Raw genomic sequence first — 72,089 nt, 5'->3', positions numbered from 1 at the left:
GAATGTGGTGGTTCGAGGTTATGTTGAAAGGATGGTCTATAGGCACGGGGTGGGGCTTGTTGGTAGTTACAAGGTTGTCCACCATATCTTTCAGCTGGGTATGCATGGTAGAATGGTCCTTGTCCATGATATCTCGGAGGGTGTTGTTGCCTAAAGGGTTGATTAGATCCTCTTGGCTCCATCCATCCTTGATTGGTCTGACCTTGATGCATATTCCTGCTATAACTTCTATTTCCTTCAACAAAGTTAGAACCAAACTCAAAGCGAGAGGGGTGAGAATTCATGGTAGCAAATGAAAAATAAAAAGGAAAAACAGAAATAAGTAAAAGAAAAATATTAACAATAACCAATAATAAGGCACACGTTAGCAGTTCCCCGGCAACGGCGCCATTTTGACGTTAAGGATTTTTGCCAGTAAAGAAGTTCATAAAAACAGTCGCGTTGTAGATATAGTCTCTAAACCGACAGAAATCCCTTCGTACAAACGTTTTGGGTGTCACAAGTAACAAACCCCTTTAAAAATTGTTAACCGAGTATTTAAACCTCGGGTCGTCTTCTCAAGGAATTGCGAGGAAGTATGTTCTTATTATTGGCTATAAAGGTTATAATCGGGGTTTAGAAGGTGAGAAGCTAGTGATTTAAATGACAAGTAAAGTAAACGGCAATTAAAATAAAACTGTAAAGCAAACTTTTGGCAAGGCAAGAGAAATTGGAAGTCCAACTTAATTATCTCTCTTAACAATAATGAAAGTTGAATCTAAATTCCACTTAGTTAACCTTTAAAGTGAAGGTAAATCAAGGGACTAATTAATTTGACCTTTGAATCCTATTTATTTCCTAAGAAAAAGTTGGGATTACTGAAGTTCAGTTCAATTAGCAAGATAACGATTATCAATTATGTTGAGTTTGATAACTGTTGAGTTACTAATTTCTTAACCAGGACCAAAAGGGGAAAAAGTAAATTGCTGGAATAAAAATATCCTTAGATGGAAGCCAATAGTAACATGAATTAAAAAGAACAATCATAAAATGAAAATACCTCAAATATCATTAATTCAAATAATAATCTGTAACATGGAATAATTCATAAATTCAATTATAAAAGTAAATAATCAACTCAAGTGCTGGAATAAATAAAAGTGAAAGGGAAGCTAAAACAAAGAAACATAAAACCTGGATTGAGAGTCACTCTTACAAACTAAGAGAACTCCTAAATCCTAAGAGAGAGAGGAGAGAACCTCTCTCAAGACTAAATCTAAATCATGGGAAGTAACAAAAATGCAAGCTCTCCCTTGAATGGATGCATTCCTACACTTTATAGCCTCTAATCTGTGTGTTCTGTACTTGGATCTGGGCCAAAAGGGCTTCAAAAATCGCTGGGGGCATATTCTGTGAATTCTAATACGTGGCCTCTGTCACACGTCAACGTGGGTCACGCGGTCGCGTCATTCGGAGCATTTCCTTGCCACGCGGTCGCGTCAGTCACGCGTCCGCGTCGTATGCGTTCTACTTAAGGCGCGCGGTCGCGTCAGTCATGCGGCCACGTCGCTGCTTCTTCGCTTCTGGCACGCGATCGCGTCGTCCATACGATCGCGTGGATACCAGTTTTTGCAAAACTCCATTTCGCACTTTCCTTCCATTTTTGTACGTTTCCTTTTCCATCCTTTAAGTCATTCTGCCTTAGAAAATCTGAAACTACTCAACACACTAATCACGGCATCGAATAGAAATAAAGGTAATTAAAATAATTAATTTTAAAGCTTAGGAAACATGTTTTTCACATACATCACATAATAAGGAAGGGAAAGTAAAACCATGCAATTAATATGAATAAGTGGGTGAAGGATTGAATAAATCACTCAAACTAAGCACAAAATAACTCATGAAATATGGGTTTATCAGGTGTTTTTGTGTCGAGAAAAACCTGAGACAAAACATTTAGAGTCACGGCTAGGTGGTGCGCGGAATTACACTTCGCACAACTGAACTAGCAAGTGCACTGGGTCGTCCAAGTAATACCTGAGTGAGTCAGGACCGATCCCATCAGGATTGTTAGCTTGAATCAAGCTGTAGTTATTTTGTGGATCTTCGTCAGGAGGATAGAAAAGTTGTTTGTTTGTTTAAAGCGCATAAAAGTAAAATAAAGATAACGTTACTCAATTGAAGGTGAATGTAATGATTAGAAGATAGTTAAAGCTTTAGAGATGCTTTATTCTTCTGGATTAATTCGGTCCCACTGTCTACGCCAACTGTGAATAATTTCTTCTATGGCAGGCTGTATGTGATCAATGCCATTCTTGAGAGGTCACTGATTCTCCTCTAGGCTGAACACCAGGGTTAGTGTGCATCCAATCTGAAACAGGGTGAAGCTCCTACATTCTATTCCCCTTGATAATCCTATTCAAAACGCCACAGACAAGGTCAAATCTTCCAGATCAAAGAATGTTGTGCCTTTGGTTCTAGCCTTTACTACAAAGACCCTAATCTCCCCATACCTCGGCTGAACTGGTGTCGCGACAAGTCCCCAACGAAGTCGTGGATTAGCCGTCTAAGAGATGTATAATCAAGCTAGTGGTTCATTGATATCTGATGAAAGACGCTCGCTGAACCCATGTAGAATAGAGATAACCTTGTGCTGGTTCAACTCGTTCATAAGTTTTAAGAACGAAGATACATCTTAGAATAGAGAATCAAACACGAATTGAGATAGAACAATAATACTTTTATTAATCCATGAAACTCATTAGAGCTCCTCCCCTTAACCTAGGAGGTTTAGTGGCTCATACTGTACATAGAACAATGTAAAAATATGTAAAGTCGTGGAAGAAGATCCTAAACAAGGGTGATCTTCTCTTATATATACTAACCTAATGACTAAGGATTATAGAAATATGATAAACTAGTCTATTGGTGCAAAAATCTACTTCTAAGGCTCACTTGGTGAGTGTTTGGGCTGAGCAAGAGAATAAGCCACTTGCTAGGACTTCCTAGAGGCGTTGAACGCTGGCTAGGGCCCCTCTTTTGAGCATTGGACGCTGGTCACCTCCTTGTGGGCGTTGGACGCCAGGACTGAGGTAGATGGCTGGCGTTGAATGCCAGTTTTGGACCTTCCATTCTGAAGTAAAGTATGTACTATTATATATTTCTGGAAAGCCCTAGATGTTATATTTCAATACCATTAAGAGCGTGCCATTTGGACTTGTGTAGCTCCGGAAAAGCTCTTTCAAGTGCACAGAGGTCAGATCCTAACAGCATCTGCAGTGCTTTCTCTACCTTTGAATCAGACTTTTGCTCCAGCTCCTCAATTTCAGCCAGAAAATACCTAAAATTTCATAAAAACACAAAAACTCAAATTAGAATCCAAAATTATGAATTTTGCACTAAAACCTATGAAAACTTGATAAAACTTAAATAAAACATAATAAAAACTATATGAAAATGATGTCAAAAAGCGTATAAAATATCCGCTCATCACAACATCAAACTTTAACTGTTACTTGTCCCCCAAGCAACTAAAAATAAAGTTGGATAAAAAGAAGAGTAGGAAACAATAAATCTCAGAGTTTTCAATGAAGCTCAGTTTCAATTAGATGAGCGGGATTTAGTAGCTTTTTGCTTCTGAATAGTTTTGGCATCTCGCTATCCATTGAAGTTCAGAAATGTTGGCATCCTTAGGAACTTAAAATCTAGATGATATTATTGACTCTCCTAGTTTAGTTCTTTTTTTATTCTTGAACACAGCTTTTAGAGTCTTGGCCGTAGCCTTAAGCACTTTGTTTTCCAGTATTACCACCGGATACATAAATGCCACAGACACTTAACTGGGTGAACCCTTTCGGATTGTGATTCAGCTTTGCTAGAATCCCCAGATAGAGGTGTCCAGAGTTCTTAAGCACACTTTTTTTGCTTTGGATCACGACTTTAACTGCTCAGTCTCAAGCTTTTTACTTGACACCTTCACACCACAAGCATATAGTTAGGGACACTGTTCCTTTGGAGTGCTCAGGCCATGATTTTGTTTTTTTTTAAGCCATCTTAACCATTAATGCTCAAAGCCTTGGACCCATGCTCTTGCCTTTTGGTTTAAAGAGCTATTGGCTTTTTGCTCTTGCCTTTTGGTTTAAAGAGCTATTGGCTTTTTCTATTGCTTCTTTCTTTTTCTATATATTTTTTTCGCATGCAATTGATTTTTTTCTTTTTATTGCATCTTGATTTTTTTCTGCTTTTTCTTACTTCAAGAATTAATTTCTTTTGATTTTTCAGATTACCAATAATACTTCTCCTTTTTCATCATTCTTTCAAGAGCCAACATTCTTAATTCCAATTTCAAATATGCACTGTTCAGTCATACATTCAAAGAATAAAATCAATGCCACCACATCAAGATAATTGAACTATTCCTAATATAAAACTCAAAATCCATACATCTTACTTTTCTTTTTCAATTAAAATTTTTCTTTTAAGTAAGGTGAGAGATGCATGGGATAATTCATAGCTTTAAGACATAAAGATGATCATGCACTAGAAACAGACAATAAAACAAAATACATGGAAAAAAATAACGTAGGCAACAAAGGATTAAAGGAACGAATTCACCTTAATAATGGCGGCTACTACTCATTCTGGAAGATCCAATGGAGTGCTTGATTTCTTCTATATCACGCCCCTGCCTCTGTTGTTCTTCCCTCATGGCTCTTTGATCTTCTCTTATGTCATGGAGGATGGTGGAGTGCTTTTGATGTCCCATCCTCAGTTGGTCCATGTTGGAGCTTAACCCTCCTAGAGAGGTATGCCATTGGTCCCAAAAAAATTTTGGGGAGGAAAATACATCCTTGAAGCATCTCAGGGATTTTTTTTTGTTGAGGTGGCTCCACATGCTCTTGCTGTGGTCCATGTGCCAGCTCTCTAACATGCTCCATCCTTCTTTTAGTGATGGACTTTTCCTCCTTAATGGAGATGTCTCTTTCTATGACAATTCCGGCTAAATTGCATAGGTTACATATGAGGTAAGGGAAGCGGAGGCAAGTGTCTTTCCCTTCCTCTTTCTTAAGGTTCAACAAGTCTTTGGTGCCATACTTAGGAGTGGTAGAAGTCAAAAAGCAAAGCTTTTACAACACCAAACTTAAGAGTTTTGCTTGTCGTCGAGCAAATATGAACAATTGGGAATGAGAGAGTTAGGTGGGATATGTGGAGTTTCTGTGGGACCCACTGGTCTTGGGAGGCTAAGGAATTCAAATTCCTTGCCCCTTGTGGGCGTTAAACGCCCAGCTCTTGCTTCTGGCTGGCATTCAATGCCAGCTTGATGTTCTTTATAGGGCATTGAATGCCCATTGGGGTGCTCCTTCCTGGCGTTCAACACCAGGTCTCTGCCCCATGGCTAGCGTTCAACGCCAGCTTTGCTGCTGCTCATGGGCGTTGAATGCCCACTCTGGCCCCCTTGTCTGGTGTTCAACGCTAGCAAGGTCTTTGCTCCAGGGTGTTCTATTTCCAGCTCTGACTATTTCTATTTCTGTTCTAACTACTGCACATAATCACAAACATTAAAAAACAAGGAAAAACTATAAAAATAAAGTAAAAAAAACTCAAATGAAAATAAACAAAAGAAATAAGAACAGAAATACTCTATTCATGGTTGGGTTTTCTCCCAATAAGCGCTTCTTTAATGTCATTAGCTTGACACTTGATTGTTGACTTTCTTTCTCTTCTTCCAGTTGGTTAACAGAAATGACTCCATGGGAGAAGAGGAGGAGATTAGTGCCCACAGATTTGAATTTCTCCTAACAAGCTTTCTTTTAGTGTGATGAGCTTGATTCTCCTTACTTGTTAGGGTAGGGGTGGTATTGTTTCTCCATCCCCTATGCATCTTCCTCTTGGGACCTTCCTCCTTGGTGGGTGATGACTGCCCAACACCAAACTTAAGTTTGATGTCTAGGGAAACTGTATGAGTTTTCACCAAGGGAGAATGCTTTAATATTGTACTCTGCATGGCAGTACCTTCTTTGTCAGGGGGTAGTGGAGGTTGAAGGACCTTGATAATCATGTAATCCTTCTATAACCTCATCACTAATTCACCTCTCTCAGCATCAGAGAGGTTTCTTCCAATAGATAGAGACCATTACTCCAAAACCTTAGCAAAAGGAATATTGAGCTGCAGCTTTTCATAGCCTTCCAACGATTGTGAGCAGTGCTCATCCTTGGTCTCCTTTTGGGGCATCTAAGGGTGTGGTACTTCAGGCTTTCTTCCCATAAGAAGGGCGTGCAACAATGTGCTTCCAGCCTCTTCTTGAGTCTCTTCTTTATTTAGTTCCTCAATAGTGTGTACCATTTTAGGCTCAGCCTCCTTGGTACTAATGAGGGCCAGACACTCTTCTCTTATCTGTTCAGATAAGTGCTGTCTAGTTTGACTTAACTGTGCCTCTATAGTTTTGTTAGAGGCTCGGGCTTCTTGCAGCATCTCTTGAAATTTCAACATTTGTTGTGCAAGGGAGTGTAGTTTCTGGGTTAATGACTCACTTTGCTCAGGAGGGTCTGACTTAGTGGACACTGTCTTAATCTCTCCTTTCATTGGAGTCTCATTAGATGAGTACAGATGCTGATTGCTGGCAACTGTCTCAATGATCTCGTGAGCTTCCTCAATTGTCTTTTTCATGTGGATTGAACCACCAGCAGAATGGTCTAAGGACATCTTAGTCATATCTGTGAGTCCATCATAGAAGATGTCTAACTTTATCCATTCTGAAAATATTTCAGTAGGGCATTTTCACAGCATCATCTTGTATCTCACCCAAGCATCATAAAGGGATTCATTATCTTCTTGTTTGAAGCCTTGAATGTCCAGTCTTAACTGGGTTAGTTTCTTTGGTGGAAAGTATTGATTCAAAAACTTATCTACCAGCTGACTCCATGTTTTCAAGCTTGATTTAGGTTGATTATCCAACCATCTCTTTGCTTGACCTTTCACAGCAAATGGAAAGAGCAATAACCTGTAGACATCTTGGTCTACTCCATCAGTGTACACTGTGTCAGCATATTGCAAGAATTCAGCAAAGAATTTTGTGGGCTCTTCTTGGGGAAGTCCCTAAAATTGGTAGTTTTGCTGCACTAGAGTGATTAACTGTGGGGTTGAGGTCAAAATGAGCTACTCCAATAGGAGGAATACTAATGCTACTTCCGTAGAAGTCAGGAGTGGGGGCTGTATAAGACCCCAAAGTTCTTCTGAACTGTTCATCCCCATTCGGGTTTATGGTGAACTCTTCCTGTTCCTGTACACTCAGTCAAGAAACAAGGAAATGGGAAGGTGTGTGTCTCTATATCAGAGTATAGAGCACTTCCAGTAAGATATCTTGAGAAGACAAGAAAAATGAAGGTAGAGGGAGAGAGATGGAATTCAAATTTTTTGAAATTTAAAAGAAAAGGAAATTAAATTGTTAATTTTGAAAAGAAGAAAGAAAAATAAAAGAAAATTTAAGACAGCTAATGGTGCACGAAATTGTGATCTCTGGTAATGGCTCCAAAGGCTTGGTGCTCTAATCTCAATTCATAATTTGTCACAACTTCGATACAACTAACCAGCAAGTGCACTGGGTCGTCCAAGTAATAAACCTTACGTGAGTAAGGGTCGATCCCACGGAGATTGTTGGTATGAAGCAAGCTATGGTCACCTTGTAAATCTCAGTCAAGCGGATATAAAATAGTTATGAAGTTTTCGAAAATAGATAATATAATAAGGATAGAAATACTTATGTAAATCATTGGTGAGAATTTCAGATAAGTGCATAGAGATGCTTTCGTTCCTCTGAACCTCTGCTTTCCTGCTGTCTACATCCAATCAGTCTTACTCCTTTCTATGGCTGGCTTTTTATAAGGATGTCACCGGCGCCAATGGCTACTTTCAATCCTCTCGGAGAAATGGTCCAAATGCTCTGTCACAGCACGGCTAATCGTCTGGAGGCATCACCCTTGTCGATGGCTGCATCCTATTCCTCTCTGTGAAAATGGTCCGATGCGCTGTCACTACATGGCTAATCATCTTGGAGGTTCTCGATCATACTGGAATAGAATTTACTATCCTTTTGTGTCTGTCACTACGCCCAGCACGTGCGAGTTTGAAGTTCGTCACAGTCATTCAATCCCAGAGTCCTACTCGGAATACCACGGACAAGGTTTAGACTTTCCGGACTCTCATGAATGCCGCCATCAATCTAGCTTATACCACGAAGATTCTGATTAAGAGATCTAAGAGATACTCATTCAGTCGAAGGTAGAACGGAAGTGGTTGTCAGGCACGCATTCATAGGGAATGATGATGATTGTCACGTTCATCACATTCAGGTTGAAGAGCAAATGAATATCTTAGAAGCGGAATAAGTTGAATTGAATAGAAAAACAGTAGTACTTTGCATTAATCTTTGAGGAACAGCAGAGCTCCACACCTTAATCTATGGGGTGTAGAAACTCTACCGTTGAAAATACATAAGTGATAATGGAGTTCATTGGTCTCGGCCACAGAGGGGAACCGGAGTAACCAAGACTACGAATACAATGATAAAAAGTTCTATTTATAATAAACTAGTCACTAGGGTTTACAGAAGTAAGTAATTGATGCATAAATCCACTTCCGGGGCCCACTTGGTGTGTGCTTGGGCTGAGCTTGAAGTCTACACGTGGAGAGGTCATTCTTGGAGTTGAACGCCAGCTTTTGTGCCATTTTGAGCGTTGAACTCCACTTTGCAACTTGTCTCTGGCGCTGGACGCTAGAATTGGGCAGAGAGCTGGTGTTGAACGCCAGTTTGCATCATCTAAACTCGGACAAAGTATGGACTATTATATATTTCTGGAAAGCCCTGGATGTCTACTTTCCAACGCAATTGGAAGCGCGCCATTTTGAGTTCTGTAGCTCCAGAAAATCCATTTTGAGTGCAGGGAGGTCAGAATCCAACAACATCAGCAGTCCTTCTTCAACCTCTGAATCTGATTTTTGCTCAAGTCCCTCAATTTCAGCCAGAAATACCTGATATCACAGAAAAACACACAAAGTCATAGTAAAGTCCAGAAATGTGAATTTAACATAAAAACTAATGAAAACATCCCTAAAAGTAACTAGATTCTACTAAAAACATACTAAAAACAATGCCAAAAAGCGTATAAATTATCCGCTCATCACAACACCAAACTTAAATTGTTGCTTGTCCCCAAGCAACTGAAAATCAAATAGGATAAAAAGAAGAGAATATACTGTAAATTCCAAAATATCAATGAAACATAGCTCCAATTAGATGAGCGGGACTTGTAGCTTTTTGCCTCTTGAATAGTTTTGGCATCTCACTTTATCCATTGAAGTTCAGAATGATTGGCTTCTATAGGAACTCAGTGTTCAGATAGTGTTATTGATTCTCCTAGTTCAGTATGATGATTCTTGAACACAGCTTCTGTATGAGTCTTAGCCGTGGCCCTAAGCACTTTGTTTTCCAGTATTACCACTGGATACATAAATGCCACAGACACATAATTGGGTGAACCTTTTCAGATTGTGACTCAGCTTTGCTAAAGTCCCCAATTAGAGGTGTCCAGGGTTCTTAAGCACACTCTTTTTTTTTTTGCTTTGGACCTTGACTTTAACCGCTCAGTCTCAAGTTTTCACCTGACACCTACACGCCACAAGCACATGGTTAGGGACAGCTTGGTTTAGCCGCTTAGGCCAGGATTGTATTCCTTTAGGCCCTCCTATCCACTGATGCTCAAACCCTTGGGATCCTTTTTATTTACCCTTGCCTTTTGGTTTTAAGGGTTACTGGCTTTTTGCTCTTGCCTCTTGGTTTTAAGAGCTTTTGGCTTTTTCTGCTTGCTTTTTCTTTCTATTTTTTTCTCCTATTTTTTTCTTTTTTTTTCTGCAAGTTTTGTTCTTTGCTGCTTTTTCTTGCTTCAAGAATCATTTTTATGATTTTTCAGATCATCAAATAACATGTCTCCTTGTCATCATTCTTTCAAGAGCCAACATATTTAACATTCTTAAACAACAACTTCAAAAGACATATGCACTGTTCAAGCATTCATTCAGAAAACAAGAAGCATTGTCACCACATCAATATAATTAAAATAAGCTCAAGGATAAATTCGAAACTCATGTACTTCTTGTTCTTTTGAATTAAAACATTTTTCATTTATGAGAGGTGATGGATTCATAGGACATTCATAACTTTAAGACAAAGTTACTAACTACTAATGATCATGTAATGAAGACACAAACATGGATAAGCACTTAACATAGAAAACGAAAAACAGAGAAAGTAAGAACAAGGAATGAATCCACCTTAGTGATGGTGGCGTTTCCTTCTTGAGGAACCAATGATGTCCTTGAGCTCTTCTATGTCTCTTCCTTGTCTTTGTTGCTCCTCCCTCATTGCTTTTTGATCTTCTCTGATTTCATGAAGGATGATGGAGTGCTCTTGATGTTCCACCCTTAGTTGTCCCATGTTGGAACTTAATTCTCCTAGGGAGGTGTTGATTTGCTCCCAATAGTTTTGTGGAGGAAAATGCATTTGAGGCATCTCTGGGATCTCATAGTGATGAGCTTCCTGCGCCTCTTGAGCTCCATGAATGGGCTCTCTTGATTGCTCCATCTTTTTCTTAGTGATGGGCTTCTCTTCCTCAATGGGAATGTCTCCTTCTATGAAAGCTCCAGCTGAGTAATATAGATGGCAAATAAGATGAGGAAAAGCTAGCCTTGCCCCAGGGGAAGGCTTTTCGGCTATTTTGTAGAGTTCAAGGGAGATGACTTCATGAACTTCTACTTCCTCTCCAATCATGATGCTATGGATCATGATGGCCCGATCCACAGTAACTTCAGATCGGTTGCTAGTGGGGATGATGGAGCGTTGGATGAACTCCAACCATCCTCTAGCCACAGGCTTGAGGTCCAATCTTCTTAGTTGAACCGGCTTGCCTTTGGAGTCAATCTTCCATTGAGCTCCTTCCACACATATGTCCATAAGGACTTGGTCCAACCTTTGATTAAAGTTGACCCTTCTAGTGTAGGGGCGTGCATCTCCTTGCATCATAGGCAAGTTAAACGCCAACCTCACATTTTCCGGACTAAAATCTAAGTATTTCCCCTGAACCATTGTAACATAATTCTTTGGATTCGGGTTCTTACTTTGATCATGGTTCCTAGTGATCCATGCATTGGCATAGAACTCTTGAACCATTAGGATGCCGACTTGTTGGATGGGGTTTGTTAGAACTTCCCAACCTCTTCTTTGGATTTCATGTCGGATCTCCGGATACTCATTTCTCTTGAGCTTGAAAGGGACCTCGGGGATCACCTTCTTCTTGGCCACAACATCATAGAAGTGGTCTTGATGGGCTTTGGAGATGAACCTTTCCATCTCCCATGACTCGGAGGTGGAAGCTTTTGTCTTTCCTTTCCCTTTTCTAGAGGATTCTCCGGTCTTAAGTGCCATCAATGGTAATGGAAAAACAAAAAGCTTATGCTTTCACCACACCAAACTTAGAATATTGCTCGCCCTCGAGCAAGAAAAGAAAGAATTAGATGAAGAAGAAGAAGAAAATATGGAGAAGAGGGGGATTAAGGTTCGGCCATATGGGTGGGTTTGGGTGGGAAATTGATTTTGAATTTTGAAGGTAGGTGGAGTTTATTGGGTAGGTTTATGGGGAAGAGTGGGTGGATGTGAGTGGTGAAGGGTTAATAGGGAAGAGGGATGGAGGTGATAGGTGAAGGGTTTTGGGGAAGAGTGTTTATTGGGAATAGAGGATGAGTGAGAAGAGAGAAGAGAGTGAGTGGAGGTAGGTGGGGATCCTGTGGGGCCCACAGATCCTGAGGTGTTCAAGGATTTACAACCTTGCACCAAATTAGGCATGTAAAATGCCCTTGCACACAACTCTGGGCGTTCAGCGCCAAGTTAGTGCCCATTTTGGGCGTTGAACGCCCATTTGTTGCCCATTTCTGGCGTTGAACGCCAGAACCATGCTTGTTCTGGGCGTTCAGCGCCATCTCTTCTCCAGGGTGCATTTCTGGCGTTCAAACGCCAGAACCATGCTCTGTTCTGGCGTTGAACGCCCAAAACATGCTTCTTACTGGCGTTTAAACGCCAGTAAGGTCTTCCTCCAGGGTGTGATTTTTCTTCTGCTATTTTTGATTCCGTTGCAAATATTTATATTTATTTTGTGACTCCACATGATCATGAATCTAATAAAACATGAAAAACAATGAAAATTAGATAAATAAACATTGGGTTGCCTCCCAACAAACGCTTCTTTAATGTCAATAGCTTGACAGTGGGCTCTCATGGAGCCTCACAGATGTGCAGAGCTTTGTCGAAACCTCCCAACACCAAACTTAGAGTTCGGATATGGGGGTTTGACACCAAACTTAGAGTTTGATTATGGGGGCTTTGGTTGACTCTGCTTTGAGAGAAGCTTTTTCTGCTTCCTCTCCATGGATGCAGAGAGAGATCCTTGAGTTGTAAACACAAGGTTGTCCTTATTTAATTGAAGGATCAATTCTCCTCTGTCCACATCAATCACAGCTCTTGCTGTGGCTAGGAAAGGCCTTCCTAGGACGATGGATTCATCCTCTTCCTTTCTAGTGTCTAGGACTATGAAATCAGTAGGGATGTAAAGGCCTTCAACCTTTACTAACACGTCCTCTACTTGTCCATAAGCCTGTTTTCTTGAATTGTCTGCTCTCTCTAATGAGATTTTAGCAGTTTGCACCCCAAAGATTCCTAGTTTCTCTATTACAGAGAGGGGCATGAGGTTTATCCCTGAACCAAGGTCACACAGAGCCTTTTCAAAGAGCATGGTGCCTATGGTACAAGGTATTATGAACTTTCCAGGATCCTGTTTCTTCTGAGGCAATGTCAGTTGATCCAGATCACTTAGTTCATTGGTGAACAAGGGAGGTTCATCTTCCCAAGTCTCAATACCAAATAATTTCGCATCCAGCTTCATGATTGTACCAAGGAACTTGGTAGCTTGCTCTTCAGTGACATCCTCATTCTCTTCAGAAGAGGAATACTCATCAGAGCTCATGAAGGGCATAAGGAGGTTCAATGGAATCTCTATGGTCTCTAGATGAGCCTCAGATTCCTTTGGTTCCTTAGAGGGAAACTCCTTATTGATCATTGGACGTCCCAGGAGGTCTTCCTCACTGGGATTCACGTCCTCCTCTCCCTCTTTGGGTTCGGCCATTTTGGTAATATCAATGGCCTTGCACTCTCTCTTTGGATTTTCTTTTGTATTACTTGGGAGAGTACTGGGAGGGATTTCAGTGATCTTCTTACTCAGCTGGCCCACTTGTGTCTCCAAATTTCTAATGGAGGACCTTGTTTCATTCATGAAACTCACAGTGGCCTTAGATAGATCAGAGACTAAGTTTGCTAAGCTAGATGGATTCTGCTCAGAATTCTCTGTCTGTTGCTGAGTGGATGATGGAAAAGGTTTACTATTGTTAAACCTATTTCTTCCACCATTATTAAAGCCTTGTTAAGGCTTTTGATCCTTCCATGAGAAATTTGGATGATTTCTCCATGATGAGTTATAGGTGTTTCCATAAGGTTCACCTAAGTAATTCACCTCTGCTATTGCAGGGTTCTCAGGATCATAAGCTTCTTCTTCAGAAGATGCCTCTTGAGTACTGTTGGATGCAGCTTGTATTCCATTCAGACTCTGAGAAATCATATTGACTTGCTGAGTCAATATTTTGTTCTGAGCCAATATGGCATTCAGAGTATCAATTTCAAGAACTCCCTTCTTCATAGGCGTCCCATTATTCACAGGATTCCTCTCAGAAGTGTACATGAACTGGTTATTAGCAACCATGTCAATGAGTTCTTGAGCTTCTACAGGCGTTTTCTTTAGGTGAATGGATCCACCTGCAGAAGTATCCAATGACATCTTTGATAGCTCAGCTAAACCATCATAGAATATATCCAGGATGGTCCATTCTGAAAGCATGTCAGAAGGACACTTTTTGGTCAGCTGCTTGTATCTTTCCCAAGCTTCATAGAGGGATTCACCTTCTTTCTGTCTGAAGGTTTGAACATCCACTCTAAGCTTGCTCAGCTTTTGAGGAGGAAAGAACTTGGCTAAGAAAGCCGTGACCAGCTTATCCCAAGAGTTCAGGCTATCTTTAGGTTGAGAGTCCAACCATACTCTAGCTCTGTCTCTTACAGCAAAAGGGAAAAGCATGAGCCTGTAGACTTCAGGATCTACTCCATTAGTCTTAACAGTATCACAGATCTGCAAGAATTCAGTTAAGAACTAAAAAGGATCTTCAGATGGAAGTCCATGAAACTTGCAGTTTTGTTGCATCAGAGAAACTAGCTGAGGTTTCAACTCAAAATTGTTTGCTCCAATGGTAGGGATGGATATGCTTCTTCCATGTAAATTGGAATTTGGTGCAGTAAAGTCACCAAGAATTCTCCTCGCATTATTGTTGTTGGGTTCGGCTGCCATCTCCTTTACTTGTTCGAAATTTTCAATAAGGTTGTCTCTGGATTGTTGTAATTTAGCTTCTCTTAGTTTCCTCTTCAGAGTCCTTTCAGGTTCTGGATCAGCTTCAACAAGAATGCCTTTTTCTTTGTTCCTGCTCATAAGAAAGAGAAGAGAACAAGAAAAGAAGAGGAATCCTCTATGTCACAGTAAAGAGGTTCCTTATTGTTAGTAGAAAAAGAAAAGGAATAGGGGTGAAGAAGAATGAAGAATCCAAACACAAGGGTAAGGATAGGAGCAGTGAATTGAGATGAGGAGATGTTAGTAGATAAATAAATAAATAGAATAAGATGGGAGAGGGAGAGTTTTCGAAAATAATTTTTTGAAAAAGAGTTAGTGATTTTCGAAAATAGTTTTTGAAAAAGGTTAGTAATTTTCGAAAATTAAAATCCAAAATTAAAATAATTAGTTAATTAAAAAGAAATTTTGAAAAAGAGGGAGATATTTTCGAACATTAGAGAGAGAGAGTTAGTTAGGTAGTTTTGAAAAAGGTAAGAAACAAACAAAAAGTTAGTTAGTTAGTTGAAACAAATTTTGAAAATCAATTTTGAAAAGATAAGAAGATAAGAAGTTAGAAAAGATATTTTGAAATCAACTTTTTGAAAAAGATATGATGAGAAGATATTTTTGAAAAGATATGATTGAAATTAGTTTTGAAAAAGATTTGATTTTTAAAATCACAATTAATAACTTGATTCACAAGAAATCACAAGATATGATTCTAGAACTTAAAGTTTGAATCTTTCTTAACAAGTAAGTAACAAACTTGCAATTTTTGAATCAAAACATTAATTGGTGATGTTATTTTCGAAAATTATGTGATAAAGATAAGAAAAAGATTTTTGAAAAACATTTTTATACTTTTCGAAAATAACTAAGAAAAATGAAAAAGATTTTATTTTTGAAAAAGATTTTGAAAAAGATGAGATTTTTAAATTGAAAATTTGATTTGACTCATAAAAACAACTAGATTTTTAAAAATTTTTGAAAAAGTCAAATCTAATTTTCGAAATTTTAAGAGAGAAAAAGGGAAAGATATTTTTTTGATTTTTGAATTTTTAATGATGGGGGAGAGAAACATGAAAATGATGCAATGCATGAGAATTTTAGATCAAAACATGTGATGCATGCAAGAATGCTATGAATGTCAAGATGAACACCAAGAACACTATGAAGATCATGATGAACATCAAGAACATACTTTTGAAATATTTAATGCAAAGAAAATATGCAAGACACCAAACTTAGAAATCTTTAATGCTTAGGCACTAAGAATTCAAGAATGCATATGAAAAACACCATACAACACAAAACAAGAAAGCATCAAGATCAAACAAGAAGACTTACCAAGAACAACTTGAAGATCATGAAGAACACCATGAATGCATGAATTTTCGAAAAATGCAAGATGAATATGCAATTGACACCAAGCTTATAACATGACACATGACTCAAACAAGAAACACAAAATTTTTTTTTTTATTTTTTATGATTTTCTAATTTTTTTGGATTTTTTCAAAAATTATTTTGAAAAAGGAAAATAAGGATTCCAAAATTTTTAATATGAATTCCAGGAATCTTATGCTCTTTAGTCTAAAGCTCCAATCAAAGGGTCAGGCATGGCTTAATAGCCAGCCAAGCTTTAGTATGTAATTACATGCATCAGCTAATTTGCTAAGAAAGACAAAGAAGCTCTTCTCTTGAGTATAAGTGAAACCTCAGTCCAAAAGAATTTAGACATGGCTTTACAGCCAGCCAGGCTTCGACATGCTTTATGAAACACTAGAATTCATTCTTAAAAACTCTGAAGAAAAATATATTTTTGAAAACATTTTTATTTTAAAAAATTTTTCGAAAACAAAGGAGAGATTTTTGAAAGATTTTTGAAAACTTTTTGAAAACAAAATAAGAAGAAAATTACCTAATCTGAGCAACAGGATGAACCGTCAATTGTCCAAACTCGAACAATCCCCAGCAACGGCGCCAAAAACTTGGTGCACGAAATTGTGATCTCTGGTAATGGCTCCAAAGGCTTGGTGCTCTAATCTCAATTCATAATTTGTCATAACTTCGATACAACTAACCAGCAAGTGCACTGGGTCGTCCAAGTAATAAACCTTATGTGAGTAAGGGTCGATCCAACGGAGATTGTTGGTATGAAGCAAGCTATGGTCACCTTGTAAATCTCAGTCAGGCGGATATAAAATAGTTATGAAGTTTTCGAAAATAGATAATATAATAAGGATAGAAATACTTATGTAAATCATTGGTAAGAATTTCAGATAAGTGCAAAGAGATGCTTTCGTTCCTCTGAACCTCTGTTTTCCTGCTGTCTACATCCAATCAGTCTTACTCCTTTCTATGGTTGGCTTTTTGTAAGGATGTCACCGGTGCTAATGGCTACTTTCAATCCTCTCGGGAAAATGGTCCAAATGCTCTGTCACAGCACGGCTAATCGTCTGGAGGCATCACCCTTGTCGATGGCTGCATCCTATTCCTCTCTGTGAAAATGGTCCGATGCGCTGTCACTGCATGGCTAATCATCTTAGAGGTTCTCGATCATACTGGAATAGAATTTACTATCCTTTTGCGTCTGTCACTATGCCCAGCACGTGCGAGTTTGAAGTTCGTCACAGTCATTCAATCCCAGAGTCCTACTCGGAATACCACGGACAAGGTTTAGACTTTCCGGACTCTCATGAATGCCGCCATCAATCTAGCTTATACCACGAAGATTCTGATTAAGAGATCTAAGAGATACTCATTCAGTCGAAGGTAGAACGGAAGTGGTTGTCAGGCACGCGTTCATAGGGAATGATGATGATTGTCACGTTCATCACATTCAGGTTGAAGAGCGAATGAATATCTTAGAAGCGGAATAAGTTGAATTGAATAGAAAAACAGTAGTACTTTGCATTAATCTTTGAGGAACAACAGAGCTCCACACCTTAATCTATGGGGTGTAGAAACTCTACCGTTGAAAATACATAAGTGATAATGGAGTTCATTGGTCTCGGCCCCAGAGGGGAACCGGTGTAACCAAGACTACGAATACAATGATAAAAAGTTCTATTTATAATAAACTAGTCACTAGGGTTTACAGAAGTAAGTAATTCATGCATAAATCCACTTCCGGGGCCCACTTGGTGTGTGCTTGGGATGAGCTTGAAGTCTACACGTGGAGAGGTCATTCTTGGAATTGAACGCCAGCTTTTGTGCCATTTTGGGTGTTGAACTCCACTTTGCAACTTGTTTCTGGCGCTAGACGCCAGAATTGGGCAGAGAGCTGGCATTGAACGCCAGTTTGCATCATCTAAACTCGAGCAAAGTATGGACTATTATATATTGCTGGAAAGCCCTGGATGTCTACTTTCCAACGCAATTGGAAGCGCGCCATTTTGAGTTCTGTAGCTCCAGAAAATCCATTTTGCGTGCAGGGAGGTCAGAATCCAACAGCATCAGCAGTCCTTCTTCAACATCTGAATCTGATTTTTGCTCAAGTTCCTCAATTTCAGCCAGAAAATACCTGAAATCACAGAAAAACACACAAACTCATAGTCAAGTCTAGAAATGTGAATTTAACATAAAAACTAATGAAAATATCCCTAAAAGTAACTAGATTCTACTAAAAACATACTAAAAATAATGCCAAAAAGCGTATAAATTAACCGCTCATCAGCTAATTAATTAAAAAGATTTGACCATTTTAAAGGTGGTTTTCGAAAAAGAGGAGAGAGAAAGAAGTAGATGATTTTCGAAAATAGAAGAGAGAGAGAAAGAGGTAAGAATATTCGAAAAGGAAGAGAGAGGAATTAGTTAGGAGGTTTTGAAAAAAAGGAAAGAGAAAGAAGAGTAGAAAAGAGAATAACATAAGTAAATAACTAATCAACAAGATTTGAAAGTAAAGCAAAAGATTTGATTTTGAAAATTTGAAGATTGAAATTTGAATTTAAAAAGAAAGTCAAACAAAGATTAAGATTTGAAAGAATAAGTCAACAAGATAAGATATGATTTGAAAAGATTTTGAAAAAGATTTTAAAAAGATATGACAAAGATTTGAAAAAGATTTGAAAAGATAAGATTTGAAATTTGAATTTTAAAAAAGATTTGATTTTAAAATTTGAAATTTGAAAATTTTGAAATTTGAAATTTAAAATTTGAATTTTGAATTTTGAAAACTTAAATTTTGAATTTTGAATTTTGAATTTTAAATTTTGAATTTTGAAAATTGAATTTGAATTAAGATAAGATAACAATTTGAAATTTAAATTTTGAAATTGAAGTAAGATAAGATAAAGATTTGATTTTTGAAAAGATTTGAAATTTAAAATTAAGATAAGATAAGATAATGATTTGAAATTAAATGGAAGATAACAAAAGATAAGATAAAGATTTGAAAAAGTTTTGAATTTTAAATTTTAAAAGAAAGATAAGATAAGATAGAATCAAATTAAAAGAAAGATATGATAAGATATATAAAGATAAGATTTGAAATTTGATTTTTGAAATTAAGATAAGATAAGATAATAATTTGAAATTAAAATTTGAAATTTTTGTTAAGATTTTTGAAAATATTTTGACATAAAGATAGAAAAGATATTTTTTTGATTTTTTGAATTAATGAAGAAAGAGAAAAATAACCAAGAGACACCAAATTTAAAAATTTTGAAATTAAAGGCTATAATTTTCGAAAATTTTGGAGAAAAAATACAAAAAGACACTAAACTTAAAAATTTTAAGATCAAACAAAGAAAAATACCAAGAACAATTCAACACAATGAAGAACACTCAAGAACACTTTTCGAAAAATTAAAGGAGAGAAAAATCAAGAAACACCAAAGAGACACCAAACTTAAAATTTTTAGGATCAAGGATTCAAATTTTTCGAAAAAAGCAAGAAAACACAAATAGACACCAAACTTAAATTTTTTGAAATCAAACAAGGAAAATGACCAAGAATAATTTGAATATGAAGAAAGGAAAATAAGAACACCTTCAAAAATTTAAAGAAGAGGATAAAAACAGATGGGACACCAAACTTAAAGATTGACACAAGAGTCAAACAAAAGACAAAGATTACTAAAGAAAAGAAAAGGTTTTGAAAAATTTTTGAAAAAGAAAACAAGAAATAGGTAAGACTCAAAGTAAAAAAAATTAAAAGAAAATACATAGCCAAAAACAGAAAAGGTTTTGAAAAAGTTTTTGAAAAGAAAACAAAAGACACAAACAAAAGAAAAGATAAAGATCAAAAAGAAAAGACAAGGTTTTGAAAATTTTTTGAAAAGAAAACAAAAGGACTAAAAAATCTTTGCTTTTCTGAAAAGTTTTTTTTTATTTTTTCGAAAAAGGGAAATAAAAGACTCAAACAAAATTAAAAAGTACCTAATCTAAGCAACAAAATAATCCATTAGTTTGTTCAAACTCAAACGATCCCCGGCAACAGCGCCAAAAACTTGATGCGCGGAATTACACTTCGCACAACTGAACCAGCAAGTTCACTGGGACGTCCAAGTAATACCTGAGTGAGTCAGGGTCAATCCCACGAGAATTGTTGGCTTGAATCAAGCTGTGGTTATTTTGTAGATCTTAGTCAGGCGGATAGAAAAGTTGTTTGTTTATTTAAAGCGCATAAAAGTAAAATAAAGATAACGTTACTCAATTAAAGGTGAATTCAATGATTAGAAGATGGTTAAAGCTTCAGAGGTGCTTTATTCTTCTGGATTAATTCGGTCCCACTGTCTACGCCAACTGTGAATGATTTCTTCTATGGCAGGCTGTATGTGATCAACTCCTTTCTTGAGAGGTCGTCGATTCTCCTCTAGGTTGAACACCAGGGTTAGTGCGGATCCAGTCTGAATGAGGATGAAGCTCTTGCAGTCCATTTCCCTTGATGATCCTACTCAAAATACCACAGACAAGGTCGAATCTTTTGGATGAGAGAATGTTGCGCCTTTGATTCTAGCCTTTACCACAAAGACCCTAATCTCCCCATACCTCGGTTGAACTGGTGTCTCGAGAAGTCCCCAACGAAGTCGTGGATTAGCCGTCTAAGAGATGTATAATCAAGCTAGTGGTTCATTGATATCCGATGAAAGACGCTCGCTGAACCCATGTAGAATAGAGATAACCTTGTGCCAGTTCAACTCATTCATAAGGTTTAGGAACGAAGATACATCTCAGAATAAAGAATCAAACACGAATTGAGATAGAACAGTAATACTTTTATTAATCCATGAAATTCAGTAGAGCTCCTCCCCTTAACCTAGGAGGTTTAGTGGTTTATACTGTACATAGAACAATGTAAAAACATGTAAAGTGGCGGAAGAAGATCCTAAAAAAGGGTGATCTTCTCCTATATATACTAACCTAATGACTAAGGATTACAGAAATATGATAAACTACTATATTGGTGTGAAAATTCACTTCTAGGGCTCACTTGGTAAGTGTTTGGGCTGAGCAAGAGAGTAAGCCACGTGCTAGGACTCCCTAGGGGCGTTGAACACTGGCTAGGGCCCCCCTTTTGGGCGTTGGACGCTGGTCACCTCCTTGTGGGCGTTGGACGCCAGGACTGGGGTAGATAGCTGGCATTGAACACAAGTTTTGAGTCTCCAATTCTGAAGCAAAAATATGGACTATTATATATTTTTGGAAAGCCCTGGATGTTAACTTTCCATAACCATTGATAGCACACCATTTGGACTTGTGTAGCTCCAGAAAAGCTCTTTTGAGTTCACAGAGGTCAGATCCTTACTACATCTATAGTGCTTTCTCTGCCTTTGAATCAGACTTTTGCTCCAGCTCCTCAATTTCAGCCAGAAAATACCTGAAATTGCATAAAATCACACAAACTCAAAGTAGAATCCAAAAATTTCAATTTTGCACTAAAACCTATGAAAACTTGATAAAACTTAAATAAAACATAACAAAAACTATATGAAAATAATGTCATAAAATGTATAAAATATCCTCTTATCACTAGGCTCAAGGTACAAAGCACCCAAAGAAAATAAGATATGGAAGGAAAGCAAATAAGCTTGCTTCATGGTGATGATTCAAGGAAGGATTCTATAATCTAATTCGGACAGAGGCCTTGAAAGATTATAACCAATGGTGTTGAATTATGCAAAAGTGAAACGACTAACCAAACTCATTTGAATTAAAACCATTCACCCTTCCATTTTAAGATTGAAAAGTTTGATGACTAAGCCATGATTCTTTACTTGCTTGAGGACAAGCAAGAGCTTAAGTTTGGTGTTGTGATGCATGAACATTTTAAGTACTTTTCTTAGGCAATTCTTATAGAAACGTTATGACTTTTGCTTGATAATTATTGGATTTTCAAGGATATTCTATTAGTAATTTAATTTCCTTGGTTTCTTGATTATTGTAGAAAATTTTAGAAAAAGATAAGCAAAAGCACAAGGGGAACCAAGAATTGAGGACAAGTGCAAGGAGAATTCGTGGATGTTGTCAACTCTGACCTCTTCACACTCCAACGAGCATAACTTAAGCTATAGAGTTATAAATGATACAGTTTTAGTGGCATTGGAAAGCCAACCTCTAGAGCTTTCCAACAATATATAATAGTTTATGCTTTCTCTCTAGCATCACAACGCTAAACGCCACGACTCGGAGTTTAACGCCAAGGACCTCGTAATTTGTGGGATGCATTCTGTTTAGTGACGCTGAATGCCATTGCTTGGCATTTAGCGCCAGGCCCTTGTTTTCAAGTGGAGAAGCTTTTTATTTGGTGGCGCTAAACGCCACTGCTTGACGTTTTTGCCAGGCTCGTGTCTAGCAACTCCTCGAATGGCTTATTTTAGTTTTTATTTAATTTTTAAATTTAGAAAATATATTATTAGGTTTTAGAATTTTAATTTTGTATCAATTAGGATTAGATATAAAAGGAGAAAAAATTCAGCCCTTCGGGCTCCATGTCTTCTTTTTCTTCTTCCTGATTCTGCACTTTTACACTTTTTACTCTAGGTTTTTCTGTGAGCCATGAGCAGCTAAACCTCCTTTGTTAAAGTTAGGAGCTCCATTTATTTTAATATCATTCTACTCTTAATTAATGCACTAATTTATATTCAAGGATTGATTTTGTTCTTCATCCTAGGGATTAGAGTATATTGGAAGATAACTCTTTTTCTATTTGAATTCCTTTTAAGTATTGGAAAAGTTATATTACTGGAATTATAGCTTGAAATCAATTCCTCATCATTCTCTAATTATCTGGATTTAACGCGATACGTGACATATAATCGTCTTATTTTTGGGTTCTTAGGATTTGTGTGGCTTAAAAACTAGAACTTGGACTTAAACTTCTAATTTAAATTAAGTGACAAAGGAATTGGCGGTTAATTTGGTTAGAGGAGATTAGATCACTAAGGAATTAGGATTTAATCACTTAAGGTTTTCCATGAGTCACAACTAGAAAATGAATTAATACAGACAGATTTACAGACATATTTAGTCTTTATTACAAACGGATTTTTGGTTACCGACGAATTTTGTCCCTCTATAAAAGCCTCATCGAAAATTATTTACCGACAGATTTTTTTCCGTTGGAAAATTACCGACGGATTTTTACCTGTTACCGAAGAATTTTCTCTCGGTAAACTCTCCATCCATTTTCCTAAAACGTCGAACTTTCCGATGAATTTTTTGTCGGTAATTACAGACGAATTTTCCGACGAATTTTTCGTCTGTAATTATAGACAGATTTTTCAACGGATTTTCCATCGGTAATTGGCAACAGATTTTTCGACAGATTTTTCGTCTGTAATTTGGACCTTGAAAAATCATCTCACACTCTGAATACAGACAGAAAATCCGTCTGTAAATCCCTCAGTAAGGTAAAATAGAATTTTTTTTTAGATTTTTCCAATTACAAAAGAAACTTATTTTCATACAAAATAAATATAAATTTAATACAAATTTGTATCTAATTTGTATTCAAATATTTATAATATTTCAAAAAATAAACAAATTCATCGTATTATCAAACTAAAAGAAAAGTACTATAATTCAAAGTGTATTGATCATCAACTATAATTCCTAGTATATTATTATTCAACCATGCTAAAACTATCAGCTATAGTCTTCAGTGTCATCTTCATCCTCATCATCATCATAGTCCTCATCCGAAGAGATTGAGGGTGGCGGCAGTAGCAGTGGTAGTGGAACTGTAGTAGAACTACTTGACGCTCTAACCTTCTCATAATAGCTAACATAAGCCACATGCAAACTTGTGAATCATTCATCATTTTGGATCATTAAACTGAGAAAAGAAAGAACCTACACAACTGGAAATAACTTTAGCATATAAGCATGTTAAACAAATTAAATGTCAAACTAATCAAACAAACTAACAATAAAGGAAGCGGAGAAAGAGCAGTTAACTCACTTTTCCGATCTGCTGTTGTCACGGTATCTCTAGCAGCTGTAACAGGGCCAGTTATCTGAGAAATTTGGCATCCTCCTTCTAATTTCTGTGGCAGCACTTTACTTGTGGGTAGTATGTTGTTGATACCAGTGCTCGCACTAATATACCAAAATCAATCTCATTTTAACAATGTTCAGTAAGATCTTATCCATGCATCTTCAATTCAAACAAGTACAAAATCAGATGATTTCAGTGAGGAAAAAACCAATTCATTTTGTGTTATAAATGAAACTCTCAGAATCACTGATTTGATATCACAAATTTACAATATGAGAATGCAAAGAAAAGAGTGAGGTGAAGGAGCCGATGAAGCAGCGGAATGAGCAAAGAGAGAAGGATGCTGCGGGAAAGAAGAGAGTCCCGGGAAGAGGGTGGGTTGGGGGGAAGAATCCAAGCCTGGGAGAGTAGGAGTGCCTGTTTACTGATAAGAGTGATGATGCGTGTAAAATAAACATGGAGAAGTTAATAGGATTTCTTGACCTGAGCAGCTTCACCCTGATGATTCTGGTTTAGTTTCTAGTTTCACTGATGAGATGTTAGGTTTAGCATACATGGTGAAGCAATTCATAATTTGTTTGAAACTTCTAAATCGATTTCAACTTCAAGAGTTTCATAGTTTATGTTGTTGGCTTTGGCAACAAGTGCTCGTTAAAGATGTTTATGCTTCCAATAATATTTAAGAAAGAAAAAACAAGAAGCAAGTTTCATCTTCTCAATGAAAACCACAATTTCTTAATACCTTAAGCAAGACGCTGATCAGATGAAGTCGTGTGTTATTCAGAACCTTTCTTTTTTGTCATGTAAAATCCTTGTAATTTTTAAAGGATCCTCTTGATCACATGGAATTCTAGTTTTCTATTCTCTGCATATTCACCGTTAAGCTTGGATGATGATGTGGTTATTTTTGTCAAAACATCCATAATAATAATATGCCGGTCCTTCCCAATATCTAAATTTGTTTAGGACTAATTTTCTGTAGACTCTCTATTCTTCCTTTTACATTATGTAAATCCTTATCTCCTGAGGGAGCCATTTAGAAATATAACATCTCTATGAACTTCAGAGTTACACATTCATATCTATGATCAAACTGAAAGAAACAACTATTTTAACTAAGTTCGTTCATGGCAAGAAGCATGTGAGCTGAAGCTCACAGAGATATAATATATGTAGATATATTTCAAAACACAATTATCACATTTTACTGGTACCATTAGTGGTCATAGGAAGTAAATATTACTTCAGAATCACATGATGACTTGATAAGAATGTGAACTCAAGTCCTCTTTCCTACTATATGGAATCCTTTGGGAGATAACATATAACTAAGTACTTTTACAAGCAATCATTGAACTTAGGGACATACCCTACTTTTAATAGACTGAACTGTGGCAAATCCACCTAAACTTTATTTACAAAAAAAATAAAAGTATAGCATGTCCATGGTGGTTGCAAATAAATCAACACAGAGAACTCTGAATCTTTTATGATATATAGATCTGTTTTATTACATACATTATTGATGAATCTAATGTGTTTTATTAGTAAGATAGAGAAGAGATAGAGAGAAACCTTTCTCAAATAAATAAAGGACAGACAAAGTGAACATGCTTTATATGTTTAGTAAAAACCGTTAAACGATGAACCCTACTCACTAGAACCTAGTTGTATTTCGTTCTGTTAATAGAAAAAGAAAAGTCGCCCACCAGAGAAGCCCAAAATGTTTAATGAAATTCTAACCATATAGGTCATTAAATTCGTGTCAAACATAAGCAATTTCATCCAAATATTGTAAATCTAAATACAATTCCATTTAAGTTTTAACTAAATTCTTAAAATAATCCGTGCCATTCAACTAAACATGACACATCCTATGTATTCCCACCCATAAAAACTGGATCTGATTCATCCTCAAAAGCCAAAGCCTATTGTATACCATACATTCCATTAAGCCATTTAAAGTTTCAGAAGATTGCAAAATTCCCTTCAACACAATTAAATTACCAATGTGACAATCTCTCCCTTTCCACTCCCGTTTCTGTATGCATTGTTCCCTACTTCCCTATAACACCAAAATTTTTTAATATATGGAGACATTCCAACAGGACACCTAATCAGTTGTCCATGGATCACTCTCAGCTATGACTTCAGAAGGTTCAAAAACTTCTGACTCTGACAGCATAGTCAATGTTTCTCCAGCATTAATTAATTGTTGATTATCAATTATCAACAAAAAAATAAAAAATAAAAAAGAGAAAATCAAATAACTTTCTCTTAGCAAATTTGCCAAACTTATCTGAAACTCATTCCTATCAAAACAATAATTTTAGTAAATTGATCAATAATATTCATGAGTCATGATGTGTGTGTGTTTTGGGGGCAGGAAGGTTATTTTTGTTTACCTTTTTGTTTTTAAGCTTCAATTAATGACCGTGGGGGACCTTGATGAGAGAAGGATCTTGAACTGTAGGTCTTATTTCACCAACCAGCAAAGCTGATAAATGCTCACCTCCTCCTACTTTTACCCTTTCAAATCATCTTCAATCTAAATCCAAAAATCATTTACTTCAGAAAAAAATAAATAAATAAATCTTATCCCAGTACTATTATAATTTTCTAAGTTCTTCCAAAAAAATTATTGCTTTGTTTAGTGTTTGACAAAAATTAAAGCTGTGAATTCATTCCTTTAACGGCAACTAATTGACCCTTCTATAATTCTGCAAGTGAGAAGTTGACGAGGAAGTCAATATTTAGCATCAAATAAATAATGACAAGAAACAGAAAATCAGCGATCTCAAGATAAAAGTGGAAGCCACGATGAAAGATACATGTACACAAATCAATTTAAATGTATAACTACCACTTTTTCAATACTCTAGTTCTTTCGTTGCACGTGTAACAAGAGAGGGAGAAACCTATATGTGGGTCTCTAATCAAATGGAGGATGGCTATAACTACTAACAATTATAGTGAACAAAATAAATGAAAGAGAAGAGATAAAGAGAGAGATAATCTAATCAAACTCTAGCTAGCTACCTACCTATATCCTCGTTCATTATTTGCAGCCATTTTTTACTACTCATCACCCTCTCACTTCTATTTCACTATATTTTACTTCCAATGTTGAAGCAAGACCATCAGTGAAACAAAATTCTTTGAAGCAAAACAGAACAAATATTTATGTTAGAAATAGAGAAATTCCTTTGAAGGAACCAACACTTTGATCCCAAATTAATTAAAGAGGAATGCAGAGAAATAAGGAATTAAAAGAGAAATTGCCCAAAGAATTGAAGAGAGTGAAAAGTGGAAAAAACAAATAAGGAACGAAATAAAAATAAAAAAGGGAAATAACAGATTGGGGTAGCCAAAATCAGGAGAAAGCGAAAATAGAGGGAATAAGAAAAAGAGAAAAAGGAATGAACCTCACCTGAAAGCTAATGGTTGCAAATGGTTGTGAGAGTAAGATTGATAATGTTGTTGCTAGGGTTTGTTGGTTTGTTTAGTGTGTAATGGTTTCGATTCCTTAAGCCATATCTGAGGTCAGTGATGAGATCGTGGACGGAGCGATGGAGAGAGCGGCGGCGGTGAAAGAAGCTCCTGCGATGGAGAGAGCGTGGACGGAGAGAGTAAGAAGCTCTTCACTTGTTTGGAGTGTGAATGGATCGAGAGGGTAGGATCTGAGTTAGGTTTAACTCAATATTTCCGATAAAAAATTTTAAATTACAGACAGATTTTTCGTCTGTAATAATTTAATAAAATACAGTGTTTTTGTCCATTTAATTATAGACGGATTTTTTGTCTGTAACTATTTCCCACGAAAAAAATTAATTTTTCTGACAGAATTTTTGAGGATTCTCTTTTCTGTCTGTAGTTTATGCTAATTCATTTTTTTTTGTTTTCTGACAAAAAAAGTCCCTCTGAAATTTCGTCTGAATTTTCGTGGGATAAAATCCGTCGGAAATATCTGTCTGTAATAACTAATTTTCTAGTAGTGAGTTGAATCTTTGCATGATTGAAATAGTTGATAAGAATTGTTAATCCAAAAATTTGAATATCTCTAACACCTTAATTATTTTTATCGTATTATTTTCTTAACCTATTTTAGTTTGCTCTTGCTTAATTCTCTATTTTTATGTTATTTGTTATTGAAATCCTTATTATTGATTGTCTGACTAGAATAATCAACTGACCATTGTTTGCTTAATCCGTTGATCCTCGTGGGATCGACACTCACTCACTTGAGTTTATTACTTAGTTTGACCCGGTACACTTGCCGGTAAGTTGTGGTATTTGAAAAATCCGTATCAAATAACTTTTAACAACTAAAGATGCTCATGCATCAGACAACGCCATCTTTCTCATCCCCAGCTTGCACCGAACTTGGGATCGCATTTCCAACCCAGCATTCCTGTCGTGTGCCACCTCCACCTTTGATTTGTCTTGTGCTTGATGAGCCTCCACCACTAGCTATCAATATAAGCAACACCACCATGAACAACTATGATCAACTACTTCATGGGCTGCTTCAGACAACCCAATTTAAATCTCATTAGGGCTAGCATTCGAAATGACATCATCTTTATCACCAGGGACCTTTTTGTCTTGCAAACTTTAGCCTCCTTCTAACAAGACATCGTAACGGATACCTGAACAATGTTACAACCACGTTCGCTTGTTTCGTTTGATTTGTGAGAGGCAAATAAACGGAAGGATGAAATTGTCTTCTGTTTGTAAAAGTCAGGGATCTTTTTGTATTTAAATTTTGTTAGGGATGTAGTCGTAAAAAATTTAAAAAGTCAGGAACCTATTTATCCTTTTTTCTTTTTATTATGCATCATCCAGATTGTGGTGGTTACAACTCCCACAAAGCAACATTTTTTTGAGAGATGAGTAATTTGCACCGTTTAAAAACCGTCATAAATTTGATCAAACCTCCGCACTTTATATGGGTATAAAACCATAATAATATTCAAAAGACTATTGCAAATTGCGAGAGAAAAAAAATCGCCACAACATTTTCCTCATCAAGTAATAGCAATTTTTTTAAAATCATCGCAATCTAATATCTAGATTCAAAACTGGGTTAGTTTTTTGAACCATTGTAACACATTTTGTAGGAATCAAAAACCATCGCAAATTAGAAAAAGTGAAACCTTGCAGAGTTAAACCAAGATTTTAAATATGGAAACAGGCAATATAATCTTTCATATAATATGATTTAGGCGCTGTCTAGTGATGGCAGGCAATGGTGGGTGCGATGTCCGCTAGTTTGGGAGCGACATGATGTGGATGAGAAATTGAGAATAAAAAATGTGAATAGAAAACCTCACCAAAAATAGTTAATAAAAAAGAAAATGCTAGATCTAATTCAAAATTTTGTATAGCAAAAATATAGTACTATAACTCTATCACATTGTGTTATTAGGTTCCGGGGGGAAGGGGGGGGGGGTAATAACTTTAATATATACGATGACAATAGAATATAATAATATCCTATACTACGTTTAATATAGAATAATTAAAAACTAATTACTTGATACCATTAACTCTTATATGATTTACGAAAAGTGAAAACTCAGATCCAATCGACTTCACGTGAAGTTGATACCTGAGAGTCATTAGATGATTTGACTAATTTGACTAAATTTTCATCTAACAGCTCTGAGGTATCAACTTCACGTAAAGTCGACTTCACTTGAGTTTTGACCTTTACGAAATAGAATTAGAACAAAGTAAGCTTTGTTAACAATATATATATTGCTTTTTAGTGCTTTTGGTCTGATACATTTTGGCTTATTAGTTTGTTGATTATAGATTGACAGAAGAGTTTAGCTAGTAACAATTAATTAGCAATTTCCTTCCTTCTTAGGTATTGATTTTAAAGGAACAAAAATCACGTCAAGTTAATTACGCAAACATAGTGTTAGGGAAAAGTGGAGAAGTAAAGATCAAGACATACAATTATATTGTTGTTATCTCAAACGAACCTCATCGACGTCACCTATTTGAATTTGATTTGAGCTTTGTCGACGATTTCTAATTCACCAAACTTTAAGATGAGAGATGGTAATCGTGATAGGGACTTCATACCGATAACTTCTGGCCTGTGCTTATAAATTAATTAGCAGACCTTGGAAAGGAAAAATAAAAGCGTCCATGATTGTAGAGTATTTAATTGCAACGAAGTATAGCTATTTGTTTAATTTAGATATCGATTGTTGAGCCTATTATATAAATTCAGATAATGTCACAACAGCCCTTTTAATTTTATTTCATTTTTGGTAGTTGACATAATTTCTACATTGAAAAGGTTGATCTATATTATATAATATGTGTATGAATTAACGTTTGCAAATGGACATTGATACGAATATATTTTTACAAAATTAATTTTGATTACAATTAGACGAGTGCCAACGTAATTTGTATTTAGATATTTTTTGTCAACTATGTTTTCGAGAAAATGAATTATGTTTAAATTATATTGACCAAAATCACATTAAAATGTAAAATTACTAAACAAAAAATAATTTATTCCATTTTTTATATTACTTATGCAAAAGCTAAATATTATTAAATGTAATCTTTGAAAAGTGTAAATATTATTATATAAATATATATTAACCAAAATGTATTTAAATAATAAATATTATTAAATGATTTAAAAAACTAAAAATTTAAATATATGTAACGGTGAGAAAGTATAAAATAAATATGACATTATGTTATTACAAAAAATCTATAGTCACATTTTTCTAAAAAATGGTGGCCTAAAAAGATTTGTGGTCACGGTTTTGCAAGTGACCTAAAAGAGTCTATGGTCACGGTTTTTGGAAGTGACCTAACAGGGTCTATCGGTCACGGTTTTGGGGGTGACCTAAAAGGATCTATGGTCACGATTTTATGAAAAGGTGATATAAAAGGGGTCTATGGTCACGATTTTGATGGGTGACCTAAAAGGTCTATAGTCACGGTTTTGAAGAGTGACCTAAAAGAGTCTCACTACAAAAAAAAAGGGTTTAAAATGGCATTGATATTAAGGCGGTTTTAAAGAACCGCCATAATATCCAGCCATTATGGCAATTTTCGTTGCTGCTGGAATTGGCTTTGTATATTTTGGCGGTTCTAGTAATTATGGCGGTTTTGAACTGCCGTTTTCCCACGTATATAAAATAAAAGAACTCCAACCCCTCCTCATTCAACGAAACACATTCGACGCTCTCATCTCCCTTCTATCTATCCTTCTAGGGCTTCTCCTCTCTCCGCCGTGTAAAGAAGCTCTACGACAACGCCGTTCTTCCTTCTAGGGCTTTTCCTCTCTCCGCCGGTTACAATCCCTCCATGGTACCTCTCTCTCTCAAGTTAAGCTGAAACAGTTACTTCTCCTCTTCGACAAATGCTGTTTTATTTTGTTTTTTCTGTTAGTGCTGTGGAGACGAAGATTCCGGCGAGAGGCAAGGCTCTGGTGGCTAAACCTCAGTATTTTGATTCCAGAAGGCACCGATTTCTTCGTTTTTGTTTGGGTTAGGGTTTCAAAATTATTTTTGGTGCTGATTTATGGGGGTTTTTGTTTCTCTGCAGCTCCGCAATCGGGTCTTCCATTGAAGCATTGGATTGACGTTGGTGCGGGGGTGATTGACGCCGATTACAGAGGACCGGTTGGGGTGATACTGTTCAACCAGTCGACGATCTCAGGTCTTCTTTCGTAACTTTACCCCTTCCTCTCTCTCTCTCTCTCTCTCTCTCTCTCAACTCAGATCTTCTATTGCTTACTTCTATTAAGGTGTTTCTCTGATCTCCGATCTCAGATCTCAGAAAAAATCTGTCATAGCTTAGTTTCACAAAGCTTACATCCTTATTTGTGATTACTTATTAAGGTTTGGATTTTTCGTGTTTAACTTTCTATGCGTTGTTATCTTCTTAAAATTATTCTGGATTGTTTATATTTGCACTCTGTTTATCTGAGATGGCTAAATTTTCTTCTCTTTTTTTCCCTTGCAACTCTATAACTGACATAGTCGGCTGTTAGGAATTAATTAAAGTGGTTACAGTTAGCTAGTTAATTTGTTAGGTGCTTGGTTGGTGATGTAAGGAGTTAAGAGTGTGCTGTTGCAAGTTAACTATATGATGGTGTTGGTGTAGTTGGCATAGCTTTTCCTCCCTTAAATATGAACTTTTGGCATCCATTTTTACTTAAATGATCTTTTAGTTCTGATTTTCCTATACTATATTAAATTGAATTTTGTATAGTTAGTAGTTACTCTGAGATACAAGGATGTATATTTATCATATTCTGAAGTGACTATAGTATCTATTTTTGGGTTCTGTGTGTTTTCATAAACTATATATGAAATTAATTTCATTCTTTATGATATTTTTGGGTTCTGTGTGTTTTCTTCTTCTGGCTTCTATCTTCAACTGCTTCACAAACGCAGGTACTCTTAATTTTAGCTTCTCAGGAAAGCAGAAACCAGCTTCTCAATTTCCATGGCTCCACCCAGGTACTCTTCTCTCGACTCTTCTTTATCTTCTTTCTCAATTGATCCTTTCATATGCGCTTTCTTAACTCTGTTAAAATTCATCCTCTAAGGAAGGGTTTCTCTAAGTCTCTTAGTCAAGTCAACTCTTAACTGTGCACATTTCTTTTAGCTTTTTATGGAATTTATAGTTTTTCTGGTGCTTCTGGTGCCAGATGACAGCATATTTAGTCAAAGCAAACTCCAGTTCAAATTCATTTAAACTTTTAAAGAATTGCTAACTGAAAATTGATGCTGTTGGAAAAATTTTCAATATTTTGTATTGGGTTTATCATCAGTGCCATGTAGAAAAATCATCAGGAAATGATTTTGAGAAATTATTGTTTAAACCTGAGGAAATCATCAGTGCCATGTGGGATCTCTGTCTTTCACATTTGTACCCTTCCTTTTAATAAATCATTCCATCTTATATGCTTTCAACTTCTAGACAGATGGGCTTCCAGTAACACAGTGAAACATTATGTTATCAAGTTCTAAGCTTCTGTTTAGGTTTAATCTACATAATTCTAAGGGATTCTTCTGTAGTTTATTTAGTGTTTGTTACCTTCCAATATGTGCTAATAAATATAGAATCTGTTGCTTTTTGTTCTGAATTGAGTTTCTCAAAATTCTCCTTGTTTAATGCATACTCCTCCACTTGGCTTTTAAACTCCTTCTCTCTTGTTTCGAGCTCTTTTGCTTTGCCTTCAACTTGCAAGACGTTATTATATTAGATGAAAAATTTAATACAAGAGGTTATATGTGATGCGGACACAATATAAACTCACCAAAACTGAGTGTGACATATATTTGACTGCATTAAAATCCATGATCATATGTGTCAAAACAAAAAATTATTTGGTTATCGTTTTGAAAGGTTTAAAGGTTGAATGTGTCAAAACTTTCTGCTGAGGTTGTGTTTTTTCTTTTTCATTTTTTGATTATATATGAACTAATCTTCTTTTTGCCATTTTATTTGAGCAGGAAATTGGAAAGTCTTGAAGTAAGACATTCTTTTCATCTCACATTTGTCTTTTCTATATATTGTGCATTTGATGCATCAGGTTCATATTTCATGTTTCCTCTGAACTTTTATTAGTGATGCTGAACATTCTGGTTGTGTTTAAAATATAGGCACTAAAGAAAACCTTTCAAGAAATTGGATCACAATGTAAAAATACAGGATTTCTTGGGTTCAAGGTAAGTTATTGTGATAGTTGAATTGTCACTTTTTAAGAGCTTTTGATGGGTCTGACTTTGCTTCTTTTCCATCTTACAGCAGTCAAACTGTGGAGGTACAATTTCTTCATAAACATCACAATGATCATGATTAAAATAGCTTTAGAAAATTTAAGTTGGAAGTTAAACAACAAAAATGTTCCACATGCAGGAATTAACTCATCAAGTAAGGCTTCTACAAATGCAGCTAACAGATGTACATCAGAAACTGAGGTGAAACTTTGGAGCTTTTGGTTGTTAAAGTATTTCTTTTTCTTCTTGATGTTATATTATTGCTCTCTAACTGAATTATTGTTGATTTGACCTAGGCTTAGTTATTTGTGACCTGAGTCATTTTTCTGTGGATTAGTTGTGCTAGTAAGTGATATGGTGACTAAAATATTATAAATTGATAAATAATCATACAAATGGATGTGTTATGTATTGTATAGCTTTTTAGTAATGATTAAGATAAATCCACCCACAGTCCATTTGTATCGTGTCACGTTTTATACAGATCATGAAGTTGATTTATACTTTGGATTTTGTCACAATTTGACCACTATTTAGTATTTTGAACCGAAAATATATTTCTTTACTAGTCGACTTTTCTCGAAAGCCCCAGATTTTCTTTGTTAGCAGTTGGGTAGAGCTTGCTTAATAATTTGAATATTTCCTGTGATTTAAAATGGATGACAGTTTTTTATCTTTTAATTCAGAGTCTTCATAGCAGAAGCAGTTGCCCTGATTGCTCCTCCCAACCCCCATAGCAATAGACACACTGCTACCTCTTCTGTGCAAATAATAGATTGCCATTTAGATATGAAATTGTACTCAAGCATAGCATTAAGATGGTTTCAAATCCAAAATGTATAAATTGATATTTTGGTTTATTCATATGGACACTTGTTGATCATCCTTCTAATGTTGGCATAATTGCTGTTTCCTGTTCTTGGCTGTATTGCTGTATGAGGTTAACAAAATCTCAGGATCAGTGCTTTCAGTTCAAACAAGCGACTCCAGAAGTAAAAAGTATAGTAGGAGAGGTTAGTCTCATGTGTTCTTATTATGTATGCTCACTGTCTAAGCATCTTCAAAGATTTTGTTTGTAGCATTAGTTAACTACCCTATTATCTTTTGGACATAATAAATAATTAAACAATCAAATACTAATTAATTATCAATATATAAGAATCCAAAGCCCCTTGTGTCTTGAGAAGAATTGGAAATATGACGTGTTTGTCAGTTTCAAAGGGGAAACTCGCTTCAACTTCACCAATCATCTTTATGCAACTCTCTGCAGACACTGCATAGTTGCCTTCAGGGATGATACTAGGCTCTGAAAGGAGGACCTATATCAGCAGGCCTTCTGGAAGCTATTGAAGGATCACAGGTTCTGATTGTGGTCTTCTCTATCAACTATTCATGTTATAGCACTAGCCACACCTTTATTTGCAGTCTCTTTCTACACCTTTGAGCTGCTTATAAATTAATTTATAGATTAGTTATTCTATATTCTCATAGTTTAAAAAGAAAGAAACTGGTTTTATATAAGAAATGACAAAATGCAAGCACTCAGAAGGTGTTCTAGGCGGTGATGTATAAATCGCAAGCTATACCTTATTTTGAGTGATATTTTATTAAATAAATAATTTTTATTCTTCATTGAAAGATATAAATATATAATACACCATAGTATTATCCTAATTTTGATCCGTACAAGAGTTGTCTTGAGCACATTCTTGTAGCTCGTAGTAACTAGTAACGTGTTATTAATTGTCCTTATTGTCAGTTGATCCTTTTTATACCATCTATTGAATTTTATATCTTAACAACTAAATTTATTCTATTTTTTATTACCCATGTAGTAAATCTTAAGTTTTCAAGCTACTCTCTTCCGTATATATTGATAAATTATTTTAATCTGTTTTGATATATTTACATGAATAAACAAAATAAAATACGCACACTTGGGTGAGTTCCATCAAGACCAAAGAGTTATAAGCAATACTTAGAAGACGAGTATAAATTAACATTGATTAAGATATTACAAAATTTTCATTGAATAATTATGGTTCATTGATATGTAGTTTTTCTTGTACTGTCTTAATTGAAGATTTTGTGTTCTCTGTTTTTTTCTTGGTGTATTTAGGTCACAATCTGCTGAGATTGAAAATAGTCAAAGAGGTAACAAGCATAGTGAGTCCCAAACAATCATCAAGTGTATCTGATGATATAGTTGGGATGCATTCTCCTCTACATGAATTAGAAAAGCTACTAGTTTTGGACTCACAAAATTAAACAATCAAATGTAAAATATAATTGCACCTGAGTTATGTAAATTTTTTTATAAAGTTTTGATATTGAGATCTGAGTTTCTTTCATTTTGCAACAGCTTGAAGCATGTGCCTGGCTTCATTGAGAGAGCTGAGGAGCTAAAAGAAAAGGGTGTGGAGGAATCAATTTAGGTAAAAAAAATATTTGTCGTATATTATTTTTTATTCGTGCACAATCTCACCTAATTTCAGTCTTGGGATATCTTATATATAAACAAATATTGATGAATTAATTTAGGTTCTAATTCTTTTTAGTTATTTTTAATATTGAATTGTCATTACTAATTTTTTCTGGTATTTTTTCTTGGCAGATTACTGATAACTTGGAACAAAGATTTTACAAGAATTTATGTAATGAAAACTTGGCTTCTGTGAACGTTAGTCTTGTGTATATATAAAAAATTGTTATAGTTGTATATTTATAGCGAATTATTTTTTTTTATATCCAATACTAAAAAATCATATATTATGTTTGATACTTTGTATACGAATTATTTTTTTTTATACCCAATACTAAAAAATCATATATTATGTTTAATACTTTGTTCATGAGCTATATAATATTTTGTTTATGGATTATAATTTTTTGTTATTGTGAAATTTTAATCAAAAAATTATTTGTTTAACGCGATAAAAATGATTGTAAAAATTTCCTTTTAAATGATAAAAATTGTCACTTTTATTCGGTAAAAAGGGCGGTTTGTAGCTGCCATTTTAAACAGCAAGAAATGTCATTTTAATTCGGTAAAAATGGCGGTTTCAAATGCCATTTTAACCAATAAAAATGCTTCATCAGGGTAAAAATGGCGGTTCAAAATGCCATTTTAACCTGTAAAAACAGCGGTTTCAAATGCCATTTTAACAAACCAAAAATGTCACTCTATTAAAGTAAAAATGGCGGTTCATAAACGCCGTTTTAACCAACAAAAAATGCTGTTTTATCCTGGAAATAATGGCAGTTTGAACTGCCGTTTTAACCAATAAAAAAATACCGTTTTATCCTGGAAATAACAGCGGTTTGAACCGCCGTTTTAACCCAACTCAAAAACTACCATTTTAACCAGGTAATAACGGCGGTTTGAACCGCCATTTTAACCAACTCAAAAACCGCCGTTTTAACCAGGTAATTGTGGCGGTTTTTTGAAAACCGCCGTAATAACCAAATGGCGCTTCAAATTATGGCGGTTTTTCTTGAGTGCCGTTCAAGGTAATAATGACGGTTCAAACCGCCGTAATAACCTTAAAAAACCGCCGTAATTACCAAGTTTTTTTGTAGTGTCTATGGTCACGGTTTTTGAGAGTGACCTAAAAATGTCGTTTTGCCGTTGTTAAAAAAAAAAAACCCGAATTCCCTCTTCCCTCACTTGAATCTCTCAATGTCTCACTCACACACTCACTAATACACTCAGAGAGGGGTCTTCTTCTCGCAGCCACCGGCCACCACCACCACACTGCTCCCTGCGTCATCATTGAGTGCACGACGTTGTCGCCTCTTATAGTGGCTCACTGCACTACGTTGTCGCATGATGGTGTTCCCCATGTATCTGTCGTTATCGTTGCTTCCTCGTTCGGCGTTGCTCGCAGTCGTTGCTGCCTCACCGTCTGTATCGTCACCATGGTTGGTCTCCCTCTTCTCTCCGTTTGCGTCGTCTACGTGCTCAGCTATATTTGTTCCCTCTTCCTCTGACCTCTTCGCTTAACAATGTACCAAATTCCTAAACTAAAAATCAAATTGAGCTTTAATGTTTTTTTTAAGTTGTAATCTCATAACTTAAATCTTTTAGATTAGATAAAGTTTCTAGGACATGTTAATTTTTGTCATTATAATCACATTTTGTGGTGATGTTGCTTCCCGAAACTATATCATTCACGCAGTTTCTGTAGGTTAATCCTCTAGTCTTTTTTGATATTTGATAGTTGCTATGTTGTTCACTTTTTGCTTGTTGTGTTAGTTGTTTCTTGTTGAATTTATTAAACTTTTTGCTTTGCTGCTAGTTGCTGTATTTGTCAAATCTTGCTGCTATGTTGCTAATTTGTTAAATTAGTAAGTAGCTAATTGTTGCCGTGTTAGTTATTTCTAGTTGAATTTATTAAATTTTGTGCTATGTAATTATTGCTGTCTAGTTGTTCTTGTTGTTGGGTTGCTTCTTGTTTTTATGTTTTGTTTGTTATGTTGTTATTACTGTTATGTTACTTCAATTGTTCTTGATGTTAGGTTTCTTGCCGTAAATTATTGAAATTGATTTTCTTTTCGTATGGGCAAAAATATTAGATTTAATCAAGAAGATGCATCTTCTAGTAATAATTTGAATATTCCTTTGTTATTTGATTCTTGTGTTATACTTACATGAGATTATAAGACCTTGTGTTGGTGAAATTTGTAAGTTATTGGGCCACTATCAGCAGCACGAAAAATTACGTGACCAAGAAAAAATATCATCATACCAATAAAGAAATAAAAAAAATTAATTCCATAGATTGCTTAATATTAATAATTTGGAAATTTCTGGTGATATATAGTTGGTTTTTTAGCTCTCACACTAAGGAAACCATATATGACTAGATACATGTTGTTTTGTTTCAAGAGCTTACTAACACATGTTTTTGTTGTTGAGCTTACTATTGAACATGTTAACCTACTGATGAACCACTATTTTATGACTTATTTTGTATCGAATAGAGTGGATTTTGTCAACTATCGTCACACTTATTCATGTAAATTGCATATTTTTAAGTTCCCTTCATAATTTTGTGCTATGATTGAAAACATGCTTCCTAGGCCTTAAAATCGCTCATTTTTAATCCTCTTTTATTACCATTCGATGCCGTGATATGTGCGTTAAGTGATTTCAGGTTTCCTACCTAGGAGTTTGGGTATGGTTCATTACATGTCTAAAAAATAATAAACGTTACAATCAGAAGCTAAGTATGAACACACATTATTGCCAAGTGTGGATGACTCTTCTCTTTTTTACAATATCAATACTTTAATTTGGTCTCGTTGCTAACACGATTCACACAAACACGTATCTCACTCTAACACGTTTGTGACATTATATTTTTCTTCCAATTTTTTAAGTGCTACATTTACTAGTAACTTACGAAGCTGAATCTCTTTGCTCAAGTTAATTGATGCAATGTATTAGTAACTAAGTATGTATTTTTTAATTTAGAATTTTATTTTTATTTTGTTGCTCATTTTTTTACTAATTACTCAATCATTAAAAAGCACTGAATGTGTATGCACATTAATGCTAGCTAAGTACTTCTTGATTATGTTTGTCTTAACTGTTGCTGTTTATTGTTTAAGTTTTGACATCTTTTTCACCTCCTTTTCTTTTGTAGTTGACTAGTTAGTATGAATGATTTGATAGTGGGCTATTATCCATTCCTTATAGAATGTGTTTACTAATTTTAATTTTAACGATGATTTGGCATTATTTATGTTGTGTTGTCTGATTGAGTGCCTTTACAATCATGTGAGTAAAATAGCCTAGTTTTTGGTAATTTTTTTAGTTTATTTCTCAATATCTTACTGGGATTATATGATGCATAATGTTCAAAACTCTTTGATTGTTTTGTCTTGAAAATTTTATTTTAGATGTGTTGTTGATTGTGATCAGCATCATCATATTTATTTATTTACTTTGCAAATATAGAACATTGGATTGAATTGGTAGTTTAGTCTATTTGATGGATTTGCTAGAAAAATTGATCTGCTAGTTTAAGGTCTATGTTGTTATGTCATTTTACCTTGTTGTGTGGTATAAATACAATCTATGTTTTAATCACTAGCAGAAATTTTCATATTTGTAACATGCCAGTTTGGTGTATTGGCTTGTACGATGCTTATCTTGTTTGTGGTGATTTTAAAAGGCCTATAACAAATTCGATGAGATTTCATTTTACTTTATTGATTGCATACATAATCACCTTAACACCAAAGTAAAGGTAGGCATGGCTTTTCTATTCTGCTAGTCTATTTTTTGTTTGATCGTAATATTCTGGCAGTTTAGACTACATAGACTTTTAAGAATATGAGAATTTGAGAATTGTGCCATGTGCTCTCTCATACATTATTCCTTTGTATATACACAATAATTCATAATAATTTACAATTTTTTTATATGTATATCATGCAGAAGGAATCACAATTGCAAATCCTTTATCAAGCTCATCTTTAATCACTCTTGTCAAAAATGCATCGAATAGTTCACAAGAACTGTCATCTAATCCAATATGACATTTAACACTCCAGTTGCAATAGTGATAATGAAGCAGGATAAGTTGATATGACAAATATGAAGCAAATAAGATATAGTGATGATGAAGCATATCTAGCAGGATAAGTTTATCTAGATGTAATATTTTGATGTCTTCTGTACTTTTTTTTAAGAGACTTTACCCAGTATTACATATAACGGATAAATTACACCCTATTTTGATTTGTGCTATTTGGACTAAAAATATATTTAGCTTATAATGTAAATTTTATTATTTAGATTTCTTGAATTTCTCTTTTTTAGACCTATTTTGTGATTACCATAATTTTGGGATGTGATTATGCTTTAAAAAAAATAAATCTCAAAAAATAGAGTAAGCTATGATCATGGTTTTAAAATAGGGTGACCATAGATAAGGCTATGGTAATGGTTTTTCAAAAGGATGACCATAGAGTAACTTATGGTCACGATTTTAAAATAGGGTGACCACAGATAAGTTATGGTCACGCTAAAAACCGTAACCATAGAAAAGACTATGGTCACGGTTTTTTAAAAGGGTTACCATAGAGTAAGCTATAGTCATGGTTTTAAAATAGGGTGACCATAGATAAGCTATGTTTACGCTAAAACCGTGACTATAGATAAGGCTATGGTCACAATTTTTCAAAAGGGTGACCATATAGCGATCTATGCTCATGATTTTAAAATAGGGTAACCATAGATAAGCTATCGTCACGCTAAAACCGTTATCATAGATCAACCTCTGGTCATGGTTTTACAAAAGTGTGAACAAAGAATAGGCTATCGTCACATTTTAAAATAGGGGTGACCTTGAGTAGGCTATGGTCACGGTATAATTTTCTAGGGGTGACCATAGAGTAAGCTATGGTCATGGTTTTAAAATAGGATGACCACAGATAAGCTATGGTCACGCTAAAACTGTGACCATAAATAAGACTATGGTCACGGTTTTACAAAAGGGTGACCATAGATCAAGCTATGGTCACAATTTTTACGCATAAGCATAGAGTAACATATGGTCACGGTAAAAAAACATGGTCTAAAGTGTCAGAATTTAAAAACTACAACTGTGACCATAGCTAGAAAAACTATGATAATAGATCTATGGTTACAGTAAAATAGGCCACAGTGGAAAAACTGTGACCATAAATCTATGGTCACCCTTTTCACTAGCTATTAATTGTGACCATAGACCATTTTTTTGGTAATGTGTCTTGTCCAAATTGGCATGTGTGATAAGGTGATTAGGAGATTATTTTTATTGTGTATTGTAGTAGTTCAAACATGTATATAAAATGATGTCTAAATATAAGTATATGAATGAAATTAAGATAAACTTTACTAATTTCTTTTGAAATACAAATTTGATAATATCAAAATCGATCTTAAAGAGATATAGTCACATGAAATATACATACACAAATAAACAACTAAAACTAATTATGCTGCATGTGATGAACTATTTGATCTATAATTAAGCAGAGCAAGCTTTGATAAAATGCCTAATAGTTTTCATATCCCATGCAGCCTTTTGCTTTTGAGATTTATTGTTACTCATTGTTCTAATTTGTATAAATTCAAAAAAATTATTATCATAAAAAAATAAAAAATCCAAGAACATCAGCAACACAATCCAATTAATTTTTTTAAAATAGTAACTTATAAGTAACAGATACAAATTATTTCAGATAAAAAACGTATTACTATTATAAAAAAATTGACTTCATACCAATAAAAAAAATCTATTCATATTCGTAGGCAATAAAGAAAGAAAATTATGAAGAAAAAGAAAGAGTTCACTTATAGATTGTTGTTGTTGAATGAATGATGTAGAATAAATGTCGGTCTAGAATTTACCAAAGGAATTTCGTTGCAAGCATAGTCCAAACCAACAATTAATCCTCAATCAAAGTTTAAAAGGTTTGTCACAATACAAATCTAAATAACCGGAAGTATTAATCCAGGGTCGTTCTCCCTAGGAATTGCAGGAAAGTGTGCATATTATTGGTTTTGGAGGAAATTAGGGGTGAGATAGCAATTGACAAGAAATGTAAATAACAAGGTAAATGACAATTAACTAATAAAGAAAAGGAAATCAAATGGTAAAAAGGTCTTGGCAAGAGTTGATAGTTAAAGATCACTATCCTTGTTACCAACCACAATATGATAATTGCAAGGATCAATCCCATTTTGTCATCCTCTAACAATTGAAGGAAAGTCAAATGAGCTTCATTAATCCTAACCTATAAGTCCTAGCCATCTCACCTATTGAATTAGGGAAGACTAGTGTCAATGGAAACAAATTATCAATCACTTGGACATTAGTAACTCAAGGTCACCTAACTTATCATCCCAAGCTAAGAATACAAAATTCTACACTAAAATCCAACCAAGCATTTTATCAAACACTTGGAAGGTATAAAATAAAAGCATAGAAAATTAACAAGTAATATAAAATCTATGACTACCCAAAGTAAGAAAGTAACAATAACAACTTAATTAAACAATAAGAAAATAAAAACATGAATTGGGTTAATTGAAATTAAAATCAACAAAGTGCTCATAAATATGAAAGTAACAAAATAGAAGAAATTAACAAGAAGAACTAAGAAAGCAAGGATGTAGTAATAAGAAATTGCAATGAAAACTAAATCAAGATAAGAAATAAACCTAAATTTAAGGGAGATCTAACCTAAATCTAACCTAATTCTAGAGAGAAGAGAGAGCTTCTCTCTTTAGAACATGACCTAAAACATGTTACTAAACTATCCTAATTGCTTTCCCCCTTTCCATTCTTGATTTTGGCTTGAAATACTTTAGAATTGAGTGGATTTGGGCCTTGGCAGCTGTAGAATTCGCCCCCAACGTGCTTCATCAATGAGGTCACGTGCTGCTCGTTACGCATATGCGTGGGTCACATATACGTGTCGCCTGGCAGGTTTTCTCTCCACGCGTATGCATGGACCACGTATACGCGTCGCCTTGAATTCTGCATTCCTTATTTCTTCATGAATTCTCCACTTTGCATGCTTTTCTTCCATTTCTTTTAAGCCATTCTTGCCTTAAAAGCCTTAAATCACTCAAACAAATATATCAAGGCATCGAATGGGAGAAAATTGAGTTAATTTTAGCAATTTAAAAGCCTAAAAAGCATGTTTTCAATCATTAAGCAAAAATTAGGGAGAATTACAAAATCATGCTATTTGAGTGAATAAATATGGGAAAAGTTGATAAAGTCCACCAAATTCAATACAAGATAAACCATAAAATTGTGGTTTATCAATCTTCCCACAATTAAACAATAGCATGTCTTCATGCTAAACCAAGAAAGACAAGAAAGGGGTATCAACATTTATTCAATGTAAACTATCTAAATGCAACCTATCTTCATGAATGCAACTACTTGGTCAAAATAAATCAATTCCCAATAATACCTATATGAACATAAGGGCTAAAGCAATCACAATCAAATTAAATTTACAATTGAATTGAGTTATTAAAAAGAATTATAAACTTGCAAGATAAGAGATGATCATAGGTGAAAACATGTAATTGAGCAATCGAACCCTCACCGGATGTGTATCCGCTTTAGTCGCTCAAGTGAATAGGGTTGATTCACTCAATTCCCTTCTAATCATGCTTTCTAAGATTTGTTTTTCATCTAACAATCAACAATTATTCAATGCATGTATACAAATATCATGAGAACTTTTTCATAGGTTGTAATGGGGCTGGGGTCAAGGTAAGATTGTATTTGGTCAAGTACAGTAGACTAAAATTTGAATATTTAATTAACTTAAACATCCCACCCAACCTACAACATATTTAACTCTAATGCAAAACCTAACTACCCATTCTTCAATTTTTCACACACTCATGCATTCTCTTTTTTATCACAACACATATGCATTGTAGTTATTACTTACTTTAGGGCATTTTGTCCCCTTTTTATTGATTTTTCTTTTTTTCTTTTTTTTCTTTTTCTTTTTCTCAATTTTTTTCAATAAGATATATACAAAAGTATCAATGCATATGGTTTTAAACCTTTAATGCATGAGTATATACCCAATTCCTAAGATTTTTAACAAAATACAAAATATACTTTTATCACAACCAATGTTCCCAAACTTCTCCATACTTGAATGATACACACTCTCACTAGCCTAAGCTAATCAAAGATCCAAATTAAGGACATTTATTATTTTCCGCTTTAAGGCTAGTAATGTGCTTAATTTAAAAACAAAAGGGGTTTAACATAGGCTCAAAATTAGCTAACAAAGGTGTATAAAAGGGTAAGGGCATTTGGGTAAGTGAGCTAAGGAAATGAATGCCTCAATCATATAAATGTATTCATACACAAAATAATGGACATAAAGAAGCAAACAAATAAAAGATTATAATCATAGAGAGAGAATAACACACAAGAATGAAAATAATGGTTATATGATGCAACCACACAATTAGGCTCAAAACTCACATGCTTATGTGTTCTTAGCTCAAAAACCATGTTCCACAATATATAATTCGAGCAAGTTTCATGAAAAATTTTTTACTCAAATCAATTGGAATGTTAATGCCCTATTAAGAATGAATTTCTTGGAAAATTTCATTATTTTGACTAAGCTTATTATATATATGTAAACCAAGAAAATGCAACTAAAAATTCTAAAAGACCAAAAAATAACAGAAAAAATTAAAATGCGAAAGTGTTGGGATTAGAAATTTGTCACGCAAAAATCACCGATCGGTCAGACGACCTCCCCACCCTTAAAAGTTTGCACCGTCCTCGGTGCATTCAAAGATGAGCAAGGGGGTACGACGACTCTCTAGATTGCCACCTTCAGCTCGTGAGTCAACTAGCTGCTGTGCGTTCTTTTCTCCTGCTCCTTATTTCTAATGATGACTCATCCTAAAAAATATAAAATAGACTAAAATAAAATGAGTAAACATAAAGGCAAGGGAGTATAAATTGTTGGGATGAGGTAATAATGACAAAAATGAAGTGAGTGAAATAGTGTGTGATGTTGTTGAAAACAAGTGTGTCACAACTACACAAAAGGGGCAAGCACTTCACTCATTTTAGTGTGCCTGAGATGCTTTAAAGAAAACTTGTTGGTTAAGACAACAACAAGGGATAAAGAAGTATGAAAGCATTCAAGCAAGAATCAAGCAACAAATTATAACCTCAGCGAAGAAATCCAGCAATGACTATTAACAGCAATGATGCCAAAATAGCATCCTATCAATAATCGGCAGCAATAAACAGTAAACAAGATTAATAATCCAACACTTAGCATGAAAACAGGAAATTAAACAGAAAATTAAACTAACTAACTAATTAACTACTAACAATTAACGACTAAATAATATAAGGAAGATGATAGTAGATGGTAAATGGTAGTGGTAGATGATGATTAGAGGAGGAAAAGAAGAGAGAAGAAGAAAGTAGAAGAAAAGGCTTGGAAAGAAGAGAAGTAAAGAAGTGTGTGAAACAGGGGTGCCCACGCGTACGTGTGAGTCAGGCGTAGGTGTGGGGTGGCAAGTTTGAAATGCGACGCGTGTACGACTAGCAAGCATACACATGATATGGGAAAATAGAGGCTGACACGTACGCGTGGGAAGAATTTGTGCTGGAGGCACAGTTCCCGCACCCTACGCGTGCAACTCATTGTCTGGACCGTGCGATGGCACAGTGCTCGCGCCATCCTGGCACGCTGAAAATCTTGGGGTCATGCGTACGTGTGACAAGGTGCTCTATTTTTCAAAATTTTTCCGATTTCTTGCTCCAAGCCAAATATTCCAAACATCCAAACAGTCATCTAAACACCATCAAACCTTATTTAACACCCTAGACTACCAAATAAACTCAACTAACCAAACTAAACATGAAATTAAACTTATTTACTAATATTTACAAAAGAGAAAAGTGGAAGAATGTTACCATGGTGGGGTGTCTCCCACCTAGCACTTTTATTTTAAGTCCTTAAGTTGGACCATTGATGGGGTGCTTGTCAAGGTGGCTTGTGCTTGTATTTATTCTTGAATCCCCACCAATGCTTTCATATCCAATGTCAACCAGGATCCCAAACTAGGCGCACCAAGCTGCCAATAAATCTCAAACAAGTGACAAGGCCCCAAGATTGATGATAGTTGATATGTATTCCGGGATCCCAAACCTCATTTGTTAACACCCTTTCTTCCTGATCTTCATGATTCCATTCGTGTGACAAAGTTGAAGAATTCTCATTTAAGCACCAAACTATCCTCCTAGACCCATTAAATTTAGCATGACGCCAACCTTTGCAATTCAACCTTAATGATCCAACCAAAATGAACCTAGGATTATATTTCCAACCACTAACCATCTCTCTCTTGCTCTTAAAGCCACAAAGAGCTCTAAGTTGCCCATCTATCTCGAGCAAACCATATTCAAGCGGGAAATTAAAGCTTAAGGATAAAGGTTTTACCCACTTGAATAATAGAATGGATGGTGGCCTAGAAGGAAATGGTTCCAACCATCTTAACAAAGAAATTTCCACTCTCATCCTTCTTTGTTGAGGGACTTCAACCACTTGACAAAACTTCTTCAACTTCCACTTTTTCTTCAAAAAAAATTTCTAATTTTTCTCCATCGCTCAAGTCATAAACCAGAGGCAATGTAAGATCTATCTCAACATCAACCTCAAATTTAAAGGGAGAAGATTTATCAAGCTCAAGAGGATCATATGTTGATGCGGAATCATCAAAAATAGGAGGACTTGATTCATGATCGTTATCACCAAGGGAACTTGCTTCTTGCTCCATTTCTTCCAATTCTTCATTAGGAACATGCCTTGGAGATTGTGAACTATCCTCCTCAACATCAATTTCAAGCTTCTTGGAGGGATGCTCTATAACTCTAGATTCCTATGGGGGTTCCGCATCTCCAAGGTCTTCAGCCACTTCCTCCTCTTCTTCAACAATCTCGGCTTCCTCCAATTATTTCAATATAAAGTCCAACTCCTCATTCTCCACCGGATTTTCCAATCTCTCTTTCATACTCCGTTCTTCACCTGATTCTCCACATATGGTCATGGGAGTACTTTGAGTGTCTATGCTTTGGGAGACTAAATGGATTACTCCTTGATGAATAGTATAAAGTTCCCTTTGCTTTTGAAGAATTGAGATGAGAGTGTCATCCATTAGGGTTTGGGGTGGATATGAGGGAGTCTCATTGTTTGGGAGAAAGGGTTTATAATAGGAAGGAGGTTCATCTTAGTAAGCATATAGAGGTGGTGTATATTGAGGTGGTGGTTCTTGGGAGTATTAATGTTGGAATTGTGGTGGCTCTAAGTATGGTTCATATGATTCATATGGTGGTTGGTATGATGGATATGGACTAGGGTCACATAGAGGTGTTTGGTGGTAGGGGGCTTGTGATTATGGTGGTTCAAAACTATGTTGAGGAGGGGGGTCATATGGGTATGCATTGGGGGGTGGGTTGTAACCATATGAAATCGGAGGAGGTTGTTACCAAGAGGGTTAATCATAAGCATATGGCTCCTCCCACCTTTGATTCTCCCATCCTTGATGCATATCCTTATTATAGCTCCCATTTCCTACAATAAAATTAGAACCAAACTCATAGCCAAAAGGGTGAGAATTCATAGTGACAGGAGAAAATAAAGACAAAAACTAATGAGAAACAAAGAAAATAAAATCCTACCATTAGCAAAAACTAACAAAGAATCTAAAGCAAGCTATTCACAATGTTAACATATATACAATAACCAATAGCAAGCACACATTGCAATTCCCCAGCAACGGCGCCAAAAACTTGGTGTAGAATAAATGTCGGTCTAGAATTTACCAAAGGAATTTCGTTGCAAGCATAGTCCAAACCAACAATTAATCCTCAATCAAAGTTTAAAAGGTTTGTCACAATACAAATCTAAATAACCAGGAGTATTAATCCCAGGTCGTTCTCCCTAGAAATTGCAGGGAAGTGTTCATATTATTGGTTATAGAGGAAATTGGGGGTGAGATAGCAATTGACAAGAAATGAAAATAACAAGAAGGTAAATGACAATTAACAAATAAAGGAATGGAAATCAAATGGTAAAAAGGTCTTGGCAAGGGTTGGTGGTTAAGGATCACTATCCTTGTTACCAACCACAATATGATAATTTCAAGGATCAATCCCATTTTGTCATCTTCTAACAATTGAAAGAAAGTCAAATGAGCTTCATTAATCCAAACCCATAAGTCCTAGCCATCTCACCAATTGAATTAGTGAAGACTAGTGTCAATAGAAACAAATTATCAATCACTTGGACATTCGTAACTCAAGGTCACCCAACTTATCATCCCAAGCCAAGAATACAAAATTCTATACTAAAATCCAACCAAGCATTTTATCAAACACTTGGAAGGCATAAAATAAAAGCATAGAAAATTAACAAGAAATATAAAATCTATGACTACCCAAAGCAAGAAAGTAACAATAACAACTCAATTAAACAATAAGAGACATAAAAACATGAATTGCATTAATTAAAATTAAAATCAACAAAGTGCTCATAAACATGAAAGTAACAAAATAGAAAAAAATTAACAAGAAGAACTAAGAAAGCAAGGACATAGTAACAAGAAATTGCAATGAAAACTAAATCAAGATAAGAAATAAACCTAAATCTAAGTGAGATCTAACCTAATTCTAGAGAGAAGAGAGACCTTCTCTCTCTAGAACATGACCTGAAGCATGTTACTAAACTATCCTAATTGCTCTTCCCCTTTCCATTCTTGATTTTGGCTTGAAATACTTCAGAAATGAGTGGATTTGGGCCTTGGCAGCTGCAGAATTCGCCCCCAACATGCTTTATTAATGAGGTCTCGTGCTGCTCGTCATGCGTACGCGTGGGGCACGTATACGCGTCGCTTGGCAGATTTCCTCTCCAAGCGTACGCATGGGCCACATATACACGTCACCCTGAATTTTGAAAATCCTCATTTCTTCATGAATTCTCCACTTTGCATGCTTTTCTTCCGTTTCTTTCAAGTCATTCTTGCCTTAAAAGCCTTAAATCACTCAAACAAATATATCAAGGCATTGAATGGGAGAAAAGTGAGTTAATTTTAAAAGCATAAAAAGCATATTTTCAATCATTAAGTACAAATTAGGGAGAATTATAAGACCATGCTATTTTAGTGAATAAATGTGAGAAAAGTTGATAAATTCTACTAAATTCAATACAAGATAAACCATAAAATTGTGGTTTATTAATGAATCAATCTTGTAATTTCAAAGCCAATCTTCTTTGTAGCTGAGATTTCATGGAAGAGCTCTTTTTAAAGGGAGAAAAGGGTATGGTTGGTAGAAAATAGATTAGTCCATCATAAATTTTCAACGGTATTCTCAATTGAATGTTGAAGCAAGTCCAATGTTAATTTTGTAAAAAGTACATTTGGAGAACGTTGAACATTAATGGAATATAAGAAAAAAGAAGCCAAAAAAAAGGAATGCCATTCAAGAAAATAAAACGTACGTTGTTGGATGAAACATTAAACCAAACACAAATATTCTAGCTTCATCATTGAGTTAAACTTGAAAAATAACAAAATTGTTGCTGTCCAATTTTCATATTATACTCACCACAACAAAAATTATTTTTAGTGGCAATAGCATAATAATCACCATATGTCTTATTTAGCTTATGTTTTTACGGTAATTATATATTTTCATTATTACTATATGTTATAATAGCAATTATATACTTTTTGTGGTCATTAAAAAGATCTTTATCTGCAAGTGTATAATTGATGCTAAAAATTTTTAGTGATAAACACTACAAAAAATGTGCTGATTACTATCGGAGTTAGCGTCGCACATTAGCGTCGGCTTTACCGACGGATTTATTAACAACGGTTTTGGTGTCGGATTCGTCAGGTCAAATCATTATTGGCGGATTTCCATTCTCGATGATAAATTTCCCGGTAATAACTGGAGGGAAAACAAAAAAAAAATAGGCACGAAATATAGCATCGGAAATCCGCCGGTAAACCCATTTAGTGGAACGCTACGTTTTGGTGACCGCAATGCATTACCATCTAATTTATCCGCTGGTAAATCTGATGGTAACGAGCCCCAAAATTCAAAGCGCGATCCCTCTCCCCCTCCATTTTGAAGTCTCCTCTATCTCCAACCTTTCTTCTCCCGTTCTCTCTCTTTAACCCTCTCCTCTCCCCGTTCCCACCGACTCTTCTTATCGCCGCCTCCTTTCCCCCTCACCGAAACCAGCTTGTTCCTCCATTCCACTTCGTCTGTTGTGACTCATTCTCTTGCTCTCTCTCTCTCTCTCTCTCTCTCTCTCTCTCTCTCTCTCTCTCTCTCTCTCTCAGTTCGTGTCTCGTTGTCACCGTCCAGCACTGCCGTTGTCGTCGTCCAGCACCGGCACTGTATCTCCCTCCCCTGAGTTCTTCTTCCTTTGTTCACTCATCAGGTTCCATGGTCACTCTTTTCTTTGTTTAGGTTAATTTAGGATTTATTTATATGTTAATTTAGGATATAGAATTTGATTATTATATGCTAATTTAGGATTAGGGTTTAGTTAATTTAGAATTTAAGATTTAGTTATATGTTAATGTATGAATTAGAATTTGGTTATCATATGCTAATTTAGGATTTAGGATTAAGTTAATCTTGATATCAATAATTAAGATGCACTTTAAAGTAAATTTACATGAGCATAAATTGCCTCAAATTTATCACTATGGTTCCAAATAGAGATAGATATATGTATATGCTAAGTAAAAATGCATGCTATATGCACACCATTATATATATAGTATGAATTCAAGTATGAAAATAAAGTGAACTTGGAATAAAAATATAGATAGTGATGGAGGTATGAAGTTTCTTCACATGGCTTTCAAACAAAAAATTAAATATAAAAAGTATACACTTCCCTAAAGTTGTTTAGTTTGTAGTGACTTTTAAATTTTTCAAAGGCCAAGTTTGATAGTAAATACACAAGAGAGAAATGTATAACAATTATTTGCTAAAATAACTTCTATTAATTAATGAGAATATAAAGGATTAGTTCTAATTCAATATTCAATATGTTAATCTATATTTCTGAGAATAACTCAAACAAAAATGTTGCCTTTCCAATGTATAAATAAATTAATATATTCAACTGGAAATGTTGTGAGTTTTGACTGATGCTATGGATTAAGCTTAGTTGGATTTGTGGGAATCATAAAAGTGGATATATGTCCAATTTTAGGGGAGGTTATGTCAAAATTTTTTTGAAATAATATAAATGTTGAAGGATTTGTGTTGTATATATGCTGATTAGTGTTAATAATATATTCTCTTTGTAGACATTACGACATATAGCAAAGGTAGAACAAGTGGGTCTCGTGGTCATGGTAGAGGGAGGATTTTCACCGGATCCCCAGGGACTGCTTGTAAAACCCAGATAAACGGTATATGATTAATTGCAGAAAATTATGTATCGGTGTTAGAATTAGCTGTACCGTCTTAAGTCTATCCGGTACTGCATGTGAGGGAATTAAAACTGTAGAAATGACGAGAAAAATATTTAGAATAGAAAACTGGTCACTTATTTTAAAGGTTTTGGCTTAAGATACGGCCAATGGACCAAAAATCACAAACGGGCCTATGTTGGACCCAAGCCCACATATTTAACCCTCACGACCTAGAGTATTTTCAGCTCATTTTCCCCTTCATTAGTGAAGAAGCAGCTGAAAGAAGAGGAGGGAAGAGAGTGTAGCCCTAGTTTTTCACTATTCACTTCGATCTTTAAACCCACATTACTTCCAAACTGTAGCTCCGATTGAAGACCCAGTTGCGACCATGCGTCACTCTTGTCATGCTCTTCGATTCTATAACACTTTTAAGGCGAGTACTTCTAAGAACCTTGAGCCAATTTCAAGTTTTCTTTCATTTTCATATTTTGGGTATGGAGTGTTGAGATTTTTGTGATTTTGATGCAATAGGAGAGCTCTAGCATGGATTCTAGTTGGATTTCACCCAAGTTTCGAATGAGATAAGGTAAGGAGACCATTTCTCTCTTTAAACATCTATTTTACATGAGCCCTAGGTAGAGATTTTGGGTGAATTCGAATTCTATAGAGTTGATTGACTGCTTGCTATTGGATTGTTGTAGAATTAAATGCTTGGGTTGCTTGTGGTATGTTTAGTGGAGGCGTTGGTTGGCAAATTGAGGCTTGGACCCATCCGGAGAGGAAAATCAAAGAGTTGGGGGAAAATTGCCATCTTTAAGATGCGGGTTTTGATTTCACGTAGGCATTATGTAAAATTATATAAAAATCTAGGTTAATTATCCTTAGGATAATTTTGAATAGAATTGGTTAGTTGATGATTGATTAATTGTTGAGATATACTGTGAATTTGCGAAATGAGCATGATTGACTTTAAATATGATTGTGTTTGAACAAATGTTGTGATTGATTGCCTATTGAGGCTTTGATATGAAAATTAGGCCGGAGGCCTTGATAAGGTGAGGTATCCCCTATTTGGTTAGTTATTGTAAGTGGTGTCATTGCCATGTGTGATTTGTTGTTCAAATGAAGAGATATTGTTAAATTGATTGTTGGTAAATGGTTAGTAGAAAAATGCATTGATTAAAAGTTTAATTTTAAAGTTATGATGGCTGGAGGCCTTAGATTGTGCAATTGGTGTTGTGATGATTTACATGTTGATGTTTTTAATGTTAAACATTGTTGAGAATGAAAATGAGGTAGTTATATATGGATATGAGGGTTGGATAGTAAAATTATTGTGATTGAGGTTATTAATTGAGGTAGTTATAGCTGGATATGGTGAATTGGGTTTTGAAAAGCTATGATATGGTTGAAAATTGAGGATTGAGTGTAGGGGTGTGTAAAGGTTGGTTTTTGTTAGATTAGATAGAAATGAATTGAGAAAATAAAAAAATGAACATTATGCAGAATTTTGGTATAATTGGGTTTTTGACCAGCTTTGACGGGCTATAACTTGGTGCTCGGAGCTCGAAATTGAGTGAACTTTACCTTGAATGATGATTAAAGCTTTAAAACTATCTAAGAACAGAGAAAAGAGGAGTTTTATAGAAGAAGTTATGAACATTTAAAAACTGGTGTTAAAAATCGAAATTTCATATTCGGCAGAAAACCAGAAAATTTGGCTGGTGTACATGGGCACAGCTGTGTGCATGGGCACCCATCAGAATGAGTTTACAAGCTTGTGCGCACGCATAGTATGGTGCGTATGCACCTGTCGGAATGACAGTCTGATCTGTGTATATGCACAGTTTTGTGCATGGGCACACACCTTGTTTTCTTCAGAAAAACTCTGTTTTTGAATATTTAGCCTCCTTGGCAAGCTTGTAACCCCCTTTAAATTCCGTATGACACCCGATAACAAGTTTTAAGCTTTGGATAGAGTATGGCTAAGTCCAATGAATTAAATTGAATTATTTTTCGGATAAACGCTTGGTTAAACCAGATGATATGGTTGTAGCGATGGTGGTTCGTCCCGCCCGTAGTATGGACGTTGGTATTATCCCACTCACGAGATAATGAAATTGATGAATTAATAATGAATGGGGGTTAATGCATATAATATTAATGAATTAATGTTGAATTGACGTTAATGAGTTTAATAACTTATGATATTGATGAAAGATGTGGATGTCGACTATTTATGGCCTGAATGGATGGGTTAGTAGGGACAGTGGTATTATTCCGCTCACAAGATAATATAATTGATTAATCAATAAGGAATCGGGGTTCATGGACCTAAGATTGATGGATTGATGATGAATTGACGTTAATGAGTTTAGTAACTTATGATATTGCTGAAAGATGTGGATGTCGAATGTTTATGGCCTGAATGGTTGGATTGGTGAGGATGGTGGCATTGTCCCTCTCATGGATTAGGCAAGTTGAGGATGAAAGATTTCCTCTTTTATGTTATGATCATGATTGAGATTTGATGTTGAGCACAATCTCGTGAAGATAGCAATATGTAATGCTCACTTGAGATAATGTGCGTGAGGCTCAGTAGGGAGACGATACATAACGCCCACTTGAGACCTAAAGGAGGGTTTCCCAGGAGGACGGCGGTACATAATGCTCATGGAGAGGACGAAACTCGAAGTGGGAATGGCGATATGTAACACCTACTTGAAATTAAGAGTACAACTCGGTAGGGACGGTGATACATAATGCCCATGCGAGACTGTGAGTACGGCTACGTGAGAACAGCAATATGTAATGCTCACTAGAGACCAGATGAATGATCTTCCATGAGGACGGTGATACGGAACGCTCATGGAGGGGATATTTTCTGAGATAGGGACGGTAATACGTGAGCTGATGGCCTGTTTAGGATTAGACATGCATCATGTGCATCTATGTGACATTGTTTGAGTGTGCTTATTGTATTTAGTTTGCCTATGTGATTATTTTTGTTTAATTACTATTTGCCCTACTTGCTATAATTGCTTTTTATTGTACTTGAATCTCATTACTTGTGCTTGTTACTACTACTGAAAAAATTATTGAATACTGAATGATTGTGGTATTGGTTATTGTGATAATGAGAGAAATGATGACTGGTACTAAAAAGGATTGAGGATTTGAGATCACTGCTATAGCTGAGAATTTAGCATATTGACCTTGTTTGGACTAGAAAGAACCTTAGGCTTGAACTTTGTGATTTTGGAGACCAGAATTGCCTAGCGGGTTCATGTGGTTTTACATAGTCTCTATTTGGAACTTTTACCCTACTGGGAACCTTCAGGTTCTCACCCGTTATCGGATTTTATTAATTTTACAGATATGGGATGTGACATACCTCACTGAGCATTCAGGACTCTGTTTGGTGAAAGCGAAGACTTATGTTTTGATTTTTATTGTGTATTTAGATGTTATTCTCCACTTTTGAATATGTAACTGTATATCCCTCTTAGAAGTTTTGTTGTGTGGAGAAACAGGATTATGTTTTATACAGTTTGGGGCTGTAATATATGTCTAGCCGGTCTTTTCTTCGTAGGTCGAGACTAGCACTACTTATGCATTTACTCTATATCTTCTGTATTTATTTATATCCTATTTATCTTTAATGCTTCGAGTGTGATTAGATATTGCTTTGTTTTTTTACTCTTTTCTTCATAGGCTCTCAGTATATTATCCTTTTCGAACATATGTATCTATTTCTTTTTTAGAAGTTGTAATGCCTCACCACTTCCGATTTACGACTATAGCGTAATGCTTTATGTGGTAGGGTGTTACACTACTTAGTCATTGCCCTCTACCTAGACTACCCCGTCGACTCTTGTGACGTCATAGGCGGGACCAGCGGACCAGCAGTTTATCATGGTTCCAAAATTGAATTATGTGCCTCTTTCTGCTACGCTCTCCTCTACCCCTCTACAACTCCAGCAATAGAGCCTACGGTAGGTGATTCTTCTATTGCGTCCTGGTGCACGAAATTGTGATCTCCAGGCTCGAACAAATCCTGGTAATGGCTCCAAAGCTTGGTGCTCTGATCTTAATTCATGATTGTCACAACTTCGATACAACTAACCAGCAAGTGCACTGGGTCGTCCAAGTAATACCTTACGTGAGTAAGGGTCGAATCCCACGGAGATTGTTGGTATGAAGCAAGCTATGGTCACCTTGTAAATCTCAGTCAGGCAGACATAAAGTGATAATGGTGTTTTCGAATATTATATAATAAAATAGGGATAGAGATACTTATGTAAATCATTGGTAGGAATTTCAGATAAGCGAATGGAGATGCTTTTCGTTCCTCTGAACCTCTGCTTTCCTGCTATCTTCATCCAATCAGTCTTACTCCTTTCCATGGCTGGCTTTATGTGATACATCACCACTGTCAACGGCTACTTTCGGTCATCTCACGGGAAAATGATCCAATGCCCTGTCACGGCACGGCTAATCGTCTGGAGGCATCACCCTTGTCAATGGCTTCATCTTATCCTCTCAGTGAATAATATGCTCACGCACCCTGTCACGGTACGGCTATTCATCTGTCGGTTCTCGATCATGCTGGAATAGGATTTACTATCCTTTTGCGTCTGTCACTAACGCCCTGCAATCGCGAGTTAGGAGCTCGTCACAGTCATTCAATCATTGAATCCTACTCGGAATACCACAGACAAGGTTTAGACTTTCCGGATTCTCTTGAATGCCGCCATCATTCCAGCTTACGCCACGAAGATTCTGGTTAGGAGATCTAAGAGATATTCGTTCTAGCTTAATTCATGTAGAACAGAAGTGTTTGTCAGGCACGCGTTCATAAGGGAGAAGGATGATGAGCGTCACACATAATCATCACCTTCATCACGTTCTTGGGTGCGAATGGATATCTTAGAAGCGAAATAAGAAGAATTGAATAGAAAACAGTAGTACTTTTCATTAATCTTTGAGGAACAGCAGAGCTCCACACCTTAATCTATGGAGTGTAGAAACTCTACCATATGAAAATACATAAGTGAAGGTCCAGGCATGGCCGAGATGGCCAGCCCCCTAAAACATGATCACAGGATCAAAATACAATCCAGGATGCCTAATACAATAGTAAGAGGTCCTATTTATAATAAACTAGTCACTAGGGTTTACATGAGTAAGCAATTGATGCATAAATCCACTTCCGGGGCCCACTTGGTGTGTGTTTGGGCTGAGCTTGAGTGTAGCACGTGCAGAGGCCATTTGTGGAGTTGAACGCCAAGTTCTGTGCCAGTTTGGGCGTTCAACTCTGGTTTTGGATCCTTTTCTGGCGCTGGACGCCAGATTTGGGCAGAAGGCTGGCGTTGAACGCCAGTTTATGTCATCAATTCTTGGCCAAAGTATGGACTATTATATATTTATGGAAAGCCCTGGATGTCTACTTTCCAACGCAATTAGAAGCGCGCCATTTCGAGTTCTGTAGCTCTAGAAAATCCCCTTTGAGTGCAGGGAGGTTAGAATCCAACAACATCAGCAGTCCTTTTTCAACCTCTGAATCTGATTTCTGCTCAAGTCCCTCAATTTCAGCCAGAAAATACCTGAAATCACAAAAAAACACACAAACTCATAGTAAAGTCCAGAAATGTGAATTTAACATAAAAACTAATGAAAACATCCCTAAAAGTGACTAGATCCTACTAAAAACATACTAAAAACAATGTCAAAAAGCGTATAAATTATCCGCTCATCACAACACCAAACTTAAATTGTTGCTTGTCCCCAAGCAACTGAAAATCAAATATGATAAAAAGAAGAGAATATACTATAAATTCCAAACTATCAATGAAACATAGCTCCAATCATATGAGCGGAACTTATAGCTTTTTGCCTCTTGAATAGTTTTGGCATCTCACTTTATCCATTGAGGTTCAGAATGATTGGCATGTATAGGAACTTCAGATTTCGAATAGTGTTATTGACTCTCCTAGTTCAGTATGATGATTCTTGAACACAACTTCTTTATGAGTCTTGGTCGTGGCCCTAAGCACTTTGTTTTCCAGTATTACCACCGGATACATAAATGCCACAGACACATAATTGGGTGAACCTTTTCAAATTGTGACTCAGCTTTGCTAGAGTCCCCAATTAGAGGTGTCCAGGGTTCTTAAGCACACTCTTTGTTTTTGCTTTGGACCTTGACTTTAACCGCTCAGTCTCAAGTTTTCACTTGACACTTACACGCCACAAGCACATGGTTAGGGACAGCTTGGTTTAGCCGCTTAGACCAGGATTTTATTCCTTTAGGCCCTCCTATCCACTGATGCTCAAAGCCTTGGGATCCTTTTTATTTGCCCTTGCCTTTTGGTTTTAAGGGTTATTGGCTTTTTCTGCTTGCTTTTTCTTTTTCTTTTTTTTTTTCGCTTATTTTTTTCTTTTTTTTTTTGCAAGCTTTGTTCTTTGCTGCTTTTTCTTACTTCAAGAATCATTTTTATGATTTTTCAGGTTATCAAATAACATGTCTCCTAGTCATCATTCTTTCAAGAGCCAACATATTTAACATTCTTAAACAACAACTTCAAAAGTCATATGCACTGTTCAAGCATACATTCAGAAAACAAGAAGCATTGTCACCACATCAATATAATTAAACTAAGTTCAAGGATAAATTCGAAACTCATGTACTTCTTGTTCTTTTGAATTAAAACATTTTTCATTTAAGAGAGGTGATGGATTCATAGGACATTCATATCTTTAAGACAAAGTTACTAACTACTAATGATCATGTAATGAAGGCACAAACATAGATAAGCACATAATACAGAAAACGAAAAACAGAGAAAGCAAGAACAAGGAATGAATCCACCTTAGTGATGGTGGCGTTTCCTTCTTGAGGAACCAATGATGTCCTTGAGCTCTTCTATGTCTCTTCCTTGTCTTTGTTGCTCCTCCCTCATTGCTTTTTGATCTTCTCTTATTTCATGAAGCATGATGGAGTGCTCTTGATGTTCCACCCTTAGTTGTCCCATATTGGAACTCAATTCTCCTAGGGAGGTGTTGATTTGCTCCCAATAATTTTGTGGAGGAAAGTGCATTTGAGGCATCTCCGGGATCTCATGGAAATGAGCTTCTTGCGCCTCTTGAGCTCCATGATTGGGCTCTCTTGCTTGCTCCATCTTTTTCTTAGTGATGGGCTTGTCCTCTTTAATGAGGATATCTCCCTCTATGTCAATTCCAGCTGAATTGCATAGGTGGCAAATGAGGTGAGGAAAGGCTAACCTTGCCATGTTGGAGGACTTGTCAGCCACCTTGTAGAGTTCTTGAGGTATAATCTCATGAACTTCCACCTCTTCTCCAATCATGATGCTATGGATCATGATGGCTCGGTCTATAGTGACTTCAGACCGGTTGCTAGTGGGAATGATTGAGCATTGAATAAACTCCAACCATCCTCTAGCTATAGGCTTGAGGTCCAATCTTCTTAGTTGAACCGGCTTGCCTTTGGAGTCAATCTTCCATTGAGCTCCTTCTACACATATGTCCATAAGGACTTGGTCCAACCTTTGATCAAAGTTGACTCTCCTTGTGTAGGGGTGTGCGTTTTCTTCCATGTATGGCAAGTTGAACGCCAACCTCACATTCTCCGGACTAAAATCTAAGTATTTCCCCCGAACCATTGTAACATAGTTCTTTGGATCCGGGTTCTTACTTTGATCATGGTTCTTGGTGATCCATGCATTGGCATAGAACTCTTGAACCATTAGGATGCCAACTTGTTGGATGGGATTTGTTAGAACTTCCCAACCTCTTCTTTGAATTTCATGTCGGATCTCCGGATACTCATTTCTTTTGAGTTTAAAAGGGACCTCAGGGATCACCTTCTTCTTGGCCACAACATCATAGAAGTGGTTTTGATGGGCTTTAGAGATGAATCTTTCCATCTCCCATGACTCGGATGTGGAAGCTTTTGTCTTCCCTTTCCCTCTTCTAGAGGATTCTCCGGTCTTGGGTGCCATCAATGGTAATGGAAAAACAAAAAAGCTATGCTTTTACCACACCAAACTTAGAATATTGCTCGCCCTCGAGCAATAAACAGACGAATAGAAGAAGAAGAAATATGGAGAGGGAGATGGAGATGTGGTTTCAGCTAAGGAGAGTGTAGAGGGGTGTGTTGTGTGAATTTGGTGAAGAATGGAGGTCTTTATATAGGGAATGGAGGGGGGGTTAAGGTTCGGCCATATGGGTGGGTTTGGGTGGGAAATTGGTTTTGAATTTTGAAGGTAGGTGGAGTTTATGAGGTAGGTTTATTGGGAGGAGTGGGTGGATGTGAGTGGTGAAGAGGTGATGGGGAAGAGAGTTTGAGGTGATTGGTGAAGGGTTTTTGGGTAAAAGTGTTTATGGGGTTGTGTGAAAGAGAGTGGTGAGAAGAAGTGAGTGGAGGTAAGTGGGGATCCTGTGGGGTCCACAGATCCTGAGTGGATCCTGTGGGGTCCACAGATCCTGAGTAGATCCTGTGGGGTCCACAGATCCTGAGTGGATCCTGTGGGGTCCACAGATCCTGAGGTGTTCAAGGATTTACATCCCTGCACCCATTAGGCATGTAAAAATGCCTTTGTATCCAACTCTGGGCGTTCAGCGCCAGGTTGGTGGCCATTTTGGGCGTTCAACGCCCATCTGTGTGCCATTTCTGGCGTTGAACGCCAAAACCATGCCTGTTCTGGCGTTCAGCGCCCAGAAGCTGCCCATTTTGGGCGTTCAGCGCCAGAACCATGCTCTGTTCTGGCGCTGAACGCCAGACAGATGCTCCTCCAGGGTGTGATTTTTCTTCTGCTGTTTTTGATTCCGTTTTCAATTTTTATATTTATTTTGTGACTCCTCATGATCATGAACCTATAAAGACACATAACTAAGAAAAATATAGTTAGATAAATAAACATTGGGTTGCCTCCCAACAAGCGCTTCTTTAATGTCAATAGCTTGACAGTGGGCTCTCATGGAGCCTCACAGATGTGCAGAGCTTTGTTGAGACTCTCCAACACCAAACTTAGAGTTTGGATATGGGAGTTCAACACCAAACTTAGAGTTTGACTGTGGGGGCTCTGGTTGACTCTGCTTTGAGAGAAGATTTTCAAGCTTCCTCTCCATGGTTGCAGAGGGAGATCCTTGAGTTTTGAATACAAGGGAGTTCTCATTCCATTGAAGGACTATTTCACCTCTGTCAACATCAATCACAGCTCTTGCTGTGGCCAGGAAAGGTCTTCCTAGGATGATGGATTCATCCTCTTCCTTTCCAGTATCCAGGACTATGAAATCAGCAGGGATGTAAAGGCCTTCAACCTTTACTAACACGTCCTCTACTTGTCCATATGCCTGTTTTCTTGAGCTGTCTGCCATCTCTAATGAGATTTTAGCAGCTTGCACCCCATAGATTCCCAGTTTCTCTATTACAGAGAGGGGCATGAGGTTTATTCCTGAACCAAGGTCACACAGAGCCTTAAAGATCATGGTGCCTATGGTGCAGGGTATTATGAACTTTCCAGGATCCTGTCTCTTCTGAGGCAATGTCAGTTGATCCAGATCACTTAGTTCATTGATGAACAAGGGAGGTTCAACTTCCCAAGTATCAATGCCAAATAATTTGGCATTCAGCTTCATGATTGCACCAAGAAACTTGGCAGTTTGCTCTTTAGTAACATCCTCATTCTCTTCTGAAGAGGAATACTCATCAGAGCTCATGAAGGGTATAAGGAGGTTCAATGGAATCTCTATGGTCTCTAGATGAGCCTCAGAGTCCTTTGGTTCCCCAGAGGGAAGCTCCTTATTGATCACTGGACGTCCCTAGAGGTATTCCTCCTTGGGATTCACGTCCTCTCCTCTCCTCACAGGTTCGGCCATGGCGCTTATGTCAATGGCCTTGCACTCTCCTTTTGGATTCTCTTCTGTATTGCTTGGGAGAGTACTAGGAGGGATTTCAGTGATCCTTTTACTCAGCTGGCCCACTTGTGCTTCCAGATTTCTAATGGCAGATCTTGTTTCATTCATGAAACTTACAGTGGCCTTAGATAGATCAGAGACTAGATTTGCTAAATTAGAAGCATTTTGTTCAGAGTTCTCTGTCTGTTGCTGAGTTGATGATGGAAAAGGCTTGCTATTGCTAAACCTGTTTCTTCCACCATTATTAAAGCCTTGTTGGGGCTTTTGATCCTTCCATGAGAAATTTGGATGATTTCTCCATGTTGAGTTATAGGTGTTTCCATAAGGTTCACCTAAGTAATTTACCTCTGCTATTGCAGGGTTCTCAGGATCATAGGCTTCTTCTTCAGAAGATGCCTCTTGAGTACTGTTGGATGCAGCTTGCATTCCATTCAGACTCTGAGAGATCATATTGACTTGCTGAGTCAATATTTTATTCTGAGCCAATATGGCATTCAGAGTATCAACTTCAAGAACTCCCTTCTTCATAGGCGTCCCATTACTCACAGGATTCCTTTCAGAAGTGTACATGAACTGGTTATTAGCAACCATGTCAATGAGTTCTTGAGCTTCTGCAGGCGTTTTCTTTAGGTGAATGGATCCACCTGCAGAAGTGTCCAGTGACATCTTTGATAGCTCAGATAAACCATCATAGAATATATCCAGGATGGTCCATTCTGAAAGCATGTCAGAAGGACACTTTTTGGTCAACTGTTTGTATCTTTCCCAAGCTTCATAGAGGGATTCACCTTCTTTCTGTCTGAAGGTCTGAACATCAGCTCTAAGCTTGCTCAGCTTTTGAGGAGGAAAGTACTTGGCTAAGAAAGCCGTGACCAGCTTATCCCAAGAGTTCAGGCTGTCTTTGGGTTGAGAATCCAACCATAATCTAGCTCTGTCTCTTACAGCAAAAGGGAAAAGCATGAGCCTGTAGACTTCAGGATCTACTCCATTAGTCTTAACAATATCACATATCTGCAAGAATTCAGTTAAGAACTGAAAAGGATCTTCAGATGAAAGTCCATGAAACTTGCAGTTCTGCTGTATCAGAGAAACTAACTGAGGTTTCAGCTCAAAGTTGTTTGCTCCAATGGCAGGAATGGAGATGCTTCTTCCATGTAAATTAGAATTAGGTGCAGTGAAGTCACCAAGCATTCTCCTTGCATTGTTGTTGGGTTCGGCTGCCATCTCCTTTACTTGCTCGAAATTTTCAATCAAGTTGTCTCTAGATTGTTGTAATTTAGCTTCTCTTAATTTTCTCTTCAGAGTCCTTTCAGGTTCTGGATCAGCTTCAACAAGAATGCCTTTTTCTCTGTCCCTGCTCATAAGAAAGAGGAGAGAAAAAGAAAAGAAGAGGAATCCTCTATGTCACAGTAAAGAGGATCCTTATTGTTAGTAGAAGAAAAGAAGAAGAAATTCGAACATAGATAGAAGAGGGGGTTCGAATTTGGTGATGATGTGAGGTAGAGATGTTAGTTAATGAATGAATAAATAGAATAGGATGAGAGAGAAGGAGGGAATTTTCGAAAATTAATTTTGAAAAGGAGTTAGTGAATTTTTTTTTGAAAACAGTTTTTGAAAAATGTTAGTGATTTTCGAAAATTAAGATTTAAAAAATAAAATAATTAATAAATTAAAAAAGAAATTTTGAAAAAGGGGGAAGATATTTTCGAAAATGAGAGAGAGAGAGAGAGAGTTAGTTAGGTGGTTTTGAAAAAGTTAAGAAACAAACAAAAAGTTAGTTAGTTAGTTGAAACAAATTTTGAAAAGATAGGAAGTTAGGAAGTTAGAGAAGATATTTTGAAATCAAATTTTTGAAAAAGATAAGATAAGAAGATATTTTGGAAATTAATTTTGAAAAAGATTTGATTTTTAAAATCTCAATTAATGACTTGATTCATAAGAAATCACAAGATATGATTTTAGAACTTAAAGTTTGAATCTTTCTTAACAAGCAAGTAACAAACTTCAAATTTTTGAATCAAAACATTAATTGATTATGTTATTTTCGAAAATTTGGTATAAAAATAAGAAAAATATTTTTGAAAAATATTTTTGGAATTTTCGAAAATAACTAAGAATTTTGAAAAAGATTTGATTTTTGAAAAAGATTTTGAAAAAGATAAGATTTTCAAATTGAAAATTTGATTTGATTCATAAGAAACAACTTGATTTTAAAAATTTTTGAAAAAGTCAACTCAAATTTTCGAATTTGATGAGAGAAAAAAGGAAAGATATTTTTTTGATTTTTGAATTTTTATGATGCAAGAGGAAAACACTAAAAGGATGCAATGCATGAAATTTTTAGATCAAAACAATGAATGCATGCAAGAATGCTATGAATGTCAAGATGAACACCAAGAACACTATGAATGTCATGATGAACATCAAGAACATATTTTGAAAAATTTTTAATGCAAAGAAAACATGCAAGACACCAAACTTAGAATTCTTTAATGCTTAGGCACTAAGAATTCAAGAATGCATATGATAAACATGAAAAGACACAAAACAAAAAATCATCAAGATCATACAAGAAGACTTACCAAGAACAACTTGAAGATCATGAAGAACACTATGAATGCATGATATTTTCGAAAAATGCTAGATGCATATGCAAGTGACACCAAACTTATGATATGACTCAAGACTCAAACAAGAAACAGAAAAATATTTTTGATTTTTATGATTTTCTAATTTTTTTTGGATTTTTTTTTTCGAAAACTATATGAAAAAGAGTAAATAAGGATTCCAAAATTTTTAATATGAATTCCAGGAATCTTGCATTCTTAGTCTAAAGCTTCAGTCCAGGAATTAGACATGGCTCACTAGCCAGCCAAGCTTTCAATGAAAGCTCCGGTCCAAAACACTAGACATGGCCAATGGCCAGCCAAGCTTCAGCAGGTGATTGAGGATCAGCAGCAGGTTGATTAGCAACAACTAGCTTGCTCTTGATAACAAATTGCAAGCCTGAGTCCAAATAAATTTAGACATGGCTTTACAGCCGGCCAGGCTTCACATGCTTCATGAAACACTAGAATTCATTCTTAAAAATTTTGAATAGAATTTTTGAAAATATTTTTTTTTTCGAAAACAAAAGAAGAGTTTTTGAAAAATTTTTGAAAACTTTTTGAAAAGAAAACGAAAAGAAAGTTACCCAATCTGAGCAACAAGATGAACCGTTAGTTGTCCAAACTCAAACAATCCCCGGCAACGGCGCCAAAAACTTGGTGCACGAAATTGTGATCTCCAGGCTTGAACAAATCCTGGTAATGGCTCCAAAGCTTGGTGCTCTGATCTTAATTCATGATTGTCACAACTTCGATACAACTAACCAGCAAGTGCACTGGGTCGTCCAAGTAATACCTTACGTGAGTAAGGGTCGAATCCCACGGAGATTGTTGGTATGAAGCAAGCTATGGTCACCTTGTAAATCTCAGTCAGGCAGACATAAAGTGATAATGGTGTTTTCGAATATTATATAATAAAATAGGGATAGAGATACTTATGTAAATCATTGGTAGGAATTTCAGATAAGCGAATGGAGATGCTTTTCGTTCCTCTGAACCTCTGCTTTCCTGCTATCTTCATCCAATCAGTCTTACTCCTTTCCATGGCTGGCTTTATGTGATACATCACCACTGTCAACGGCTACTTTCGGTCATCTCACGGGAAAATGATCCAATGCCCTGTCACGGCACGGCTAATCGTCTGGAGGCATCACCCTTGTCAATGGCTTCATCTTATCCTCTCAGTGAATAATATGCTCACGCACCCTGTCACGGCACGGCTATTCATCTGTCGGTTCTCGATCATGCTGGAATAGCATTTACTATCCTTTTGCGTCTGTCACTAACGCCCTGCAATCGCGAGTTAGGAGCTCGTCACAGTCATTCAATCATTGAATCCTACTCGGAATACCACAGACAAGGTTTAGACTTTCCGGATTCTCTTGAATGTCGCCATCATTCCAGCTTACGCCACGAAGATTCTGGTTAGGAGATCTAAGAGATATTCGTTCTAGCTTAATTCATGTAGAACAGAAGTGTTTGTCAGGCACGCGTTCATAAGGGAGAAGGATGATGAGCGTCACACATAATCATCACCTTCATCACGTTCTTGGGTGCGAATGGATATCTTAGAAGCGAAATAAGAAGAATTGAATAGAAAACAGTAGTACTTTGCATTAATCTTTGAGGAACAGCAGAGCTCCACACCTTAATCTATGGAGTGTAGAAACTCTACCGTATGAAAATACATAAGTGAAGGTCCAGGCATGGCCGAGATGGCCAGCCCCCTAAAACGTGATCACAGGATCAAAATACAATCCAGGATGCCTAATACAATAGTAAGAGGTCCTATTTATAATAAACTAGTCACTAGGGTTTACATGAGTAAGTAATTGATGCATAAATCCACTTCCGGGGCTCACTTGGTGTGTGTTTGGGCTGAGCTTGAGTGTAGCACGTGCAGAGGCCATTTGTGGAGTTGAACGCCAAGTTCTGTGCCAGTTTGGGCGTTCAACTCTGGTTTTGGATCCTTTTCTGGCGCTGGACGCCAGATTTGGGCAGAAGGCTGGCATTGAACGCCAGTTTACGTCGTTAATTCTTGGCCAAAGTATGGACTATTATATATTGCTGGAAAGCCCTGGATGTCTACTTTCCAACGCAATTGGAAGCGCGCCATTTCGAGTTCTGTAGCTCCAGAAAATCCACTTTGAGTGCAGGGAGGTCAGAATCCAACAGCATCAGCAGTCCTTTTTCAACCTCTAAATCTGATTTCTGCTCAAGTCCCTCAATTTCAGCCAGAAAATACCTGAAATCACAGAAAAACACACAAACTCATAGTAAAGTCCAGAAATGTGAATTTAACATAAAAACTAATGAAAACATCCCTAAAAGTGACTAGATCCTACTAAAAACATACTAAAAACAATGTCAAAAAGAGTATAAATTATCCGCTCATCACGTCCCAACTAGATGCCCCTCCACCACCGTACGTGATATGAATGAGGATTTAGACTGATGGCATCCAAGCGTGAGTACATACTACTTTAATGTCTTGTATTTGCAATTTATTTTGAACGTGTTAAGTTTTATGTGTTTACTAATCCTAGGTTTTTCATTGATATATTTGCACCAAACAACAATGCATGCACATAGGAGATATCCAATGTGATTAAGTTCATGTACGACATCGCATGGATGAGCTACACAAAGATCCTTGCAGAAACCAGAGATCATTGGTTTTAGAAACGGGAAGTAAGAACCCAATGTTATTGAATCAACTATATTTAACTATTTTTTATTTTGACTAACTAATGTTGTTGAATTACTTTGTGCAGGAGAAATTTATCTGGGATAAGGAACATGATATCTTGATCAAGAAGATTTACAACCATTGGGTAGCTAAGTGACTTCAGCAGATGATGCAGGACATTCATCAGTAGAGTGACAACCTCATTATTTGACTCCACCCAGATCTAAACAAAGAATTGGACATCCATTTTAGTACCTATGAGGGGTTCAAGCGTCACCGTCTGACAAACAGAGCTAACAGGGCTTCACCGAGGTCGTCGAAGTATACTGGTGGGTCGGCGACTTTCATAAAGATGAAGCACAGGCTGGTATGTAGTATATTTACTAATCTTTGTTAATTGTTTATTGAATAAATTGTTACTTGACTTATTTTATTAGTTGGTTTCAATATGTGTAATCTAAGTCATTAGATCGTAAGGCAATATTGGTGGAGACCTTTAAGTATACCCATACGATGAAGGCCAACAAGGAAAAATTTGTTGATGAGTGGTCTGCGGCTCATCATGTGAGTTTCAATTAATTCTAACTTTTAAATCTATTCAGTTTAAAGTCAATTAACTATCATCCTAATCACAACATATGTTACACCGGAAGACTACTCACAGAGATTAGAGGCCGCGACCCAGCAATCTCAGCTGCCTAGTGGGGACGCTCCCGCCAGCTCCGATGCCTCAGTGTTAGATCCTGTTAGAGTTTGGCGTGAGACAGCCTCTGATCCCCACAAGAATTGCGTCTTTGGGTTGGGGTCATTCTTCACTAGTGGCCTTTGCACCTCCGCATTGGCAACTTCATCTACCTCTGCCTCTGCCACCTTCCCTTCCAATCTCAAGGAAGTTGTTGAGTTGAGGGAGGATTTGCAGAAGCTCACAAAGGAGCTTCACTAACAAGCTCAGCAATCTTAGCAAAGGTACAACTAGCTTCTTGCACGCGTGGCAGGAGCTGTTGCCATCAGCTCGGACGTTACAGAGAAGCTGGAGCGGTTAGAGCATTTGCGAGAGCAGATGGAGGTGTACAACGAGTAGATGCATGGTAGAGGCAGCAGCGCTATTGGTACCAGTGGCAACACTGCTAGTGGGGCATCGACATTGGCTCCTACTCCGCTACCTTAGAAGGGAAAAGACAATGACGACAACGATTACCGGGATCGGTAGGGTTTAGGGATTTAATTTATTTCATGTATATTTCATTGTATTCTACTTTGTTTGACTTTTTATTATATTCAGACCATTGATATTTAATAAAATCATTAGTTATTTTTTGGTAATTTTGAATTTCTACTCTAATTTTGTAAACAAAAACTTTAATTTGACTACTAATTGTGGGCTAATTATGAAAAAAATAACTACTATAGATTTTACTAGTAGACAACAGTAATTGGGCGCCACAAAAGATAATATGGCGCCAAAGTTACTTTAGACTAATTCGACGGTAATAATCAACTTAGTTACATCATATAATTAAAAAATCGACGAAAAATCCGCCGGTAATTAGCGTCGGATGGAATAATCCACTGGTAAAAAATTTTTGGCGCCGTTTATACTGTCAAATTCAATCCACCAGTAATTCCGACGGTACTCAGCGCATTTCTTCTAGTGAAAATACAAGACGGCTAATGTTTGTCAATAAAATATTAGGATGGCCTTGGATGGGTTCATGGAAGGATTGTGGACTCGTCAGTCTTAGTGATGATGTGATCAAGCCTCTGGAGTGCCAGGGGGTGGTACTTGCAAAGACACTCCGACGCTCATGTCAGAATGAGTCTAAGAGGTATGTGGAAAGGATGTGTAATTAATGCACGAAAACTTGTCTCTCAACAAATTTTTCTCAGCAAGTATACCGAATTGTCGTCAAGTAAAAACTCACAATAGAGTGAGGTCGAATCCACAGGGATTAATGGATTAAGCAATCAATGGTTAATTGATTATCCTAGTTTGACGGTTCATATTTGGATGATGAGCAGCAGCAAGTGTAAATAACATGAATGTAAAGGAAAACTATAAAGTGCAGAAAAGTAAAATGGTAAGAAAAGTATATGTAAGAACTAAAAATAAAATGAACATTGGGATCAAGAGATATTGCAATCTTCCAGATCAAGTTCATTCTCATCTCTTCCTCAATCAATGCATTCATTGATCTCCTTGGCAATCTTAAATGATTGGATCCCAATTCCTTGGCAATCCAATCTCTCTAAGCTTGAATAATTTCCTAATTCCTTGATTTAATTGCTCATGGGAAGAGATGAAGTTTGGTCACTGATTATACCACACACATTCATAGATCAAAGTATTGGTAGGATTAAATATCACAATATCCATCCAACCCCCAACCTAATCCAATGTGAGAGAGAATTTCTAGCATGATTTCCTCATTCCTCTTCCAAGGTTCAGATAAAATCCAAGTATGAGCGATTTCTCTTCCGAGACAATTACCCAATTAGATGTAGATCGAAAGCTCTCTAGTAAAATCAAGAGAAAAGAAAGAAGAAGAAGAATAAAAACTATAATTGATCCATTAAATCACAATAGAGCTCTCTAACCCAATTAAAAGAGTTAGTTGTTCATTGCTCTACCAAAATAGAAAAGAAAGAAAGTGCAGAAAAATAAAGATGAAGATTAAAACTGAAATTAAAACTTCAAAGTTCATAAATAAAAAGTACAAACTAGAATTTAACTACTACTAAGAAAAGAAAAAGAAGAGAAAAGGAAGAAGAGTGTAGGAGGGGAGGGAGTCCGAAGACCCCTCTTCTCTGGTGTGTCCAGCCCCCAGAATACCCCCTCTCCAATTCCCCGTCTCCTCGGATTCCAGTCTTGAATGTTAAAACTAAGGCCTTTATATACGCTCTCCTAAATTACAAAATGAAATGAAATTAAAAGCAAATTACAATTAAATGAAAATTCCTATTCTAGATGCTTCTTGTGACCTTGATTGGTTGACACTTGTGGGCTTGCTTCCTTGTGGTTGGGTGGTCCTTGAAAGAGAAGTGAATTAAGTTGAGGTCCAGGTGCTAATCGTTAGTGCTACCATTAGCCACACTAACGCTACAAGTGTGGCGTTAGTGCTGAAGTTAGTGTGGCTAACGTCACACTTGCTACCCAGTTTGTGTTTTTGGGGCTTAAAATATGCCTCTTGTTAGTACTCGAATTTTATGCCCACTATAGACTATTATATATCATTGAAAATCTCTAAATGTCAGCTTTCTAACACAACTGGAATCACCTCGATTGGACCTCTGTAACTCAAGTTATGCTCCCTTGAAGGGGACAGGGTCACTGGCATTATTGGCAAAAGTGAGTGCCAATAACGTCCGCGTTCAGGGGATTAGTATTGCCAGGTTCTGGAGCTCACACTAAATGTCCACCCCATACTATTATATATTATTGGAAATCCCTGGATGTCTACTTTCCAACGCCCTTGGAAGCGCATTATTTGGAGCTCTACAGCTCGAGTTACACTTCTTGGAAGGTGAAGAGGTCAGCTGGCCTTACTACAGGTTGATACCATGTTCATCTTTGCACTTTAGGGGCAGGTTTTTTGCCTCAAATTTAGTGTCTATCATGTAGTGCCATATATGCTTGGAAAGATCTAAAATCCTACTTTCCAATGCCACTGGAATCACCTCATTTGGAGCTTTGTGGCTCAAGTTATTCTTGTTTGAAGAAGGCATGGTCAGGCTGCCGGGTGAGATTTTGCCCACGTTAGTGTCCACATTAGTGGCACTAACGTGGCCTTCTTTGCTTCACAAATGTTAGTGGCGTTCACTTTTTCCACTAACTTTCACAGCTGCCTCCTTTCTTCCACGTTAATACCATTAACTTTCTCACTAACGTTGGGGCTTCTCTTTTCTTCCAGGTTAGTGCCCATGTTAGTGGATCTAACAGGGCTGCTAACGTGGCTCTTCTTGCCCTTCGCTAACGTTAGTGGCGTTAACGTTCTCAATAACTTTCCAAGCTTTCCTTCCTTCCACTTTAATGGCAATGTTAGTGGCGCTAACGTAGCCACTAACGTGGCTCTTCTCTGCTTCTTGTTACCTAAAATCAATCAAACAAAGTACATCAATGTCTTGCTCTTAATCATGAGATCATGCATCATCCATTTTATCATTCAATTCATGCATAATTCTCATGAAATCATTCAAAATTCATAATGTTTGCTTGAATCATGGTATGAATGCATTTTCAACCAAATGCTTGCTTATTTCTTAAGAAAATGCATGAAACCAACCTAAAGCATACAAAAAATGGCTAGTAAAACTAGCCAAGATGCCCTGGCATCACAACACCAAACTTAAATCTTACTTGTCCCCAAGCAAGAAAAGAACTATGCACAAAGAATTTTCTTAATTGGAATGTATTGAAGAATTGCTTATGATGCCTTAGTGGGTGAAGTGAATAAGTGACAGTGGGGTGAACTCTAATTTGTATGCTTATGCAAGGATTCCAGTGCTCATTAGTCCTTACATTTTGGAAGTCTTAGATCTTAGGACTTCCATTCAAATGATATTATGGAATCCTCTTTATAGATTTTCACCTTGAAGCAGCACTTATTTTCTAGAATTTTTCTTTCTTTGTGGAATTTGGCCTCGACTCTAGGTGTCATGTATCAAAACGGCTTTTTAAGATAAGCTTTCAATCATTACTCCCAAACCATTTAGTCTAAGGTATTAGGTGTTGAAGCACCCTTAGGATTTACTTGCTCAAGCCTCTTTCTTTGATACAAATCCACCACAAGCATTTAACTAGGACAATAACTCTTTGAGTTCTTGTTTCTTTCTTTTTCTTCCTAGTAATTGATGCTCAAAGCCTTGGGCTTGTTCTTTGTTTTTATTTTTCTTTTGTTTTCTTTTGTTACTGCTTCTTGGATCAATAGATGTTTGAGAAATTTTATAATACTTCTCTAAACTTCATTTCCTGTCTATGAGCTCCCATGCAAGTTTTCACAAACATACAACCTCAATACACAATCATACAATCAGAACCTCCACTCCTCTTAATCTTTTGCTTGCCCCAAGATTTATAAAATTCTTCAACATTTTCCTTTCAAAAGAATGATTTCTTTGT

The 72,089-nt window shown here is 36.3% G+C and overlaps 1 protein-coding gene, 2 long non-coding RNA genes and 2 other non-coding genes across 29 annotated transcripts; 4 read left to right on the top strand and 1 right to left on the bottom strand.

The window, feature by feature from the left end:
- Window positions 1–13,968: 13,968 nt before the first annotated feature.
- On the top strand, window positions 13,969–14,076 carry LOC112768156 (small nucleolar RNA R71). Its single transcript, XR_003185594.1, has one exon. It is a non-coding gene; the product is annotated as a small nucleolar RNA R71 (small nucleolar RNA).
- A 9,361-nt stretch (window positions 14,077–23,437) lies between these two features.
- LOC112766893 (uncharacterized) lies at window positions 23,438–27,625 on the bottom strand. Of its 4 annotated transcripts, none has more exons than XR_003184602.3 (4): window positions 27,384–27,625; window positions 26,359–26,501; window positions 23,918–24,112; window positions 23,438–23,816 (listed from the first exon to the last, which is right to left on the bottom strand). It is a non-coding gene; the product is annotated as an uncharacterized lncRNA (long non-coding RNA). The 4 variants fall into 4 exon arrangements; XR_003184600.3 differs by having other exon boundaries at window positions 23,918–24,054; window positions 27,384–27,623; XR_003815018.2 differs by having other exon boundaries at window positions 23,438–23,737; window positions 27,384–27,617.
- Window positions 27,626–31,151: 3,526 nt separating this feature from the next.
- LOC112764109 (uncharacterized) lies at window positions 31,152–36,564 on the top strand. Of its 22 annotated transcripts, none has more exons than XR_011875224.1 (13): window positions 31,153–31,300; window positions 31,382–31,453; window positions 31,538–31,651; window positions 32,392–32,457; window positions 33,457–33,475; window positions 33,607–33,672; window positions 33,752–33,767; window positions 33,863–33,924; window positions 34,680–34,736; window positions 34,994–35,083; window positions 35,843–35,877; window positions 36,086–36,158; window positions 36,338–36,564. XR_011875224.1 is itself a non-coding variant. In XM_025809639.3 (11 exons), exons 4-10 carry the CDS (start codon window positions 32,444–32,446, stop codon window positions 36,110–36,112), a joined length of 261 nt encoding a protein of 86 aa, XP_025665424.1. In that variant the 5' UTR covers window positions 31,153–31,300; window positions 31,382–31,453; window positions 31,538–31,651; window positions 32,392–32,443; the 3' UTR covers window positions 36,113–36,158; window positions 36,338–36,564. The 22 variants fall into 22 exon arrangements, 3 of the variants coding, with proteins under 3 accessions (XP_025665424.1, XP_025665423.1, XP_072078938.1); XR_011875223.1 differs by having other exon boundaries at window positions 35,843–36,001; XR_011875222.1 differs by having other exon boundaries at window positions 34,937–35,083.
- An 823-nt stretch (window positions 36,565–37,387) lies between these two features.
- Window positions 37,388–40,529, top strand: LOC140180797 (uncharacterized). The gene is made up of 2 exons (XR_011874762.1): window positions 37,388–37,644; window positions 40,169–40,529. It is a non-coding gene; the product is annotated as an uncharacterized lncRNA (long non-coding RNA).
- A 21,869-nt stretch (window positions 40,530–62,398) lies between these two features.
- LOC112767759 (small nucleolar RNA R71) lies at window positions 62,399–62,506 on the top strand. The gene has a single exon (XR_003185200.1). It is a non-coding gene; the product is annotated as a small nucleolar RNA R71 (small nucleolar RNA).
- The last annotated feature ends 9,583 nt before the right edge of the window (window positions 62,507–72,089 follow it).

This window comes from Arachis hypogaea, chromosome 17 (assembly GCF_003086295.3).
Source record: "Arachis hypogaea cultivar Tifrunner chromosome 17, arahy.Tifrunner.gnm2.J5K5, whole genome shotgun sequence".
Taxonomy (NCBI): Eukaryota; Viridiplantae; Streptophyta; class Magnoliopsida; order Fabales; family Fabaceae; genus Arachis; species Arachis hypogaea.
This window is presented reverse-complemented; position numbering and strand designations above follow the sequence as displayed.